We start from the raw sequence: 60,948 nt of genomic DNA, 5'->3' as shown, positions 1-60,948 counted from the left end.
GCACAGGCCTTGGGTACTGAAGAGAGCCAGGACCTTGGGCAGTGATGGGTGTCACTGTAGGTGAGAGGTAAGTGCCCAAAAAACTAGCGCCCACGTGACGCCAGCTGGTGGGGGGGGGGAGAACCAGGGTTTGTGTCGTGCTCTGCTTACACCCTGGCCTTGGGCCTTCGGCGCTGCAAGGCCCCCTGCCTCCCGGCCAGCGCTCAGGCGGGGCTGGAGGAGGGCGGACAGCCCCCGCGCAGCCTCACCTGTCCTGCCACCCAGGGGGGCTCCTGTCCCAGGCTCTGCCTCTTTCACTGTCCTGCACCTTCTAAACTCCCTCGCTGGCGCTGTGGGGACCACCGCCCTGGCCCTGGCTGCTTCCCCACTAGAGTTTCTGTTCTCCCTACAAACGCCTGGATCCCAAGGGAGGCTGGCGCCTCTTCTCGCTCCCTGCTATTTCCTGCCGGCGGGGCCGTTCCGAGAAGTCGCCGCCGCAGCCCCGGCTCAGCCGCCCCGAGCTCCCCGCCCGGCCGCGGGCCCCGCGCGCCCCGGGGGCGTCCGCTCGCTCGGGAGGAGCAGCCCCGGAGACGCGCCCGGGGGCTCCCCGCGGCCGCCCGGCCCCGCCCCGCCCCGCCCGGGGCGGACACCGGCGCAGAAGCTGAGCCCGCCCGACTCCGAAGCGGCGCGCCCCGCCGGCCACACCCCCGGGGCGGGCGCGCTGCGGGGCCGCCGGGGAGGCCGCGGCGCTTCCGGCGGAAGTGCCCCCCCCGGCCCGGCACTTCCGCCAGCTGGGCCGGCCGGGCGCCCGCGCGGAGGTGAGTGGGCGCGCGGGGGGGGGGTCCGGCCTGGGGGCCCCGCCTGGGGGTCGCCCCGCGCGCTCTCCTGGCGGGCGCCCCGCGCGGCGCGGCCCGGAGCGAGCCGGGCGACGTCAGGGGTGGGAGGGGCCGGAGGATGAGGGGGCCGGGAGGATGGGGGGCCCGGAGGATGGTGGGGCCGGGAGGATGGGGGGCCCGGAGGATGGGGGGCCCGGAGGATGCGGGGCCCGGAGGATGCGGGGGCGGGGCCGGGGCGCGGGGACGTGGCGGCGGCCGCGGCTCGCCGGGTTTGGCGCGCAGCCGGGGCCGGCGTGGCGGGGCCGGGCCCCAGATGGCGCGAGGCTTCCCGGGGGGCCTGCCGGGGAGGGGCTCAGCCCGGGCCGGCCGGGCAGCTTTCTGGGGTTGCGCTCTCCCAGCTGCTTCGGGGACCCCAGGCGGCAGGGGAGAAGAGGAAGCAAGGATCCAGGCAGGAGGCTGTGGCCGTCCGCAGCGGGGGGTGCACGCGGGTGGGGTGCGCGCAGAGCGGTGGGGAGTGTCCAGTGGGCCTGACAGGCGGGCGGGGAGGCGTGGCGACTTCCTCACTGATTTGGGGGTTCAAGCTTATTTTTGCTGGTGCTTTCTAGCAAGGGACTTGGGGCTTGATTGGGGGCATGATTCAGGAATCCTGCGCGGGCACCCTCGGTTTTACTTCTCTGGAGTTGAGCTACCAAATAGGCAGGCAGGTGGCGAGTCTGGCGCTGGAGTAACAGGGTAGGGCTAATGGAAGAACTGAGGAGGCCTGGATGGGATGAGTTGTTACTCAAGGTGAGGGTTAAGATCGAGAGGCCAAGCTCCAACCCTGGGGGCCTGGGGGCTGGGTTAATAAGGAGGAGCCAACAAAAGACCAAAAAGGAATCCAGAAAGACCAGAAGAAAACCCAGCAGAGTGATGTGGCCTGGTCTGGTCAGCTGTCCCAGCTGCAGGGACGTGGAGCAAGTCTCAGTTACGTGGCCTGCCTCTTCCTAGGCCCCGGGTGTTTCTCAAGGTCCCTTGAAGAGAACATAGCCCTCGGGTGATTGACCTTTGGGCAAGGTTTGTGCCAGCTCCCAGTTTGTCTTGGGGGTTGGACAAATCCAACCCAGTTCCAGAGTACACAACGGAATGTTATCACTCCCTTCAGGAAGGCTGTCTGCTCAGAGGGATCCAGGAAGGCTTCCAGAAGAGGGAGGGGCATTTCGGCAGGGTGTGAAGTCCCCAGGGGTGGGGACACATATACACACACACACACACACACACACACAGAGAATGGCAGCTGGGTGAGAAGGGGTCAGTCTACTCCCCTGGCTCCCCACTCTTCGGGCTAAGCTGGGTTGATAAGGAGGCAGGGAGTGGTTTTGTCTGGCAAGACCCTGAGGCTGGCACTGCCTATGGAGGAGCAGCAGTGAGAGGTAAGGCAGGCATTGATTTCCTGGCCTGTTTTTAATGCCTTAATTAGCTCCCCAAAGTCACTCCCCACACTGCTGCCTGACATTGAGTCTTTAGACCACGTGGAGAACTGCATTGTGCCCGGTGGGCAGCTACCGTGGCCATGGGGGAGCTCACCACCGCACCCGGGAACCACCCGCCACCCACATCATCACACCCTGCACACGTGCAGTGAAGGGGAAGTAGGAGAGCCTGTATCCCAGGGTGTCCATCAAGGGATTTGGGCTGTAGGATCAACTGAGAGAGGAATGGAGGTGGGCAAGCCTTTGGCTCCTATAGGCCCCAGGACAGAGCCTGGTGTCTCTCTGTATGGGGTGGGGCGGTTCTGAAGGGTGGGACTGGAACTCAGAGACCCCAGAGCGGAGGCAGGAGAGACCCGGGGCCCTGATCAGGCCTTGTTGGCTACAGGAAGGGTTCCATGGGCATCAGCACTGTGGAAGCCCCTCAAGTGCTTTAAGCAGTGGCCTGGTGGGATCCACTTTTAAACGGTCACTTGGCAATCCTTGGAGAAAAGCTTGAGGCAAGGATGTGGGCCTCCTCCTGTTGTGGCATCTGCTCTGATGCATCCTCGGGGTGGGCCTGGGGTGGGTGGGGGCTACCTCTCTTCTGCTGAGCCACCCCAACTGCCTTTCCCACCTTCCAGGTTAGACCTGGGGACCTGTGTGGCCTGCAGCCAGTTGACCATGGGAGGCGTGAGCTCGGGCCACCAGCCCCTTGGGTGAGGACTCCGCAGGCTCCCACAACTGGTCCATCATGGAAGCGAAGAGAACTCCTCTAGCCAGGAGACGTACTTGCTGAAGGCCGCGGGCTGTCTTCAGGAGGAGTGCCTGGCCTGACTGACCAGAGCAGGTGCTGCAGCAGCTCCACGGATGGGGAGGTGGGCCTTCGACGTGGCCTTCGTGTGGAAGGCGGTGCTCACTCTGGGGCTGGTCCTGCTCTACTACTGCTTCTCCATCGGCATCACCTTCTACAACAAATGGCTGACGAAGGTAACTTGGAGACCCGGCGGCCAGGGAGGTGGCTGAAGCCATGGCGGTCACGCCCCCTAACAGCACAGCGAAGGCACAGGCTGCAGCCGCTCGCACGGGCCCCTGGTCACGCTGGCGGTGGAGCGGACCCTGGCAGCCCCACCAGGGGTCCCCCTGCATGTTTGGGTGAGAGGGAGGCATGGAGGGTGAGGGGAAACCTGGGCAGGTAGAGAAATATTTCCACAGTTTAATGGTTGGCCCAGCGCGTGGCCCTCGCTGCTAGCTCCTGGGTGTAGGGCGGGGCAGGGCGGAGCAGGCAGCTCCAGGCCTGCGGGATGCTCTGGGGTGACATCCCCCATCGGGACGAATAGCCTGTCCTCTCAGGAGGTTGTTATGTGAGCCTGTGTCACATGAGCCGAGGCGGGGAGGGGGAGCCAGGGCTGTGGGCGCGGGGGGCCGGCTGCCATGGGCTCCCTCTGTGCAGAGCTTCCACTTCCCCCTGTTCATGACGATGCTGCACCTGGCCGTGATCTTCCTGTTCTCCGCCCTGTCCCGGGCGCTCGTGCAGTGCTCCAGCCACAGGGCCCGCGTGGTGCTCAGCTGGACCGACTACCTCAGAAAAGTCGCCCCGACAGGTGTGTGTTGGGGGCGGCCCCAGGGAACATCAGGCCTCGTCGGAAGGTCGAGCCAGGAGTGTAAGAAGCCTTGGTGGCTCGGGGCTTAGCCCTGGCCCCGTCCTCTCCGCCGGCCTCTCCCCGCCGCCGCCTGTGCCGCTTATGTGCTCTCCTCTGCCCACTTCCTCCACCCCCGCGCACGCCCAGAAAAAACCCTGGGCGCAGCCCTGGCCTCAGTAGTGCCCTTGGCCGTGATCAGGCCTCGAACATCTAGGCTGGGCCACGTCTCAGGCCTGGAGGCAGCGGTGAGCAGAGCAGCCCTTGTGCTCACGAGCTGCGGTGGGCGCCCGTGGAGAGGGGGAGCCCCCGATGGCCCGGGCGAGGGGCGCCCCGGAGGGTGAGGGTCTGGCCGTCCTAGGAGACACTGAGTGTATGTGGAGGCCTGAAAGGGAGCTGAAAGGGTCTCAGCATGTGGAAGACTGGGCATTGGTGAGAGCCAGTGGGAGAAATGAGAGACTGGCAGGGGTCAGTGGTGGAGGCCGCGTGAGTTTATCCCGAGGAGCTGGGAGTTTCCCCGGGGGGTTGGCAGGACCAGACACAGCCCTCACGGTGGGTGGGGGGTGCGCATTCAAAATATTTAACGCAGGCCCCAGTCAGTCTTGATGGACTGGGCGCTGCTGCTGGAGACAACACTGCCCTTTGCTGGCCAGGGATGACCCTTCAGTTGCTGGGTAGAAAGGAAGGCCCGGGGAAGGAGCAGGCCTGCAGGCACCCTGGGTGCGTCGGGGACTGTCTCGGCAGGCGCACCTATACTGCCCTTGTGTCCACAGCGCTGGCAACAGCACTTGACGTGGGCTTGTCCAACTGGAGCTTCCTCTACATCACCGTCTCACTGTGAGTACCGGCCACACACCACCCCCTTCAGGCCCAGGCGCGCTGGCCAGCCCACAGCGGCCAGCGCCTGCTGGGACCAGCCCTTGCTCTCAGCTCCTCCTGGCGCCCAGCAGCAATCTGGAAGTCCCGCCTCTTCTGTAAGCTGGGCAGGGGCGTGCCCACCTGCCAACGCCCGGGCTCCCTCAACCTGGCAGATGAAGAGGGGGCACCGCGCTGGGGCAAGCAGGATCTCGTCCTTAGCTGATTTTGTGCTTCGGAGAGCACAATCCTGGCCTCCTTTTCCCTCATCCTGCCATCTTTATCCTGCTCTCCATCCTTATTCTACCCCGAGGGGTAGATAAATAATAGGACTCTGTGAGCTCAGTGTCAGGCCCGAGTCTTTCCCCCTGGTGCTCATCGGAGGCCTCTTAGTCAGAGATGCCTTCCACTAAAGGTCACGTGTCAGCAACTCAGCACGCCCTCTCTGATCTTTGTACCAGAAGCCTCTGCTGCCCCGAGGTGTCCTCGGGCTCCCCGCTTCTCCAGCTCGCTGATGGTGCCAAGGGCGCCTTTCTTGATTTGGGGTCTGGGCGGCGGCAGTGCATTGTGGTTAGTAATCTTTGCTTCCAGGTACACAATGACCAAATCCTCAGCCGTGCTTTTCATCCTGATCTTCTCTCTGATCTTCAAACTGGAAGAGCTGGTGAGGCCCCTCCACGTGCTTTTCCCTTTCGTCCCTCCTGCTCCCACAGATGCTAATAATAAAAAGGGGAATCCGAGCAGTGGCTTACGTCTGAGTATGACAGAGCAGACAAGCCCAGCCTGGTGCAGTGACCCCCATGTCTGAGGCAGGACCCAGACTCAGGGCACTGGGGGGCGGGGTAAAGACCCAAGGGGGAGGGAACCGAGGATGAGGGGGCCAGGTCCAGCTGGACCTGGAGGCTCCTCCGAGCATGAGACACTAGCCCTTTGTTTGCTGGGGGAGTGGGTGTGGGCACTTGGGGACTTTGGAAGGCCTAGGAAAGCACGTGGGTCCTACATAGGTGGGGGGTGGAGCCAGCCAGGCTCACCCCTTGGGGTGGTGAGGGAGGGGAAGGGGACTTGGTGTAGGGGCAGCCAAGATAGTTGTTGATCCCCAGACTCCAGGTATGATGAACTCAACCCCCCAAACCCCCACCTCCTGTGTAACTGCTCCCCATCCCAATAGCGTGCGGCGCTTGTGCTGGTGGTGCTGCTCATCGCGGGGGGCCTCTTCATGTTCACCTATAAGTCCACGCAGTTCAACATCGAGGGCTTCGCCTTGGTGCTGGGGGCCTCGTTCATCGGCGGCATTCGCTGGACCCTCACCCAGATGCTCCTGCAGAAGCCTGAACTCGGTGAGAGAGGGTCTGGCTGCCGGGCTGGGTGGGGGTGGCCAGGCCAGTCCTGACGTCCTGCGTCCCCACCTGCAGGGCTCCATAACCCCATCGACACCATGTTCCACCTGCAGCCACTCATGTTCCTGGGACTCTTCCCTCTCTTTGCCATATTTGAAGGTACGTCGGGTTGTGTACCTGGGGGCATGTAGCTGTACCAGCTCCCCGGTCCCTGCTCTGAGCCAGCGCCATGGTAGCCGTGGAGGTTGCAGAGATAAAAGGTGCAGTCCCTCCCCAGCCTGCTTTGGGCGCTGGACACTCAAAATAAACTCTAGAGCCCAGCATGATAAGTGCTACCTGGAAGGGGGAGTGAACACCCTGGGCCCTGATGACAGCTCGACCGGTGCGCGGGGCTGTCCTCAGCCTTTAAAGCAACTGTCTCATTTTCATCCTCCCCACACCGCGCCCTGCTTTGCGGGTGAAGAAGCAGGATACAGGGGCCAGGCTGGGGTGCACGTCTGGGCGGCGTGGGGTGCACAGGGTCTGGGCAGGTGAGCGGGTCCCCTCCGCTGTCATCTCCCAGGGAAGAGGGAGGGAGGGAGCTGGAGGAGCAGCGCCACCTCCCCCCCCATCTGCTTATCCTTCCTCCAGAGTCCCTTCTGGCCTCCGGGTCATTACAGAGGCTTCTGTCCCACATCCATTTAAGTTTCAAGCAGTGAAGCGTCTCGAACCTTTCTGAGAAAATCATTCTGCAGCTCCGTTGTCCAGGAAACTTCTGTTCCTCAGCCTCATTTTTTTTCCTTTTTACAAATCTCTCCCCATTCCTTCATTATGCCCCCTGTACCAAACGCCACACTCCCTTCCTGGGTGTTTACACCATTTCCCAGCTCTGCAAAGCCTCATCCGAAAGCCCCTGGTAGCCGTCACTTAGCAAAGCTGCATGGATTTAGCTCCTTTAATCTTTTCTGGTAAATTAATCCCCCAAGCGCCTCCATTACTTACGTTGCTCTTCCCCGAATTCCCTTCAATTTGCCGATGCCTTTGCAGCACTGCTGAGCCTGGCACCAGACAAGATGCCCCACATCGGGAGGCGCTTTGCCGGGGTGGGGGTGGGGGTGGGGGGCTGTCACTCTGCATTTCTTTGGTGCTTCCCTCCAAAAAATCTCAAAGACTCGGCCAGCCTCAGCGTGCTTAGTTTGGGGCTCACCTTGACACCCTGCTAATATACCCAGGGCCTTCCCTGCAGGGAGGGCTGCTCCCCGGGGGGGGGGGGGGCAGCGTGGGAGGGCCGAGAATGCTCTGAAAATCTCAGCAGAATTTGGTGCGTGGATGCCTGTGTGGGTGTCTCTGGGACGGGGACCACGGTTTCTGCTGTGTGTCTGCGGATGTGTGCTGCATCGTGAGAACTGCTTGTCAAAGCAGACTGTTTGAGAAACACTGGTCTAGTCCCAGCACTGTTATTTGGTCAGTGGGGGACACTGTGTTCCAGTGAGGGGACACACCTTGGCCAAGTCCCAGAGCTGTGGAATGGCAAGACCTGGATTAAAATGGGGGTTTGCAAGGATGGCGTGGCCCACCTGACATTTAGAACAGGCACCTTTCCCAGGGGGCCAGGGTGTTGACAGTCCTCACAGGCGGGCTGCCCCCTCTCCTTGGCCCACTAGTTATATACTGCAAAGGCCACTGGATTCGGGGGTGGCAGTGGGGGTAAAGACTGCCTGAAGGGGGCAGCTGCCCTTGTAGTTCTCCGAAGTCTCCTCCCCTCGGCTTTGGCCTAGAGGCTCAGCGACCCCCACTTCCGGTCAGGCTCTCCGGCCACCGCTCTCCCCTCTCCCCACATGCTAGGCCAGCTGTGTGGGGTTCCCTTCGACCTCAGGCCTCTTTCTGGGCCTCAGTCAGCAGGTGCTCAGGAAGCAGCAGCACGGCTGGCAGACCCCACTGGCTGAGGGCTGGGTGAGGCTGCCTGGCTGGCCCCCTGGACGTGGCCTCCCGCTTCCCCCCTGCTTGCTTTCAGGTCTCCATTTATCCACCTCTGAGAAAATCTTCCGTTCCCAGGACCCGGGGCTGCTCCTGCGAGTGCTCGGCAGCCTCTTCCTTGGTGGGATTCTCGCCTTTGGTCTGGGCTTCTCAGAGTTCCTCCTGGTCTCCAGGACCTCCAGCCTCACTCTCTCCATTGCCGGCATTTTTAAGGTACAGGCTCAGCGGTCACCCAGGACCTATATTGGCGGGGAGCCCCCAAAGGCTCTTTTCAACAGCAACTCCCACCCAACTCCTGTACCCTAGGGCCCTGCAGAGAAGGAGGGGAGGGGGTGCCGGATGTCCCTCTGTGCTTCTTCCCATCATCACTGCAGCCCTGTGAGGTGGGGACAGTCGTCCCCGTTTCACAGCAGGGGAAACACATGAAGCTAGGAGCTGCCGAGTAGGGATGCACAGCCAAACTTGACTCCAGTAGGCTTGGGATGCATTTACATTTTTATTCAAATTCCTACTCTGGTCATTTGGCAATGACCTGGCACTAGGGGTTGAGAAGCTGCCATCCAAACTTCTCAGTAAAGAGTTCAGGGATTGGGGCCTCCCTGGTGGTGCAGCGGTTGAGCGCTGGGCTGCGAAGCTGCCTGCAGCCTCTGCAGTGCTGGTTCAATCCCTGACCACCGGCAGGGGTCCCACATGGTGCGACAGACCTCTCCTGCCTTGCCCGCTGCTCCCCTCAGCAGTGTATTTCGTCAGTCTGCCTGTTCTGTTCCCTGCTCTGGCTCTGGCGGATTTTCTCACCCTCCCGCGCTTCTGACTGTACCCAGTGCTTGTATAAAAATAAGTAAATCTTTAAAAAAAAAAAATTGTTCAGGGATTGATTGGCAATGTCTGCCAACAACACAGCAAGGGTTAGTTGTTCACGAGTGCTGACTTTGCCTTTCTTGCTGCCCAGTGACCCAGCTCCCCTTCCCTCCCCTGGCAGCTCTCACTCCTGAGCAGGGGCTCAGGGCCATGGAGGGAGTTTTTCCCTTGATCAGGCAGACACCAATACTCAGCAGTGACTACACCAGAGATACGGGTCTCCCCGTGGGGAGACCAGCTGCCATCCACGTGGTGAGGCTAAGCTGAACTCCCTGGTCTCATTTGAGCAGTGTATTCTGCCAAGCCCTGTGTGACACTGCATTCTCCCATGCAGCTATGGGCTCTATCTGTAGGTGTCTTCTGGAAGGGCAGCCATGGGCATGGCAGTGGACTGGACACCCATGTCCTCTGCCCTATCTCTGACAGACTTCTGCAGATGTTGCAGGCAGACCTGGTCCTCCAAGCTCATGGCAACCTTCCTCTGCTCTGTAGGCCAGCCTGCCCTGCCCTGCCCTGGTTCCGCGAGTTTTGGGGATCTGACTATCCCGTGGGAGTGCCTGCTTCCCCTGCCCTCCACACCCCTGGCCAAGGACCCAGCTCCTACTGACCACTTCTCCTTCCTGCCTCTGCCTGCAGGAAGTTTGCACTCTGCTGCTGGCAGCTCATCTTCTGGGAGATCAGATCAGCCTCGTGAACTGGCTGGGCTTCGCTCTCTGCCTCTCAGGCATCTCCCTGCATGTGGCCCTCAAAGCCCTGCACTCCAGAGGTAACCCCAGCCCTTTCCAGAAGCCTGATTTCTGATGAATTCTCCCCGGGACCCTTCGGCCCTCTCATTGCCCCTCAGCTTAGCCCTGCCAGGAAGAGGCAGGTGGCTCCTGACTTCCCCAAAGCAGACCCAGCCTGGTGGCTGTCTGCATTGCTCGCCGCCTCCGCGCTGGGTGTTCCTCTAATTCGGGAAATAAATAAGCTTCGTGGTTGTGCCCCTGCCTCTTCCGAGAAGCCGTGGGGTCGTCTCTGGGGAGTGGGTGGTGGGTCCTGCGTTAGTCAGTGCAGACTCAGGGCAGGGTGCACGGCAGGTCTGTGACTGATCTCTCTGTCCCCAGGTGATGGAGGCCCTAAACCCTTGAAGGGGCTGGGCTCCAACCCCGACCTGGAGCTGCTGCTCCGGGGCAGCCAGCAGGAGGAGGAGGACAATGAGGAGGAGGAGGAGTACTTCACAGCGCAGGGGCCGCAGTGACTGGCCGGGGACCCGTCGGGCCGCAGGCGCTTCTGGCCCTCACACTGGACGGCGGCTCGTGGGCCCAGGAGACTCCTCAGAGCAGCTGGGCAGCCGAGGCCAGGAGGCACGCGGGCTGGACCTCTGACGACACGCCGCCTCGCTCGTCAGGGCTGGGTCAGAAGCTCGTCAAGCGGAGCACCTGGCCAGCCTCGGACCTGACCGGAGCTGGCCTGCGTCCCAGTGGGAGGAGGGGGCTGTTTTCAACTGCTGGTCAGATCCCGAAGCTTGTGACTGTGATTTTATAAAGGGCTTCGGAGGGCGGGGCTTGGAACTGCAGAGCAGTCGGAACGGTTGCTGGAGAGGCTGGGGCCTCGTCACCTGGAGAGCGGCTTTCTGGGAGAACAGATCTATTTATAGTTTGGAAATAAAGAGTTTCCAGTCTGCTGGTCACCTGCTGTTGCCTGGAGGTGTGGGGGCAGCGAGGCCGTATGGGCCTGGCCTCTCCCCGTTTTTCCCTGCATGGGGCCGCCTGCCAATGGCTGGGCCGCCCCAGGGCTCCCCAGTCTCAGGTGTTCCTGCTTGAGTCCCCGTGACCCCTCTTGGCCCCGCCACACCTGCAGCAGGAAAGGAATTCATACCGAGTACCTGTCCTGGGGACCGCGGTGCTTTCACAGCCCGTGTTCGAATCCTTCACCCGCTGAGTGACCTCAAGCAAATCATCCTCCTACCCGTTTTCACGTCACGTCAAGATCATTGAGATCTGTCCTGAAGAGTGAGGTAGTGTCGGTAGCGGCTTGAACGCTAGGTGTTCTGGAAATGCTTCCAACAACCACGGAAGCAGGACTGCTGAACGAGCTAGGTGTCAAGGCCAGGGGTGTGGCGCAGAGGCGGCCGCGTGGATGGCCTCTGGGACCTGAGCCTCCCGCCCCGGTACCTTGGCTTGGTCCCGCGGCGCCCCTAGACCGCATTCATCAGCCTCTGACGCGCCGGGTTCCCAGGTGGGCCTGGCGGGGGAGCTGCTGGCCGGGCGGGCCGGGCCCTCCCAGCAGGAGTGTTTCCAGGCCTTCACAGCAGGTGGCGCCATCGCACCGCCCTGCAGCCCGCCCGCCCGGCTCCGGCAGTCCTGGCTGGGGGCCCTGGAAGCCCCCGTGGTGCCTGTGGGCCAGGCCGGGCTGGGGCTCCCGGTGACTCCCGGCCAGCCTGGCGCCACGACAGCTCCGTTCCGCCTGGGAGAATGTTAATACTTTAGAAAAGGGGCAGCAAACTTTCTGAGACGGGCCAGAGAGTAAATGTTTTCAGTTTGGGGGCCCCTGCAGTTTTCCCGTCACGGCCGTGCAGGGCACTGCCACAGCGCGCCGGTGGGGACACGAGGGCCTGCTGCCTCCCAGGGAAAGCTTTGGTACAAGAACAGGATTCACCTGGTAGTCAGCCAGGGCCACGGTGAAGGCTGCCTGCAAATGTTGGACTCCAACTTCCAGCCGTACAGCAAGGGAAACTGAGGCCCAGGAGGGGGCCTGGCTAGCCTCAGCCCCCAGGCTCAGGAGGACCAGAACCTAGGTGTCCTGCCTCCGGTGCAGCTTCACCACACGCAGACTCCACACGGAGGGGTGATGCCAAAGGCGCCCCTGAGTTGCTGCCTGATCGGGCTCCTGCACCTCTGCCATTCACCCCGGCACCCTCCACCTTGGATTCTGTGAGCCTCGAGGCCAGGATCAAAGGGAGCTGAAGCTCCACACTAGATGACAAGGGGGGCTTGTGAAAGGGGGGGGGCCTGCCTCTGCCAGAGAGGCTGCTTGGGATGCAGGATGCTGGGTCGGCAGCAGGAGAGCCTGCCAGGGCCCCGCTGGCTCAGGTGGATGAGAGCTTCCTGTCTGCTCCCCCAGCGCCCCCCTCTCCCGCGCAGGGAGCCAGTGCCTCTGGTGCAGTAATTACAGGGTGCAGAGAGGGGCCCTCGTGGCCCGCATGTTGGGTTCAATGACAGCCCCTCACTTAGTGGCAATTACCAGCTGAGCCTAGAGGAGGGCTCCCTCTCCTGCTCCCCCACCCGGCCCTCCCAGTCGCCTGGCCTCACAGGCCAGACAGCGTCCACCCCTCGGTTTGGAGCCCTAGACGCGCCCATGCCGTCTGCAGCCATTGCATCTCAGGGTTGCAGTGTCGCCATGGCAACTCGGCGCTCGCACAGGTTGAGCGAAGCCGAGGATGTGACTTGTCTCTCCAAGGCTGTGGTGTCTGTCCCCAAAAGCCTCCAGCCCAGGGCCTTCTGCAGAGGGAGGAGGCAGCAGGGGCTGACCTGTAGGTTCCAATTTTAAGTGCTTACATGCCCACTGCCTCTCCCAGGGGCCCACAGAGAAGGAAGGTGAATGCCCCCAATATAGAGGATGTCTGCAGTTGGGGTCGTGGTAGGGATGAGAATGAGCTGGACTCTGCCCATGGGAGAGACGTCAGCAGGCCTTGGAATACCTTCATCTTCATTCTGGTACCTTCTCGGCCCCGAGGGCTCAGGGGATTACCTCCATCTGTTCTCTCCATTCTGCTGAGCAAAACTTGAACCCCTGTGGCTTGCGAATAGGGTTACATGGCGCCAGAAGATTCTCTTGGTGGGACTTGCTACGGCTTTCTGCGTCGGAACTAACGATGGACAGAGCTGGGTCCCCGGCTTGCAGTCCAGAGAAGTGAGGGTAGGACTCCCAGGCCGTCGTTGGGGGCAGCAGCCTTCAGGGCGTGCTGACTGCATGCCATGCTCTGCGCTGGACTCGGGGAGCCACGCTGGGCCTTGGAGGGCTGGCATGCGTTCCTCCCTCCTCCCAGCCCAGGAAGTCGTGGATGAGGGTAACGGGAGAACACCATGGCCTTCTGCTGGGCCCCCTCTTGGCCTCCTGGCACAGCCTGTTGAATCCCTAACAACCCAGCACGGTCGCGTGTGCCCACCTATTCCATGGCCGTAACCCGAAGCCCCCGGAGTGTGATCTCGGCAGAGGACACAGCCCTGGGACCCCTCCCGACCCCGGGCCACACCCCTCTGCCCTGTGATGGGCTGGGTGGGCTTGAGCAAGCTGCTGGTCCCCCTCTGCCTCTGTCTTCTTATCTGCGAAGAAATTGTATCCTTCTCCTCATGAAGCTGTCGTGATGATGGAAAAACCACCTCACCGTGCCAGGCACATCGCGATCAGCACCCAGCAGCCTCAGCCAGGAGGGTGGAGCTTACCTCGGGCAGGTGGCAAAGCCAGAGGGGAGGGGTGGGCAGGAGCCCTGGCCTTCGAGGCCTCCATTGTAGAGGAGGCCTCCCTCTACATTGCCTGACGTAATTTGTTCTGTGAAGCAATTTCCAATAGTGGAAACCGAAGTGGGGATTGTGCAGATTCTGGGAACCAGTCTAACTTTGAAATGACTTGCCCTGTAAGGGAGGCTGTTCCCCGCTCCCAACACCACACCCCCAGGCCAGCCTCCCTGCTGGCCTCCCATCCTCTGAGCCGTCACCCTCACCGCACAGGCCTGACATCAGCCAGGCTCCTTTGCCCCCACTTTGTAGTAACCAATTAGCCGGATTTCTGTTCCCATGGTTATTCAGAGTTTTGGTGCAGTTCGTACATTTCCCAGATACTGGCCCCCAGCCCTGGTCCTGCTGACAGCTGCTGGTGGGTCTGTCCCTTCTCCTCCGCATCTGATGAGAGCTCACCTGCTGGGTCAGCAGAGGACAGAGCCGAGAACAGCATCCAGTAAGTGTCTCTGCAGCACCTACGCCATGTCCAATTTCACTTGGGGCAGTGAGAGCTGCTGGAGACAAAGGGGCCCCCAAGAGGCCTTCGCTGTCCTCCAGGAACGTGGGCCTGGCTTCTCATCCCGGGAAGAAAGCTCGGAGATGGAGATCAGGTTTCGGCAGGGGATGCGAGCTGTCTCCACGGAGGCCTTGGTCAACCCCACAGGGAAATCTGGAGCTGGCTGACCTTCAGAGTTGTCCCGAGTTGGGGCAAGAGGCTCAGGCCTTTGCCGTTGGAAGTGGGCCTCTCCCTGGAAGGAGGCGTGACTTTCGATGAGGTGGTTTCTTCCAAAGGAGACGTGTCCGGAGAGGGCTGACAGCTGGGGGCTGCCTCCTTGACCCCCCAAAAAGATGAAGAGTTACTGCTTTAAAGAAAAACACATTTATCCAAAACTACAAAACAATATGATTAGATGCACACTAGAGGTGCCCCATAAATGTGAATGGAAGGGTGGGTGGGCAGATGGGCAGGTGAATAGATAGATGCTCTAATAGAAATATGTACGAGAGGCAAGAAAATGGAGCAGCCAATTTCACTTGGGGCAGAAAGAGAGCAAAGATTCCCAGGAGGAGCTGATGCCTTGAACGGAGTCCTGAAGGCTGAGCGGGAGCTGCCAAGCAGACAAAAGGAGACAAGCCTACCAGGCAGGGAAGAGCAGGTGCAAAGGCACAGAGGTGTGAGTGAGCAGAAGACGGGGGTCTGAGCCCTAGACATCGGTTCCCCTCAGCTGCGCGGAGAGCACATGGGTAAGATGCGGGGCCCTCAGACCTCCGGCACGTGTCCTGACCACAGCTCTTCCACCAGGTTGCTCTAGAACAAGCAGGGCCTCCCTTCCCCCCACCGATAGCCAACAAAGATCTGGGCCTCTGGGTGGGGGAGGGGCCCTAAAGATAATTCCATACAGGGGAAGACCACATCCTCCCTCATCCCTGACGTCCTTTTCCTCTGGAAGGTCAGGGTTGTCAGGCGCCCTACTCTGCAGGCAAGAAACAGGCTGGAGCTGTGTGACTGGCCCAGGTCACTCACCTCTGCTCCAGGCTGGAGCGCGGAGCCTCCCAAGCCAGGGTGGTCGCACACCTCCCAAGCCTGGGCCCTCCTCACTTCCTCTCTGCAGCCTCCGGTTCGGATGCCAGGCCTTCTCGCTCCCCTCCTGAGATCAGGCCCCTCTGCTTAGGGGCGGAAGAACCTTCCCCGCAGGGCCCCGAGGGTCTGGCCGGGGGCAGCCTCCCCGCTGGCAACATTTTGCTCCAGGAGGAATCTCCCACTGAGCCAAAGCCTCCCCGTCCTGTTCCAGGGCTGCCCCATGAATTAAACATGCCCCCGTGGTTAACTCAGTAATGCTTTTATTAATAGTTAATTACTCAACGCGCACTGGGGAAATGAGACTCACTCAGGCCTCGTAAATTAAGGCAGTGATCTCGCGGAGGAAGCCAAGGGGAGTTCATTACCCGGCCCCTCCCGCCCCGCACCTCTGGGCTGGCCATTTAGCCGTGCTAAATGAGACGTGGGGGGACGCCGCACGCCAGGGGATGGGGTCCTTCTGGGGAGGAGGCGGAAAGCGGAGAATGAACATCCACGTTTCCCCAGGGAGACAGGACCCCAGGGAGGAGGGGAGGGGGAGACGCGGGGAGCATCCGCTGGGAAATGTTAATCCTGCCCCGCAGCCTGGCGGGGCTTGTCTCTGGCCTGCGCTGGCTCTGGCACTGCGGGACGCAGCCAGCCACCCCCGGGACCCCCGCCCGCAGGCCAGGCCACCTGTGTCTTTCTGGAGCCGATGGAGAGGCACAGATCTCAGGGGCCCCCTCCCTGCCCCCACAAGGCGGTTCCCGTTGCACAAGTGCCCAGGCTTCCCCTCGAGGCTTTGATGCGGCTGAAGCCAATTTCCGGCCCGGGTTGTGTGGCTGAGCTGGGGAAGGGCCTGTGCGCACCTGGTGGGGTGCTTCGGAATGTAACCTTCTGCCTTCTTTTGTTTCCTGAGAGCTGGAAGCCCCCCTATTTCTCTTGTGGGAGACGTGAGCCCACATCCACTTGCACCCTCTGTGTCTGATGCTTGGTCAATGACTCATTTTGGGGGGTGACTTGGGGCCGGTGGCTCCGCTCCCCTGGGCTCCCCCGGGGCACGTGAAGATGGAGAGAAGCTCTGCGTCGGGAGTTAGGGTGAGGGTGGAAGGAAGCGTCGAGTCCTTCCAACGCGGCGGGCCCGCGGACGTCCTCCATGGCCGTGATGGAGACCGTCTTCCCGTCCGGCTGCCATTTCCCGGGGAAGCAAAGTGAGGTTTTTCATCCTTCTGCGGCTCGCCGGAGGACACGGCCGGAACGCCACCCTGCCAAGGCTCCTCGCTTTCCCTCCCTGGAAGCAAAGCAGGGAGTCCTGCCTCCCCCCACCCCCAAGCACCCCGGCGGTGCCCAGCACCTTCCTGTCCTTGGTCACAGAGCCTCCCCGGGGCCATCATGCCCAGCACAGGCCCTGCGCCGGGTGGTGAGGGGCCGAATCCTGCCATACCCACCAGGGTCCTGGGGGCCCCTCGGCCTCAGTTTCCACTTCTAGCAAAATGGGCTCATGGGAACACTGAGTCCTGAGAGCAGAAGGATTTCCACCTGAGCGTGCCTGGCGTTGCTCCTCTTCCTGCAGAACTTTGCTCCTGGGCTTCTTTCCAGGTAACCCGGGGATAGTAGCAGCCTCCCTCCTGGGAAGGCCGGAGGCCCCGCAGAGATAACAGGCACCAATCAGCCTGGCGAGCGGGAGCTTGTAAAACAGGTGAGTGCCTGGTTCTTCACGCCCCTCAGAGGCGGGGATGTTAGGGGAGCCTCAGGGTAAGAGCTACCCTGGGGTGGGGGGGGATCAAGGTGGCCTGATGAGGGCTCCCCTGAGGGCCTGGTCCTGCAGAGGGCAGGGGACAGGCACGTCCACACCCCAACAGCCACCAGCAGCTTTGCAGGCAGAGGTCAGGATCTCAGCTCCGACCCCCCAGACTGCCAGAAGCACACACACAGGCGTGGATCTGGAGCGGGAGACAGAACCCCCCCCCGTCGAGGGGCACGCATTGCCGAGGAGCGCGGCTGGCGGTTCATATATAATATGTAGCGTCAGATTTAAATGTCAGTGCTGCAGGCGCTGACCCGGGCTCCCGCACAATGGGCCGCAAGGGGCGCCCACGCGGCCTCTTCATCTTCCTGGCGGTAGCTGACCAAAGGGAGGGAGATTTGGTTTCTTAAAAAACTAAACAGTTGTTGAGCACTCTGGCGTTGCCTGGGCAACAGCCGAGGGGGAGAGAGAAGCATCTTATTGTTTAAAGTTATTCTTGCTCCATTTCAAAGGGCCGCTCTGAAATGACCGCATTCTCCAGGCAGAGCTGGGCTCTCTCCTGGGCCCCCTGCCATCCCAGCTCCTGCCCGTCTGCAGCCCGAGGCTGTGGGCACAGGACACGGGGGCGCCGGAGACAACTTCCATCCTGTACCCTGTGCATTCACCCCCAGGCCTAGCGGGGCTGGGGGACGGAGGACCCTGCTCCCCCCACCCCACCCCATGGATTGCTCTCCCAGACATCCCTGGTCTAGGCTTACGGACACAAGGGTGGCTCAGTGACTGAGCTGCAGCTCACCGAAGTGCCTGAACGTGGGGAGGGGGCTTCTTGGCCATTAAGTTCCAGAGACGGGCATCTCCATTATCCAGTGGAGCCGGGGCAAGATGAAGGTGGTCATCTGGCTGAGTGCAGCGGCAGACTCACCCGGGACCGCACCAAGTGCGTCTGTGGCCTCTGCCCCCCACCCGTGACACTGTGTTGGAGTTGTTTACTCGGCATGACACTGTCAGCTCCCTGACAGCAGGGCTGCAGTTATTCCTCTCTGTGTTGTCTTGTAAGCTGCCTCAAATCTTCTCAGGAGCAAGCCAAATTCTGAAAATCCAGATGAGATGTACATATATTTTCAATTAAAAAATGTTTAGTGAACACATGATACATGATGCAACATTCAAAGTGTTCGAAAGAAATGCAAAACCCTATCTCCCGGTGCCCAGTCTCCCTCTGTGGGGACAGCGGTGGTTTCTAACTTCTGGAATGCTCTCACAGAAATATTCCATCATATAGAAGCAAATGAACATCAAATACAAAATATTTTTCACATCTCTAACTCCTACGTCTAGTAGCAGTCCAGTACATAGTAAATGTCCAATAGAAGTTTGGTGAATAGATAGACAGACAGACAGACAAATGGATGGATGGATAGATGTGTGGATAGATAGATGATGGGTGGGTGGATGGATGGATGGGTAGATGATGGGTGGACAGATGGGTGTGTTGATGGGTGCTGGATGGATGGATGGGTGAACTGGGTGGGTGGATGTGTCAATGGATGGGTCTAGTTCTTGCACTGTTCGTTTCTTCCAGATGTTTGGGTTCCCTAACAAGAAGTTCCTTGAGAGAAAGATGGCAGACTCAGCGTTAGATATGTTGAGTCTGAGGGGCCTGTGTTATTCAGAGACCTCTAATAAATAGTTGGATTGTGGTTGTATCAGGTAGGAATTTTTTTCTACTGCCAATAACTATAAAGGCTGAATCCATTGTTTTTTTTATGATGAGAAGTTCTGATCCCAGTTCATCCCTCAAAGACATCAGGAATGACGTCTCTGACCCTTGACCTTTTCCTCATAGTGTCAAGGCTGCTGGAGGAATGGTCTTCATTTATTAGTGTCCGTCTTCCAGGAAGAAGGGGGAGGAAGAAGAGGGGCAAAAGGGGGCCCACCTCCTATAAAAAGCTTGTTCCTGGAGGCCCCACCAATGACTTCTAATCATATATTCAGCTGCAAAAGAGGGAGGGAGGGAGGGGATCTGATGCAGCAGGGGATCTGATGTCCCAGTGGTGGCCTGAGGTGAGTAGTGGAAGCTGCTGGTGGTAGCCTCCAGGTGTCTCCACCATGCAACCACTCCCACCCTGGTCCAAGTCACCAGCATCACCTTGCACCTGAACTCACTGCTCCCTCCTCACTCCTCAGTGCTCCATCCTCTGCTCAGCTTCAAAATGACCTGCCATTGATGGTCAGCTGTCAGAATACAGGGCGCCCTGCACTAGCCCAGTCCTTACCCAGGCCTTCTGGCCTTGCCTGATGGCTCCTGCCCCACCCCGCGCCCACGGGTCACATTGCTCCTTCCACACTGGCTTCCTGGCTCCTTCCGTAGCCTTGCTGTCCTCTTGGCCCAGAATGAATTTTACTCAGAAGCTCTGCCTTCTCCAGGTGGCTGCTCAAATATCACATCCCCAGGGTGGCTGCTGACCGTGGGTTCTGAACCTCGCCCCCCTCCGTCAGTCTCTGCACCAGGACTTAACCCATTTAGGGCCACAGACCCCTTGGCATCTGAAGATGCCTACAAACCCTGCTCAGAACAGTGTTTTGAAATGTGTAGAAGACAAGGCAGAGAATTTCAAAGGAAGCCAATTATATTGAAATACAGTTTTCAAAATATTTACAAAACAAATGTGTGATTTAGTACTATAGGCACTTCTGTATTAAGGCATTAAATAACCAGATCTAGCTGCAGCTCTATTAACTTCCACAATTTTGAAGCTGCGTGAGTGTCAATGATATTTTGAAATGTCTGTAACAACTGTAATGTGATAGGAAATATCTGATTTCTGCTGGTGACAAAGTCACAAGCATTGCTAATATGACCACAGTGTGTTGCCAACATTTATAATTGAAGAGAAATGCTATGTTCAGTTAGAACTTAGCGAAATGAAAACATAATTTTTCACCCTCTAACTTCACTGACCCCCTGAATTCTGTCTATAGAATCTTTGGGGGAGTCTGGGTTGGTTTACTTTTGACTTTAGACCCTTTCTCTGCCTGTCATTACGTGTTTGGTGTTTTGCTTACTGTCAGTGCCTTCCAGGAGGGCAGATTTTATCTATTCTGTTCCCGCCATGTCTTCAGCGCCTAGGACAGTGCCAGGCACATAGGCAGCACCTACGACACTGCCAAGCACGTATGCAATCAAAACAGATTTTAAATAAATGAACAAGCAGGGATGAGGCGGGTCCGGATGTGAGTGGGAGCCTTGAATGCCACGCTTGGATACATGGCTGTGCCTGCAGGCTGTGGGCTCCCTCTGGAGGGAGGTAGGCCTGGCAGAGGCCACTGTCCTGTCCCCATGTGCGGGGCTGAGGCCAGGAGGCCTGGGCAGGGGAGCATGCTGCCTAAGCCTGCCTTCCCAGGTGGCTTTCTGAGGGTGACTTGGGCATAAACAACTTGCTCATCCATCCTGAATGTCAGCAGCCACTTCACTCCCTGCTCTCCGATCCCCTCCTTCCAGCCTCCCTGGATGTTAAGCAGGGACCTTGGAGGAGCTGGACTCGAAGTGCTGTCATCATTCTTCAGTGTTTTCCAGGCAATAATGGTGCACTAGGCAACGAGGACAGCCCCTGGGGCTGAGGAGGCAGGTGTGAGAAGGGGGAGGGAGGACCAGAGGCTGAGACCTCACCTTGGGGATGTCTCCACAGCAGCTCCTGCAGGGGGACTTGGCCAGTCGGACCTTGGAGTCAGGAGGAGATGGGTCACCCCTCCCAGGCTGGGGATGCTGTTCAGGGCCACAGACTTTGCAGTGGCCCGCAAATCTGAGGAAATAGCAAACTTCTGGAAGCAGACCAACACGGGTGGAATTCCAGCTCGGCCATATTTCCGAAGTGCCAACGCTCCACCGCTCAGGCGCCACATCTCCAACATGAAGCGGGTGAGGAGTCAGCGGGGAAATAACGGATCTCAGCAGCCAGCTGAATGCCAGCTGCATGGTACACACTTGAGAAAAGGGTGCCCTTGTCACTGTGAGCACGTAGCCAAGGGCTGGCTGCTAGCACTTTAATAATCTGCCTTTTCACACTGCACAAGAAGGGAAGGGGTGGAGTTGGGGCCCGAGGAGCCACTAAGGTGGGAGTGGAGAGAAAAGAACAAGTTCTGGAGTCAGACAGGTGTGGGTTCAAATCTCAGCTTGACCATTTACAGCTGTGTGACCCTGGGCAGTAGGCATTGCCTCTCTGAACCTCAGCTTTTTGTCCATAAAACAAGGGGGTTACCTTCTCAGGATTACTGGACAAGAATGACGTGTGAAAGGTACCAGGGACAGAGCCTGACCAGAGGGAAGCCCTCAATCAACAGTGAACGCGTTATCACAGCCGCAGCCCCGCAGGAGCGGAAGATACACACGGTAGTAATAACCTCTCACTTTTGTCAAGCAGTTCACACTTCGGAAAGCACTCTTTCACATCCATCATTACATTTGAGCCTCACTTCAGCACTTCAGGATAAACAGGACTGAGAGTTTGATCCACATCTGACACATAGGGACACAAGAGCCCAGATGCAGTGAACACAGCAACGCCAAATGCCCCAAGGTCCCACAGAGGTATGATTTAGGGTGGGGTGGGAAGCCAGGCAGCTCAGCGCCACTGTTTTTCAAATCAGCCACTTAGGTATTCATTCATTCAGCAGATCTCCACTGAGCTAAGCCCCAGGGATTGGGCAGTAAATGGGCAGACGAACTTCTGCCCTCAGGAACTTAAAGACTCGAGTAGGTAGAACACAGAGACCTCGGTCCGTGTTGGCTGGAGGGTTGGAAGGAAGACGGGCCTGGGTTCATGGATGCCAGGTCAGGCAGTGCCCCATGTCCAGCGTCTGGTTCCGTGTGCCCACCTCCAGCAGTAAGCAGGAATAGAAATGTTCTCTGCCCTTGGGGATACAACCCACTTGATAATAAACCCAGGGTCCCAGCACGAAGAATGGGTCTAAAATAAAGGAATTTGTGGCCAGATGTGTTCAGGAAGAGCCGCACCACCCGCCCTCTGAGTCAGGCTGCTTTGGAACACAGGTGTCAGGGTGAGTCCTCTGGAAAGCCCTGCAGGAAACAAATCAATTTAACCCAAGCTTCCCAAACGTGCTTGCTTGGGGGGACCTTATTTGGGCTAGCTTTGGACTATGTTAGAGCAATGCAAAGAACACAGCACCCAGAGGCAGTGACCTGGGCTCGAGGCCCAGCCGTAGACGTGATTGGTGTGTGATAAACATATCACGATCCGGAAAAGGGAAGTGACTGGTCCAAGATCACACAGCCTCTGCCCTCAAGCCCAGGTCTTCACATTATTGATAGTAGCATAGTCTGGGCTGCTTGGCTCTCTCTCCAGCAGGGCAGAGAGAAAACTGACAAGCTGCTGGGTGGCTCCAAGGGGGAATTACAGACTACTATTAAATCCGGAAGGCGTCTTTGTGCAGCTGACAAAGCAGGGCCCCTCCCACAGGGCAACAAATTGTGCACTATAAAGCGTTGCTTGGGCTGGATTTCAGTTCCCTCTTGTCCCCTTGGTCACGTGCCCTTGTGCAGGATACAACCCATGCAACTGTACACGGCCACCGTTTCTGAGCCCCTTCTCACACCATCCGCCCTCATCCCCTTCATATGAGCGTTTCCTGTTTCCCCCATTAGGGAGCAGGTTGAGGCTGGCCTGGGAACAGCCCGGGCCTTGGGCTGTGCTCCCCAAGCCCCAAAGCACAGCGTCCAAAGGTGCTGACTCAGCAAACTTTAATTTATCTCACAGGCCAGGGGTGCGAGTGAAGCAATTAGTGAAATAATGGTTATGTCGCACTAAAAATTATTTATAGAGTCACCATGCACACAGCTGTGATTAAATTAGACAACCAGGGGGACTTTAACTGCCAACCGAGCCAGCATCTGAGGCCTAGGCTCCTGCCGGCTGGGATTGGGGTGGGGTCACTCCTGTCCACTTACCCACAGCCTGGCGGGTAAGTCAGCTCGGACTCAGGTGGGTGCGAGGAGGGTCTGTGTGGGTGCGGGTGTGGTGAGGGATCCCTGTCCCAGATGGGCTGAGCTGCCAGGACCCTTGAACATAAGTCAGGGGCTTTGTGTGAGGCTTAGCAGTCACTGAGATGCTTGCAAAGGAGTCTTGAAGAGTGAGTAAAAGGAAGGCAAATCAGAAAAGATGGTCCTGGAGCCCATGGACTTGGCCTTGACCCCAGCTGTGGCCCCTGAGAGCCCAGAGACCAGCTGGAAACCTGACTCGGTCCTGCCTCTCCTGTGGCAAAGCAGCGCCAGAGAGCACCTGTCCTGTTGCCCTGGCGAATAGCAGGACGCCTTTGCTCCTGCCTGGGTCCTGGGCGGGCCCTCGACCCCAACCTGGACCCCAGATATCCCCTGAGAGTCTGTGGGATGGGTGGCTACTCCAGCAGGCAGCGGACATCAATTGAGCACCTACTGCATACGAAATATTGTCGAGATATATTGTCTTATTCATGTTTATGTTTGTGTTCTCATTTAGCTTCTCACAACTTTCCCGGAAGGTGTTGTCATTCCTTCTTTATAGATGGAGAATCTAAGTTTCGGAAATGTAATGACATTTACCCGCAGCCATATCGCAAGTGAGGGCAGAGTTCCAAGAACGAAACTTTGTGGTGCTTTGAACATTTTGGGGTACCAAGGACTCTGCTGGGTGTGATGCTGAAAAAATGATCACAGGGATCCCTTGACCTAGAACACTGGGCCGGACACTGGGCATGCACCCTCTCAGGTCAGCAGCAGCCCTAGGGGCACATGGGGAAACTGAGTCACAGAGCGCTCAATGAGTGGTCACCAAATCCCCAGCCTATGAGTGTTAAAGGTGCTTGCCAACAGTCCCGACATCTCTCCCCACGTGGGAGGCACAGATGTTTGTCCGCAGGCCAGAGCTCTCTCAGTGATTCCAGAGCTGCCCTGGGAGCTGAGCGTGCTGGCAGCCTGTGGGGTGGGGACCGACAGGAGTCTCAGTCAGGAGGCCCTTCAGCGGCTCCCAGCCTGGCGCCAGCACAGGCCCCGCATCTCTGGCCTTTCCACCTCCCTCGTCCCAGCTCCAGCTGCTTTCAGACCATTTCACAAGCCTGCTAACCTGGATCGCTCCTAGCTCGACAGAGCATTTTCCTGACCTCGCTGGGCCTCCCTCCAAACAGGCCCCTGCAGACTCAGTGGGGAGCTTGAGGAAGCCCCACAGAGTTGGGGACTCAAAACCCCCACTCTCCCTTCTTCTCTCTTCCAGCACTTTCTGTCTGCCTCTCCTACAGCTGCTTCTCTCCCTGGTGCCGGTGCCCGTGGCCAGCCTTGTTTGCCGTTGCAATTCCACCAGCAAACAGCTCGCTCCCCAGCTGTCTCCTGCCCAGTGGCATACACTTAAATCTCCATGAACCCCACTCTCAGACCCCAAAGCAGGAGGGCCAGATGGGGAGAGGACGGAGAATTGAAAGAGGAACTGGATGACCCGGGCATCCCCATTTATCAGAAGGTACCCCAGGAAGGGAGTGAGCTGTGACCCCACAGGATGCTGCCCCCTTGCCGCCCCCTGCCACGGCCCAACATAGCTGCTCATCCAAGTCAGGGTGGCCCCCCTGGTTCTCCTGGGTGCACATGGTTCCAGCCCCCACCCCCGCCAGGCCCGTCCTGAGTCCTGCTGCTGCCTCCGGCCACTTAGCATGCAGCCCTGGTTGCTGGGGCTGCAGCAACCAAATGAGATTAGCTTGCTCGCTACAGCAAGTCCCCACTCGCCACCACCCACGGCCTGCACAGCCGCCAGCTGTTTCAGTGAGCCTCCCACAGCTGGGTGGACCCAGCCCCCCCCCCCCCCCCAGCCATCTTCAGCACCTCAAACTCGAGGCCAGTTCCAGGTAAGAGGAAAGAGGATGCAGGAGCCTCCCCAACTTTCTAGCCCTGCCTCCTCTCCCCTAGCAGACCTGGCAGACACAAGAGGGGAGAGGGAGTCTAGGAGACAAACAGGATTAAGGATCTCTCCTTGCTTTGTATCCCTCACGATTCTCCTCCATCAGACCTCCTGGGGGCAGCAAACAGGAGCTATTCCCTGCCACTTCTGTTAAATCCCCAGGGAGCGAGCCAGGGAAAGGGTCCGGCTCAGCTCTGCTCCTTCCACCTCTGCTCCACTCCCAATGCCACTGGGAATCAAGCAAGAAGGTCCACCCAGTCCTGGTCTCCCTGCTTCTCTCCTGACCTGGAAGGCGGCGGAAGGTAGGGCCATACTCATCTCTGAATGCCCAGTGCAGCCTGAGTCCCTGCCCTCTGGCCTCCTGGAAGCTTCTAGAAGCTAGAAGGGAGTCTGGTTTCTTAATCAGATCCAGAGAATGAGATGCCTTTGAGGTCAGGAAGTGGGTGGGGGGGTCTTATAAAAGAGAGGGCTGTGGAGAGGACCCTGCCTGGGTTCCTGCAGCTGCACCTGCCCTTGACCACAGCCCAGGTCCAGGCCCACAGCTCAGGTAGTCATCTCATGCCCCGCACTCATGAACCCACTCTCGCACTGATCCGCAGGCTCGCTGTGCAATCTTAAGCAAACCACAAACCTCGCTGAGCCTCATTTTCCCCATCTGCAAAATGGGATGGTCCTTAGCGCAAAGGTCACTGCGGCTGACATGGAGCCCCTCCGCGCATGCCCGTGGGAATTAGAGAGCAAACAAGGGATCTTTCTCCATGGGAGAGAGAATCTCCGTTCCTCCTGGGTCCGCTGGCCCTGGGCCCACAAAAACTCCACAGGTCTTGGCCCCGCTGTGCAGACACTCCTTGGCACGGGTCACAGGGATGGGGCACAGGGCCCTTCCTGAGCCGAGCGAGGAGGAAGCCTCAGGCGGTGAAGGCAGGAGGGCGTGGATTAGAAGCCCCTCACGGAAATGGCTTTCTTATCGCCACACCACCTGGATTGCCAGGCCTGACCCTGGAAATTGAATTGCCCCCCTTCTCCTGCCCCCCGCCGCCCCCTCCCATCGCTCCTAGTTCCCTCCCCAGCCTCAGCCCCCATCACTGAAAGCCTAGTTGGGAGACACGGCGAGACAGATGGAGGGGAACAGGGTCAAGGGAAAACCGGGCAGACAGAGAGCCCGCTGCTGGGGGGCCAGGAGGCAGTAACAAGGCAGGGATGGGGCCCCCGGGGGCTTCAGCCGCGGGGAGGATGCCCCCACCGTCTGCTCATCCCCCACCTGTCCCTGTTCCCAGCTGGCCAGGTTGGTGCCTTCTCCTGCCCCTGGCCCCACTCCGACCCCCACCTTGGCGCCTGTGCAGGTCCAGGGGCAGGGCCCTGATGGCCGGGGCAGAACCTGGGCAGGAGCCCACGGGAACTTGGAAGCCGCCCCAGTGAGTTCCTGGCAGAGCCCGGCTGCAGGTGGCGGGGAATGGGCCGCGGGGGGGCCGGGGACAGCCAGCTGTGCAATCAGGCGGCTCTCCCAGTCCGGGCCTGGGGTGGAGGGGAGCAGCGGGAGGCCCTGCCACACCTGTCTGCAGCCCCCAGGTAGGCTTTGCTGGAGTGTCCGGTGGGCGCAGCATCTGGGAAACTTGGGGGACGGCGGGGGGCTGCAAGGGTCTCCCATGTGTAACACTCTAGAGCCCTTTTCCTGCTGGCAGTCCCGATGGACAGTCAGAGCTAAGGGCTGCTGCCTCCCCGCCTGAGTGGTCCGCAGGGCCCCCGCTCATCCCTCTCCCTCCGAGCCCACCCCCCACCACTGGTCCTGCGTAGACCCTGCGGTGAGCAGTCACAGGCCGGGGAGCCAGCAGGGAAGACTGGGCCAAGGATCCTGGGGGCCCAGACCTTTTCCCACTTGGCTGCCTTCACCCCCCACCCCCCAAATACACACCCTTTCTCTCGGATCATTCAGCCTGGGTGGTTGAATCTCAAGTTCATATACTATCGGCTCCAGAGACCTCCTCATCTAACCCCCATTTTACAGGTGGGGACACCAAGGCCTAGAGAGGGAATGACTTGTCCAAAGTCACACAACCGGGCAATCTCGCTGAGCCCCAACCAGCCCGTCCCCCAGTGACAGGAGACTCTGTTCTCCTGACCTCCCGGCTCGCCTGGGTCTCCCAGGTTGGGCCAATCCCAGGGCCCCAAAGTTAATAAATCAAGGTGACTTTGGGGACAAGAATCGGCCTCTTTCTCCCTTGTCCCTCCCATTTGCATAATCCTGGCTGGCAATATGATAATGATGTTTGTTAAAGACAGAGCACAATAAATTAATACCGTTAAGTTGTTGCTGCAAAATGCAAAGCAGGTAATTTACTGCCAGCGAGGAACGGAGCCTTTAAACTGTAATGGATTAACTTTCCCAGCAGCAAATGTGTCCCCCGAGGGAGGGAGTGGGGGACAGAGGGGCGGGGCTGCCTTGATGCTGGGGGGCTGCTTGCTTCCCAGGGCCTGGACTTTGGGTATCCAAGCTCCCACTGCAGGTCTCCACTGGACGTCAACCCCTTCCCCGCTGGACAGAAGGGGAAACAGGCCTCAGTGGGGCAGCAAGCTGTGGAAGCCACAGCAGACAGCAGTGGTGACCTGGGGCTCCCTGGGACAGCCCACACCCTTCTTGAGGAGGGGGCATTGATGCCCCATGTTGCATATACTCTGGGACCTCTCGGGGGAGCCTGGTGCAGACCCTTCTTCTTGAGAGTGACTAGGGAGACCCCTCCAGGCCTAGAGAGGGGCTCAGCCCCAGGGTCAGTCCTAGCACCAGCTCTTCTGGGGGTGCCTGCCATGGCCAGGAGGAACAGGTCCTGGATTTGGTTAGGGCTGAGAGAGGAAGGGCGAGGGGCAGGAGAAGGGGTGCACCAGGAACTGAGGGTCAGACCCTAGCAGGATGCCTGCCCCAGCTCCCTCAAATGCCCCCCAGCACATTCTGGGAGGGGGAGTCATGATTTCATTCTGTCTGGAGGGACAGGGAGGGAGTAGGCTGCACGGTGAGGAAGGGGAGCAGTGGGTGGGCAGGAGGCGGAAGGGGTCTGGACGAGGGCCCTGCCATGCGTTGCCTCACAGGGGTGGCCTCCCCATTAGGGCTCAATAGCTCCCCTGGTCCCAAAGAGAATTGCAGCAGCTCCAGCTCAGGGCGGACCTGCGGGCGGGTCCCCAGGACCCCAGCAGAATTCTAATTTCCCATTTATCTCTGCAGCTTCTCCAGCTATATTAAAGGGGCGAAGCTCTGCAGTCAGCTCCCAGGCTAATTGGATTTGGGTCTCCTCTTACTCCTGGGCAAGGGAGCCGCTGGGGATGGGGGCTGGGGAAACCCTGACTAGGAGAGGGGGTGCGGGGGACCTGGGGCAGGGCTCAGTGGGGGAGACTGTGGTCCCAGAATCTCGACACCCCACCCTGGCTACAGTCCTGCCTGCATGTGGCCTTGAACAAGCCTCTGCCCCAGCCCCCTGCCCCGGGTGAAAGATGATAACAATGACACCGTCACGCACAGAATTGCCTCGGCTCCCGGCCCTGTTCAAGCACCACAGTCGATGGCATCCCTGACTCTCTGGAACAGCCCCGCAGTAAGTACGCTTATGCCCCACTGTGCAGAAGAATAAACTGAGGCACAGGGTCCAGACTGTATCCACAGCTTGAAAAGCCCAGTTACATCCAAGCACACCCTGGCGGGGGTGGAGCTCCCTGGGCCCGTTTCACAGATGGGGAAAGCCAGGCCTGGTCCACAGCTGCCTTTAGCTTTAGGACTGTTACTCCCACAAAGGCTCCCTCCTGCTCCAGGGGGCGGGACAGCAGGCTGGGTTTTCAGGATGTGTAATTGGTGTGGGTGTCCAGTGTCCGAGGTCGGGTATCTGCCTCGACTTCATCCTTCTCTGGTTGCCTGACCGGACCTCAATCCTAGAATCCTCTAGGCCTGCTTGTCCCGCACATGCCGAGCTGGAGGAAGGTCTCACCTCCTGAGCATACGTTCATACCCAGAGAAACCCCAGATGCAAATCACGCCTGTGCAGAGTGGGGGGATGAGAGGGGCGAGGGGAGGGGCTGAGCTCCAGCACAGCCTGCTCCCTAGGGACCCCCGAGCCAGGGCCTTCACACGTGCGAGCCCATGCCATCTCGACAGCCCTCCAGCTGGTGCAGCTGGGATGCCCGTTTTATAGACTTAGAAATCGAAGTTCTCTCAGTAAGGACCTGGAGGAAGTGGGGTTCGAACCCAGGTTTTTCTGAATCCAGAACCCAAGCTTTTAACAGCAAACCATCCTCTGCAAGGGCGAAGCTGGGACTAGCTGGGCCAGCGAGGGAAGTCCTGGCCTGGATGGAGCCCTGGGCTGGGAGCCAGGAGGCCTGGGTTTCTGTCTCTACTCAGCCCCCCGGGCCACTGTGTACCCCAGTGCACCTCTGGGATCCTGCAGCTTGGGTTCCAGGCCACTGCAGTAAAGCTAATGTCACAATAAAGCAGGCCACATGACTATTTTGGTTTCCCAGTGCCTCTGAAAGTTATGCTTACACTAGACTGTAGTCTATTAAGTGTGCGATAGCTTTATGTCTAAAAAACAATGTACATACCTTAATTAAAAAATACTTTATTGCTAAAAAGTGCTAACCATCATCTGAGCCTTCAGTGGGTTGTAATCTTCTCGCTGGTGGCGGGGCTGGTGAACACGCAGTGTCTGCGCGCGCAATAAAGCAAAGCACAAGGAAACAAGGCCCGCCCGTGCGCCTCTGCCCAGTGTGGCAAAGCGCAGCGAGGAATAGCGCCCAGCTCGTGGCCGATTTCACGAATCAGAGGGATTATAAATAAAGCGCTTGTCACCGCGCCCGGCATGTGAGGTGCGGAGTTAAGACCAGATGGGGGAACTGGGGCGCACAAGAGCCCACTGTGGCCAGCGAGCGGGCCAGAACGCAGCCTCCAGTTTCCGGCCAGTCCTCCCGGCTCCGGCAGGTGATGCTTCTCCTTCCTGTCTCCTTTTGCCCTGTGTGTCCGCTTCTGTCTGTCCTGGTGTCCCCCCCCTAGGAGGCCAGCTGGAAGGTTGACCCTGGCAGCCCTTTCTCCCTTTTTAGTCCAGCTGCTGGCAGGAACCGGCCTGAATGCATGCAAAGAGACCCCCTCTGGAGGCTGCTCTTGCCACGTCCCCTGTCCAAATGTTAATTTTGCCAGGGCCTTGATAAATCTTCCTGTCGCCTCCATCCGTCTGAGACATAGATTTCATCTTATTGAGAGGTGACACGCCTGCCCTTTGGTACCAGCTATCAATTTCAGGTGGCGGCCAGAGTGGAGCGCAAGGGAGAACCGGGCCCTGTTCACTCCCCTTGTGCCCCCCAAGTCCTCCCTTAAGCCCCCACCCCCTGCCCCCGGGCCCACCCCACTCGAAACATCATCACCTGTCCTTCCAGAAGAGGTGGCCGGAGCGCGCGGCCTCCCCGGGCTCTGGGCTGCTCAGTGCCCACCTGCACGTCTTTACCTGAGACGGCTCAGGCCTCTAGAGTCACTTTGTGTTCACCTGGCGGAGGAGTCATGGAGCAACGAGCAGGGGGCAGCTTCTAACAACTGACTCTTTAGAGCTAGAGCAGAAACACCCCTGCTGCCTCACCTTTCGGGGGACAGATACTCAGAGGTGTGAGTCCCCAGGTCTCCCGGGTGGAGTTTGCTCCAAATGCACACAGTGCTGGACCAGATACCCCTTCTCTTTCCTCTCTCACTTCCCCGCCCCCCTGCAGGTGCTTTCTGGGGGCACCTCCCAAATAAACCACCTTTTCTTTGGGTTTCCTTCCATGGAAACCAACCTAAGACGTTCACCAAGTATTTTAGCAGCTCGAGACAGAACGCTCTCCAGTCAACAGGAGCCGCGCTGCAGAAGCTGACATTTACGGAACGTTTCTCTGTGGCCGGGACTGTGTGTTTCTTGTTCCTGGATCAATTTTTCATTCGAGCCGCAAGCCGCCTTGGAGAGGTCTTGTCCCAATTTTACAGATGAGGAGACAGATGCCCAGAGAGGTGAAGTGACTTGCGCAAGGTCACACAGCCGCAATACCCAGGCTCAGCAGCACGTTGGCTTATTCACTCCATCTGCCTCTCCCCTGCCGAGGCATGAAAGGGAGCCAGGTGTTGCCTCCAGCAGTGATCAATAGCTCAGTTGAGAGAACTTCTCCTAAAGGCTTACCATGGGGCAGGCTTCTGCAAGGTGCTGAGGATACCACAATAAAAAGATGGACTTCCTGCTCTCAGAGGAGCAGATTTGGTGGGGAAGACAGATGCGTGAAAGGCAGTCTGATGGGGCTCCCCCGAAAATGCACCGCTGTGTCTTCCCTACCAGCTCCCCATAAGCAATTCTTGAAACTCAGAAGCCACAAAATCTAACAAACTAACAAACAAAAGAAGGTTTTATTACATAAAACATTTTAAATTTCTGGGCAACCTAAGGGAAAAAAATTAATGTGTAGACTTGGAACATATTTGCCTATAGTAGGTAAAGGGTTAATGGCTTTAATATACAAAGAGCTTTTACCAATCAATAAGAGAAAGACAAAGAACCTAGAGAACAAAATGAACAAGATACGAGCAGGGGATGCAATCTAAGAAACTGACACCAGAGCCTTGGACTTCAGAGGATCCTGGGGGCGGTAAAACTGTTATTACTTGTTAAATAAATGCTTATTCATTATTAAAAGATCCATTTGTAGTGTGGGTCACACATTACTGCTCGTTGAACCCGTTAAAGTGCTGGGAGTCCTCCCGGATGCCTTATTTACAGTTACAGTCGCAGAAGAAGATGGCCAAGTGCCAGCGCCCTGGCCCCGCTGGGGAACCCACACTTGCCCCTCTCCCAGCTCGGGGCCTGTGGGCCCTCGGCCCCACGCAAAGTGGCCTGATGGCCCCGCAGCCGGATGGGGCAGACCAGGAGGAGCAGGGCTGGGGTTCAGGACGCCTCCACTCGGATCCTGGCCCAGGCCCTGCCCCTGCCTGTCTGTGTGAGCTCCAGCCCCATTTCTGGACTGCAGGTTCCCTGTCTGTAAAACGGGCAGGTCCACACATGGTACCAGAGGTCACTCAACTCTGGCGAGCTAACAAGGGGGCGCTGGGTGGCAGGGGCAGACTCAGCACCCACCACCTCCCCTGTGCAGAAAAGCGACCTAAGGAACTAGAACCTGACCAAGGAGCCTGGGCAAAGGCCCCACTTGGCAGATGGGAAGCCAGAGGCCCGAGAGGAGCAGGACTCAGGTGGTCACCCAGCGCAGTCAGGGCCAGAGCCAGGACCCTCCTCCTTCCTCCTCTGTCCCCCTGAAAGCAGAGAGGCCGTGTTCTGTGCTTGCTGGGAATTCTCCCCCTCCATTCCGGGGCCTTCAGCACTTGCAGCAGGAGAGTCTGCTCAGCCCCCCAGATCCCCTGCGGCCAGACCCTTGGCCCCTCATGCTTGCTCTGGAGACAAGCCCCAGTCCTGAAGGTGTGACTTGCCCTGCACCGCCTGTGGGCATCAGCCACCCGGTCCTCGGGCCAGCTTCGCCCACCTCGAGAAGCTCCCGGACGGGCACTGGGTCCTGCCGAACACCTGCTCCAGTTCACCGTGTGCTCCCCAGGCTTCCTGCCCAGCTCCCACCCCAGTCTGCATGCGCGAGGGCTGCCAGTGAGATCAGAGTCTGGGGCGCCTCTGCCGCTTCCTGTGTGACTCCAGGGCAGCCATGGAGCCTCTCGGCGCTTCTCAGCAGCCGGGGCTGGAGTGAGGAAGCAACCTGCGAGCAGAGGAGAGGTGCCCTCACACTACCTGGCGCGCAGGAGCAGGGGAGGAGCACTGCTTGTGCTATCTGAAAAATGGGATTAATACTCTCTACCCGAGGGTTCTGGGGGTTGGTAATGACGCAATGCATCTAGCGCATGTGGGAAAAGAGCGGGAGCTCCTTTGGGGCCGTCCTGGGAGGGGACCAAAAGCAGCAGCGGTGACGCAGACAGGGGCCGTCGCTCCTTCGCGGACCAGGGGCGGTGCGGGACCTCCCCGGCCCACCAGTCCCTGTCTGGGCTGCCCCTGGGCCCACGCCGGCCTGGAGGTCTGGCCGAAGCTGGGGCCGAGGCGTCAGGGTGGGTGGGAGCCTGAGGCCGGGGACGACGCCCATGATCGATACTAAGCCAGTCTCTGACAAGATCCCCGGCCTCCGCCATCCGGTCATAAAGACAATCACTCAGCACGCTGGGGAGATGTGAAAAATGCCGTGGATTACGCTTTGGGATGTTCCGAGTGAGAGTAAGTGAGTCCGGGATTGTTTCCTGCAGTAAATAATTCATCCACTTTAAATTTCGTTTTTTCTTGCCAGCGCCGCCCTCCCTCCGCCTTGCTGCCTCTCCCGCCAGCTCCCTCTCAAGCCGCCTCTCCCCAGGGCTCCCACCCCCACCTCTGTCCAGGGCTCCCGCAGCCAGCGAGGAGCTCATCATCTCAATGTTTGGAGTCTGTTAATGACACTAATCGTCTTTCGCAGCTAATTAGTAACGCTGCCAAGAGAAACTTCTTTGTTACTGAGGCCAAAGACCACCCAGGCAGGAAAGCCCAGTTGGGGCAGCCCCAGAAAAAGCTGGGGAGCTGAGTGGGAGTTGGTATGGGGGGCAACGCCAGGAAGGGCTAGCCTGCTGGACAGAGGGCAGCCTGGCCAGGGACAGCTCCGACTGCCGAGGACCTGTCCACTGCCCCGTCTGTTCCTGCTCAGAGATGATGGCCTGACAGGGAGAGGCGCCGCCTGGTGTGATCCCTTCAGCTGCGGGCACTTCCGGGCCCCAGGTGCAAAGCGCGGGCCATCTCGAATCTAATGGTCGGTGGGTTCTGAGCCCCCGGGCTCAGCAGGAGCTGATGTGGAATCTCACCAGCAGCCCAGTGGCCACTCAACAAGCAGACCCTGGGGAGATGCTGGAAACCCAGAGACAGCCCAGCTTCTGCCCTGATCTCCAGGAACACATGGCTTGATGGGGCAGGAGGAATAAACAGCCCACATTGTTGGAGCATTTTCCAGGGGCGAGGCACTGTGCTAAGGACTTTTGCAGTTCATCGACTGCCCCCAACCCACGGCCCCAGGAGGTAGGTGCTTTTTTGGTTTGGAGTTTGTTTTTTTGTTATTTGATAGCTACTCTTTTCATTCCCATTTTACAGATGGGAAATCCAAGACACAGAAAGATCAAGTGATTTGTCCACGGTCATGACAAGGCAGCGCCAGGTTATGCGGGCTGGGAGCTGTTCTAACCACAAAACCTCCAGATGCTTGCATTGCAGATGAGCCATGCTACAATGGGGTAGGACTGGGGGCTGCAGGAGCACAGAAGAAGCGCGTCAAGTGGTGCTGGGTGTTCAGCGAAGGCTTCCAGGAGGAGGTGGGGTCTGAGAACTCTGTGATGGGCGCATAGGAGTTAGCTAGGGGAAGTAGAAGGTGGAAAGGAATTCCAAAAAAAAAAGGTACCATGAGCAAAGCACAGAGATTAAAAAAAGGTCAGAATTCAAGTGGTCTGGTGTTTGGGGGTCAGCAGTGAGGTGGGAATGGTAAGAGACAAGCTGGGGAGACCAGGGGAGCTGGATGTTATGCCTGGGGCCCTTGGGTGCCATGCAAGAGCGGCAGGAGGAACTGACATTAGGCAGCTCCCTCTGGCTGCAGGATGAAGGGGGACAGAGGAGAGTTGATGTGCTGCTGGGGATGCAAAGGAGGAAGAAATTCCCTAGGTGGCTTGGAGGTAAAAGTGGGCAAAACCGGTGATGGGTTTGTTGTAGAAATAAATTCTGGCCTTTTCCCCAGGCAGAGGAAGAACAAGCGGTACTTCAGGAATGGCGAGGCCAGGAGAAGCTTTATTACTCATGCATGAGGTCCCAGACCTGGGTAGCCCCGGAAGGTCTGAGCACCGGTTTAAAGACCAAGGGCTCCTTTTACACACAACTGTGTCCATATCTGTTATGTTGATAACATCGTTTTCAGCAGGCACAAACATCTGCGGCAAAGTCCCCAGAAAAGGGGGCAAGACAAGGGGGCCAAGATGCAGGCATTCGGGGATGGCCTTGGAGAGGCAGACCAGCTGGTTGGCTGCCCCACCTTGTAGATAAGAGCGCCGAGGCCCTGGCCATGACTCTTGAAAGGGAAGGAGCTGCAAGGAAGCAAACTTGTTGATGTTGCCTGCATTGGAATGTTCATTGCACCTGGGCTGGAAGTTCTGCTGGAATCTTCATTCTATTCATTTGCTCAATAATGTAGTTTCGCTTCAGGTCGAAAGTAGAGATAGAAAAAAAGGAGAGGGGAGAGTCAGAAGGTGGGACCCAGCTTGCTCTAGACAGACAGGTGAAGGGCCACCTTCTTCGGGGTACAGGGGAGCCAGGCCAGGCCTCTCAGGGTGGGGGCACTGCCTGCCACCAATCCCTACTTGGGCTGTCGGGGGCTCAGCCACCAGGAATTGACAAGGCAAAAAGTCTGAAAGGCTCACGGCCAACTATGTCTCTACCTTTGGCTCCTCACATCCCCCATCCCAGCTTCACCCCCGCGGGGAAGTCACTGCCGGTTCTCTTGGGGAGATGGCATTATGCCTTGAACTCCTCTTACAGAAAGTTGAAGACTCAATCGTGTTTTTTCAGGGTCAGATTTGTGGGGTTCCCCACAGTTCCATAAATTGTTCCTTCCTCTGTGGTCCCAGACTTCCTCCTATGTCTACACAGACCTAATGAGTGAGGTTCATTTAGTCTGTCCCCTGCTTTTTAAAGACAGCCTCCCAGATGATGAGCCTCTGAAGGTGGTCTTGTCTTATTTTATTTATAGAGTAACATTGACTTTTCTTTTTTTGGGTGCAGCTCTATAAATTTCAATGCAGAAATAGATTCCTACAACCAACTGTCTAAAGGGGTGTTGACGCCCCTCTGCTCTGGTGGGTATGTAGTTGCTTCCTTGTCTGGCGTGTTCAGTCCACCTCCATCATCTCCAGCTTCTCTAAGAACCCCTCTTTCTCCCCAAGATCCAGCAAGTATTGGGTTTCCTCTGACCCAGTCAGAGCCTCCAGGGCCTTGCTCTAGTTCCCACGGTCCATCCCCAGCTGTTACCTGCATGGACTCGCATCCCTACCCATCACCTTTTGTGGGAAAATAGATAAAGGCCCAGTGGTTGAAGTTCAAGTCCTCCCCAGACAGGCTCTGGCAAGGCCCTTCCCTACTGGAGTCCTACAAGAAGAGACAAGCACTTTAGGGCTCACCATGCCACGCTTACACAGTCCGCATAGCCACCCTGACAGGGAGGGGTCAAGAAACTGAGGCTCAAAGAGATTCAGTGACTTGCTATCCCTAGACAGGGGTGGAACCTGAGCCCACTGCAGGGCCCCCAGCTCTCCTGTCCCAGTGCAGGGGACTTACATTCTGGTTGTTTTCTCTTCCCTAGAAAGGCCTTGACCTAGTCCTCCCTGCTGCAGGTTCCAGCACGAAGGCCGTGGCCCAGGTGGAAGGGAAGGGTTAATTGGGCCACTGCCCAGGACAGGCAGCACACTCTCAGGCTCCCAGGCCTGGCAGCCGCTGGCACCTGCTCAAGACTTTCATCTCCCTGGGCTCCAGGTAAAGGCACTGGAGCCTGGCCCGCAGGCCCTCCAGGGACACAGCCCTGTGCTTCCCTTTGATCCCTGTTGAGGCAGCCTACTCTGAGCCCAGAATCAAAAGCCAGCAGCAGAAGCCAGTGCCCCAGGGCCCCCAGGAGGGCAGCTTCCGCCTGCCCCTTCCACCTGCCTGGACTGGGCCTCTGCCAGGGCTCCCCCCACTGCCAGATTCTCTGGATCTGACAGAGCAGGAAGGAGCTGGGGAGGCCCTGGGCCACAGGAGAGCAGCAAGGGCACCAGGAGCTCAGGCCATCAGGTGGGGGGAAAGGAGGACAGGGAAGGGCTACAGGGGGTTGGGGGAAGGGGCAGCGCTGAGCCCTGGCATGAGAAAGTGAGCTCCTTAGTGGCCCAGAGCTTGAACATGGACTTTCCCTGAGGCAGTTGCAACCTCATGGGATTCAGGTCTCAAGGTGAGAGCTGCAGGGGGCCAGTGAGAAAAAGCAACGAATTTAAAAGGAATTAGTCAGGAGGAGGTGACAGGCCCATTCTGAAGCAAGATGAATGGGTTTCAGTTGGCGAAAATGATTCTAATTTATAATCTGCTTCTTGCTGCCGCTCGCCAATTAATTCTCTATAGATACATAAATAGGCCGCGTGTTTGCTTTGCTTCAAACGTAATAAACATTACACTCTGTCCTCTTCTTTTGTGCTGGTTCCTGTCACGGCTTTAGTCCCCACAGCTAATTCCTCACACCTGTCTCTGCCACTCAGGGGAGCGGGCTGAGTGGGGAGGAAGTGCCCAGCTCCAGGAAACGCGCAGCACCGGGAGATAAATGACCGGTCAGAGGCTGCCAGCACACCACACGCAGGGAGGCTGGGCTCCCACTTGCTCTGGAGAAGTCCAGGCAGCAGGGAGATGGCAAGGAAGAGGAGCAGGGGATCGGCCCACCCAGCTGGGCAGTGCCCAGCCTCCTCTTGAGGCCCCCAGGTCACCAATTTTGGGCCCTCTTCCCAGCCTGGAAAGCAGGGCAGCCTTCAGCACCCTCGACTCATCCACCATCCACAGGGCTAGAGACACGCGGCCTCCGGGCTTCTCCTGCTCCTGGGCTTTGCACTTACTATGCCGTGTGCCTGGAAAGCTCTCTCCCTAAGGAGCCACCTCCTTTGGGTCTTTCCTCATACAGCTCCCTTCTAAAATGGAGCCCCCCTGCCTGCTTGGTGAGCCTCTTTCCTGCTTTAAATCTCTCCAGGCACTACCCATCGGTGTACTAATTATTTTACTATTTGTAGGAATAGTACAAATGTATTTGCTCACTGTCTTCCCCAGTGGAAGTCCATGGAAGTCCACGAGGGTGTCTCTGTGTTTCCTGCTGAATCCTCAGTGCCTGGCACATAGTAGATGCTCAATAAGTATGTGTGGACTAAAAAGGTGAGTGAATGAATGACTGAGGTGGGACGGAACAAGAGGTAGCAGAACATAGGGCTCAAGGATTGAAGAGAGCTCTCACTTTAGCTCATCATTGCAGCTGACCCTGAGTAGCAGGCAAAGCTGAGGTGGAGGGGGGCGATCACCTAAGGTGACCCAGTGGGTCAGTGGCAAAGCTGGGACTTGGACCCCTGTCCTGGGTTCTTCTCTAAGCAGCTCGGGCCAGGAATAGAGACCTCACAGATCTTGCAGGTGGGCTGTAGAGGAGGGAACATGACTTGCTGGGGTCATATAATCACATTCAATAAAATGATTGAATACTATATGCACAGTTCTAGGAGATGAGGATATAGCAGTGACTAAGACAGGTAAGATCCCCGCCCTCATGGAACTTACAATCTATGGGGGATAAATAGTATTGGGCAAGTGAACAAGAAAATGTAAATGCCAGGAAGTGGTAAATAAATCCAGATGAAAGATGGAGAGAGATGACCAGATTGGGCCAGAGTGGGGTACCTTTCTACTTGACAGGTCAGGGGAGTCCTCTACCAGGAGCAACCTGAGAAGAAAACCCATCGTTAAGAAGAACACCTTTCAGGGCCTCCCTGGTGGCGCAGCGGTTGAGCGCTGAGCTGCAAAGCTGCCCGCAGCCTCTGCAGCACTGGCTCATCCCCAGCCACCGGCAAGGGTCCCCCACAGCGAACAGACCTCTCCTGCCGCGCCCGCTGCTCCCTTCAGCAGTGTACTTTGTCAGTCTGCCTGTTCTGTTGCCTGCTCTGGCTCTGGTGAATTCTCTCACCCTCTCACACTTCTGACTGTACCCAGTGCTTGTATAAATAAACCTTAAAAAAAAAAAAAAAGAAGAAGAAGACCATCTTTCAGACACATATCAGAACCAGGATCTCCATTGACCTGCTCTGTTCCAAAGAGTATGTTCTTCCCCAATCGACCTGTGTTGCTACTAAAAATGAGCATTCAGTGCGGTGACAGTGAGGAGACTATAAATCGAAGCAAGGAGTGACATGTGAGGTGGGCTGAAACCTTGGTGGGCGGTAACAGATGGCAAGAGATGGGGCCCGGGCCTCTCAAATAGGGGTGTCATGGGCTCAAAAAGTCAGAGGTGGGACCGCAGCGTGCAGGCAGAGGGAAGGTGGGCAGAAGCTCTAATTTGTACTGTTTGCCAATTTTCATGCTGTAAATATTCTCAACATGGCCAATTTCAAGGGCTTGCAAAACTGGCTTGCAAATTTCCTGGAAAATCCAGGATTGGCTTTGATGAGCGGGTATCAGCCAGCTCCAGCACACCACTGCTTCAGGTGTCAATAGGAGGCTGGCCAGACAGCATCCAAATAGAGGGAGAGCAAGAAATGGTTGGAAAAGTAAGTATAGAGCAGAGAATCCTGTGCTATAATTACTGGAGGGGCCCTTGGTCATGATGATATTTCCCCTCCACTCCTCTTTTATGTTACAGAAAGAAAACCAAAGCCAAGAGAGAGCCAGGGATAGCCCCAAACACACAGGGAGTTGGGGGCAGAGCCAGGACCCTGAGATCTCAGGCTTTTTGGGGTGACTAGCTTCCTTTCTACTGTTTTTTTTTTTTAAGATTTATTCATGCATACAAGAGCTGGGGTACAGGCCAGAGATGCGGGGGTGAGAGGATTCACCAGAGAAAGAAGGGGGAACAGAACAGGCAGACTAACCAAAATACACTGCTGAGGGGAGCAGCGGGCGAGACAGGAGAGGTCTGCTGGGCCATGTGGGTTTCTCTCTGGCCAGCCAGGGATGGAACTCAGTGCTGCAGAGGCTGCTGATTGTTTCACAGTGTGGTGCTTAACCCCTTGTGCCACCAGGGAGTCCCTCCACTGTTTCTTAAGGGGGCATGATCTGTGATGGCCCTATCAGACCTGACAGTCAAGGTCTGTGTGGGGTGGGAAGAGGGGAGCAACAGACTTTGTTCCAGGTCCAGAGGTGGGGGGGGATACCTAATGCCATCTGGTAGGCTGATACTTTAGCTGGGTTTTGAGGGATATATAGGAGTTTTTAGCAAGACAAAGAGATATTCAAGTGTCAGGAAAGGCTTTATGAAAGCTCAGAGTATGGCAGGAGGACTAAAAGTGTTTGGTGACGCCAGGATGTAAGGTAAGAAGGAAACAGCAAGTGATAAATCTGAGAGCAAAGGGAGCTAGCTACGCCTGCTTCTCATGTGGAAGCAATAATGGTGGGCTTTCAGGCAACTGCAGAGCAGCTATTTTTAGATGAGTCCTCCTGTCTTACCAGAACCAGGTGAGTGAGGTGTTACGTACGGTCAAGTTCACTTCCTCATGGATGAGGGCCTGCAGGTGAGGGAAGGCTCAGGTTCTCTGACATCATGACCCTTCCCCACTGGCACTGGGCAAGTGGCTCACCCCATGATGGGTCGCCCCCCCCCACCCCCTGCTCCAGCCCCCTGCTGGTCCCCCTTCCCTCCTACTGACTGCTTTTCTCCAGGCCAGGAATAGAACCTCACATCTGACAATCCTCAGCGGTGTTTAAATTTAATGGGCCCTCCTGCTTTTTTCCTCCTCAGCACCTGGGCTGGGCGCTCTGCAGCAGCCCTGGGGAGAGGCAGGTGAATAATTCAGGGAGAGTCAAGTGTTTGAAGTGTTGGGAGGGGGGAGGGTTTTATGTGGCAGGGCTGTCTCCCCTTCCCCCCCACCAAGGGGTTCGGGAGGGAGGGTCCAGGTGCTCAGTCCTATTCTCCCCTGTGACTGTAGGGCCTCTCAGGAAAGCTCTGGGGAGACTTGTTCCTATCTCCATGCAGCCACCTGCAGTGGGAGGCCTCGGGCAGCAGAGGCTGTCCAGGACTAACGGGAAGGGAGAGGAAGAAGGGAGGACACTGCCTTCCCAAAACCTGCCCTGGCTCTGGAGCTGGGTGGAGAAAGAGGACTGTGTGTGTGTGTGTGTGTGTGTGTGTCCCGGCTCCAGCTGCGGTTCCAGTGGTGGAGTCAGAGAGTTTGGATAGAAGGCAAGATGGACAGCTGGACCTGTCTGGGCAGCTGGATAGCTCCTGATGGCAAGCTGGGTCCCTGGCCTGGGCCCGTGTCACTGTCCACGGTGCTGTTGCAGCTTAGGTCCTGCATGGCAGGCCTGGACCCAACAAGCTCTCCCAGCCTGGACTCACCGCCCGCCGGGGCCCTGGGACTGGCTCCTCCTTCACCTCAACCCACCCCACCTCTGCCAACGAAATAGCTTTTCAACTTTGAGACTTGGCACCTGTCTAGTCCTTTTCATTCATTCACTAATTCATCCAACAAACGTGTATTGAGCATCTACTATGTGCTGCATCCACAACAGTGAGCAAAATAGACTCTGTCCGTTACTCCAAGAACTTGTGCTCCTTCCTGTGCCCAGTCCCTTGAAGGCAGAGGGGAAGGAGAGGAGAGCCGAGCTGGACTATAACCCCTGCGGTGCCTCTGACCTGCTGAGTTCTCTTGTCCCCCACCCCCACTTTTATTTCCCTATCTGGAGCATGGACTGAAAATGTTGAGTTTTTATTTATTTATTTATTACAACAAACATGTATTCTACGTGTGTCAAATGGATTCCCTCCTGCGTCTTGACCCAGCCCTTTGGAAAGGCACCGCTGTCATCAGCCCGGTTACCTGTGAGGAAACACGAGGAGAGGTGAGGTCACCCGGCCCTGACGCAGCAGACAGGGGCTGCGGGAGGATTCGAACCCACGCAGTCCGGTGTTTACGCGCACAGGGCTCCCCGCGACTCACTGCTCAGCGCCCTTTCCCCAGGGGGCCCCCTGCTCCCCCCGCTGGCCTCGCCTCCCCGGGCTGCCTCTCCTGCCTCGGGGGCGCCTTCCCCTCCCCCAGGGACCCGGGAGTCCGCGCCTCCGCCCGCCCCGCCCCTGCGCTCCCAGCGGCCCGGGGAGGAAGCCGGGGTCCGCAGAGACCGGGGCGCGGGGAGCCCCCGGGGGAGGCGCCCCCCCCCCCCCCCGCCCGCCGCGACTCCTCCTCGGGAGGGGCTGGGGGGAGCCCCGGCTGCTCCCCCCGCCCCCCGGCGGCTGGCGGCCCGGTCCCCGCGCTGACATTTCTTTGGTTGTTCATGTCACGGCCCTTCAGTCTGCGCAGTTTTACAAATGCGCCGGGAGATGAAAGGCGCCGGCTGCAGCGGCTGGAGAGCAAGTTCGGAAAAGCTTTTAACTTCCAGCTCCAGAGACGGCGCGGGAGGCGGCGGAGGGGGTGGGGTGGGGGGTGGGGGGGAGCAGGGGACACAGAGGAAGGGGCAGGGCGGGGGAGAGAGCGTGGGGAGCAGAAGTCAAAAGGGGGAGCAGCAGGAGGGGAGGGGCAGGGGTGGGGGACAAACACGCAGAGAGGGCGGCAGAAGGAGTGGGGGCCGGTGGACAGAGGAGATGAAAGTGGGTGCAGACAGACAGACAGACACAGGGAGGCGGAGGGAGAAGGAAGACGACCAGAGGGAAGAGCAGGGGAGCATCTAAGAGCCTGGGCCCAGAAGCCTGTGGCAATGAGGGAGACTGAAGTGGGGGGAGCTGGAAAGGGGCAGGGGAGAGGCTGCACCGCAGCAGGGAGAGCAGGAAGAAGCTCCCTCTCGCCAAGGGGTGAGCAGGTGTGGGAAGGAGAGGGGAGCAGCCCCTTCCAGGCCATTCAGCAGCACCTGTTCAGATGCTCAGGGTGCTGGGGTGCACCCTGCTGCGAAGGTGCTCAGGCTCCATTGACGGTTCTCAGCTCCTTTCACATTGTCTGGACACATTTTTGGTTGTCAAAATAAGGGGGGGCCTCCCTGGTGGCACAAGGGGTTAAGCGCCGCACTATGAAGCAATTGCAGCCTCTGCAGCACGAGTTTGATCCCCCGCAGTCAGGGAGCAACCCACATGGCGCGCAGACCTCTCCTGTCTCCCCGCGGCTCCCCTCAGCAGTGCACTTCGGTCAATCTACCTGTTCTGCTGCCCACTCTGTCTTTGGTGAATCCTCTCACCCACCCACCCCCGCATCTCTGGCCTGTACCCCAGCTCTTGTATGCATAAATAAATAAATCTTTTAAGAAAATAAGGGGAGGCAGTGAGGTTTGTGGCTGGCATCTAGTTGGTAGAGACCAGGGATGCTGCTAAACACCCTGCAGTGCAGCCCCACTACAGAGAATATCTAGCCCAAAGTGTCATTAGTGCCAAGGTGGCAAACCCTGGGCTAGAGGGAGGGAAGTGCCAGCACAGAGGACTGCCTAAAGAAAGAACAGGCTGGGCCTCCCCGGTGGCGCAGCGGTTGAGCGCTGGGTTGCGAAGCTGCCCGCAGCCTCTGCAGCGCCGGTTCGATCCCTGGCTGCTCCGCAGCGCCGGTTCGATCCCTGGCTGCTCCCCGGCCACCGGAGGAGGGTCCCGCATGGCGCACAGACCTCTCCTGCCGCCCGCTGCTCCCCTCAGCAGTGTACTTCGGTCCTTCTGCCTGTTCTGCTCCCCGCTCTGACTCTGGTGAATTCTCTCACCCTCCCGCGCTTCTGACTGTACCCAGTGCTTGTATAAATAAATAAACAAACAAACAAACAAATAAATAAATAAATAAATAAATAAATAAAATCAATCTTAAAAAAAAAAAAAAAAGAACAGGCAGACGCTCTTCTGATGGAGGTGAGGACTCTCCCAGGCCCACCCTCTGGAACCAGTCCCCATGGTGCTCCCCCCCACCCCAACTTTGCTCATCCCATCCCTACCCAGCAGGGTCGCTCTCCCTGGTTAGTACAAACACTGCGCCTTCATCTGATCCCGCAAGTTTCAACCCATTAACTGAGCACCTACTATGCACAGCATAGTCCTCCAGCGCAGCATGCAGGCTCTGGTCTCAGCCTGCCTCACTTTGAATCTCAGCTCTGCCACAACCCGCTTGCATGACCTGGGCAACTGTTATCATTTCTCCGTGCCTTGGTGTCCCCTCTACATGTATAAGTTGGTTGCTATGAGAATCAAATGAAATAACCCACATTAAACTTTCAGCACAGGACCTGACATGTGGACCGTGTTTGCCGCGTGCTACTATGATCATCTCGCTCTGCCTGCACACGAGTGCTGAGGGAGCCGCTTGCCCAGTGGCGCCCGGCCCACGGGGCACAGAGCCGCTCATAGTCCAGTTCTGTCCAGTGCTTGTTCCACCCCCACTTCAGTCCCCTGCTGTGGAAGTCCCGGCTGACCTTCTCCCAGACCCCAGTGCAGGGTCAGGCCTGAGTGCCAGGCCCCAACCTGACCTCGCCAGTCGCCAGCTCTGCCATCTTGACATTTTGACACTCTGTGCCCCAATTTCCTCATTTGTAAAATGGGGCCACTAGTAACTGATTGTCATGAAGACTTCAAAGCAAGTCACCACGCACAGCAAGCGTTGAATAATCGCTGGTGGTGACCCGACTGGGTGCCCAAAGCCTGGCGCAGTGCGTGGCACAAATGGGAGGCAGAGAAGGAGCATTGAATGAAGGGCGAATGAGAGAGCATGGCAGAGTGAGCCTGAGAAGGGAGAGGGGAGGTGGGGATCTCATAAAGCACCGCGGGGAGAGGAAAGATCTAGAGAGAGCTGTGGGAGCGGCTCATCCAACTAACATTTATTGAGCACCTACTGTATCTATGCAGCTGTGAGAACCACCTGCGGAAGAAAATGAAGTGGGTCTGACATCCGAGAGGAACCAACCGGAGGGACCAGAAGGGAGAGGCCGCTGGAGCAATTGGCAAAAGTGAGCTTGAGGGGAGAGAGAGAACAGAAGTGAGCTGCATCTGGAAGGGCGGCCTCTGGTCTCTGAAAGCATGAAAGAGGGGAGGCTAAGAATAGAGAGGCGAGGGCTGGAGAGACGAGAGGAGGGTGATACAGAGGCAGGGCTGGGAGAGATCAATGAAGGGGAATAAACCAGGGGAAGGACTTAGCGGAGGGAGCAGGCTGGTGGATGGAGGATAAATCCCAAAATAAATAAAACAGCGATGGAGTTTAGTAGGAGGGGCCGGAGGGGCGGCCACCGAGAGGCGATTGTAATCACTGCAGAGTGAGAGAAGGAACAGGGTGTGGGGGTGCAGCTGGGAATTAGAAGAGGCAAAGTGGGGGGGCGGTAGACCCTGGGTCCTGAAGGCCCTGCTCCCCCTTGGGATACATCATTACGTGTCTGGCCTCTGGCAGCAGGAAAGGGCAGAGGAGGGAGCAGCCCTGTCTCCTGTTGTCCCTCACCCACTTATCCGACAGCCCTTTGGGAGGCCCTCGGGAGAGCCCCATCTCAGGACAAGGGGAGAGAAAGAGCTAGAGAGAAAACCAGGGGAACAGGTAGGAAGCACGGACAACTTCATAGTGAGAACTTGAGAACTCAGAGGTCAGAGGTCTCCTCAATCAGGCACACCCCAGAGAGAGCTGGGGGAGCAGCCTTGCAGCCTGGCAGGAGAAAGAAACTGGGCCAGGCAGAAAGGACCTCAGGCCGCTGACTAGCTGTATTTTAAAGAGAATCGAAAATCCAGTTGGGGCAACGAGGGTGTGCATGTGGGGGGCTTCCCGGGGCAGCGGGGGGCCAAGCTGGCACTCTCTTTAGGATGGGGCGGCCTTTCTTGCTGACTCTCCTGGTTGCAGCAAGCCCAGCGCGCGCCCCTCCCCCGCCAAAAGGACCAGCCCAGGTGCTTCTCTTTCTGGGACACCTGGCTTGGCCCTTCCAGCGGCAGGCCCAGGCCTCCGTCCACCTCCAGGCACTGCCTCAGCTTCCGAAACCCGGCGGTCTGTGCAGAAGCCTCTCTGGGCAGCCAGCCAGGGGCGGCCCCTGGAGACACCTGCCTTCACCCTGGCCTGCACCCCCTCTCTGAAACCGGGACCCCACGGCACTGCGTGTGCGGAGGGGAGGGCTGGAGCACCTAGACGCAGCAGAGTCAGGTGATGGAGAAGAGTCGGGTCTCCAACTGGGGCCTCCGGGGGAGCCGCCAGGCGCGAGGGAGACGGTCCCCCTCCGGGGGGCGCTCCCTTCGCGCGGATCTGGGGTTGGAGGGAGGAGGGGAGCCGTGCCCCCCCCCCGGGGTTTCCTGGGCCTGGACCGCCCCGGGATGGGGAGGCCGGCCACTCCCCGCGCGGGAGGGGTGCGGTCTGGGGGCGGGCGCCCGGGCTCCCCGCCTGCAGGGTCCGGGCCCGGCGGCCGCCTGCGGCTCGGCTCGGCGCGGCGCTCCTGCCCGGCGGGCGCTGCATTCTCGGAGTCTCCACCAGAGGCTGCGGGAGGAAGGAAGGGATCCGTCCCTTGCACACTTCCCCCCTAGTCAGACACGCACACTCCCTCGCTCCCGCCCGCTCACCCCCTCGCTCCCCGCGCCCCGCGCACACACGCGCGCACGCGGCGCCGCGGCTCCCCTCTCGCGCCCGCTCTCCCCGGCTCCTCGGCGGCCCCGGGCTCCGGACTCGCCCGCGCGCCCGCCCGCGCCGGGGCTCCCGCCCCACGCAGCGTCCCGAGGCGGCAGGACTGGGGGAGCCCCGGGCCGCTCCCCGAGGTAAGAGCGCGGGGGACCGCGGGGGGCGGCGGGGCGCGGCGCGGGGAGGCGGCCCGGCGGAGGGGGAGCCCCCGGCCGGCGGGAGCGGCCCGGCGGGCGGCGCCGGCGCCGGGGTGGGGGGACGCGTCTCCCGCCGCAGGGGGAGCCCGGGCGCCCGCGCGGGGCCCCTGTGCACCCCTCCTCTCGGCGGGGCGGGCGGGGAGGGAGTTTCCCACGTCCAAACTTTCCCCGGCGCGGAGCCTCTCCGCCCGCGGCCCCCGCCCGCCCCCCACCCCCGCCGCGCGCCGGGGCGCCTCGGGGACCCCGCGGGCGAGGGGCGGCCGCGCCGGGAGCCGAGTCCGCGCGCCGGCGGCCGCTGGGGAGGGGGCGCCGGGTCTGGGCGCGGGGCCGGGACCCCGGCGTTCGCGGGCACCCCGGCCCCGGGCGCCCCGGGCTCGGCGCCCCCGCCCCTCCCAGGGGCGCGTCCGGGCCGGGGTCCCGCGCGGCGCGGGCGGGGGCGCGGGGGCGCGTGGCGAGGTCGTGCCGCGGCCGGGGGCGCCCGGAGCCGGACTCACGCCGCGGCGACACGCGCGGCTGCGGCCACCTCGGGCGGGGGGAGGGGAGCGGCCCGCAGGGACCCGGCCGCCCCCACCGCGCGACCCCCGCTCCCGGCCGTCGGACCGGCCGACCCACAGGCGGCGAGCGAGCAGCTGCGCGCCCTCTCCCCAGACCCGGCGCCAGCACCCCGTCCCCTCCGAGAGGAAGGACGGGGCGCGACGCCCCGCGTCCAGAGGACGGACCCTCGGGGCCGGCGGCTGGAGAGCGAGGCCGGCCGGGCTGCGGGGCGCGCTGGGCGCGGGGCCGTCCGCGGTGGGCGCCGGGCACACCCGCCTTCCCCTGCCCGGGCCTTGACCTCCTCTCTCCCGCTCCTCTGGGCGGGCAGCTCCCTGCCCAGCTGGGACTCGCCGGGAGACCACCAGGCGGGGCTGCAGCTGGAGAGCAAACCCCCGGTCCCCCGAGGTCTCCCCAAGCTGAGAGGGGCACCCCCTGGTGGCGGGCTCCTGGCGACGGCCGAAGTCTACCGCGCGGCGGGGAACCCGCTCCCACGCCTTGAACCTGTCCAAGGGCTGCAACTGCCAACTCCGTTTTCGGTGTGCCTGATGCCAGCGCTCTAGGGGTCCCTAGGGCTGCCCAAGGTGCCCCAGCACAGGCAGCGGCTCATTGAAGGGCTTTGGCAGCTGCCAGCCCTCCATGGGGGTTCTGGATCCTCTCCTCCCCACCCACACCAGCATCGCCCTGCAGAGGCCTCTCCCTGTCTCCCTCTGTCCCTCATTAGTGCCCCCACCCCTGTCCCTCGCGGTCCACTCTGTCCCGGGTACCCCCCCACTCCACAGCCCCCTTGGTCACTGAGTCTACATCCATGACGTCCTTTGGTCTTTGCCTAACTCTGCCCATTTCCTCCTCCACCCCCTTCCTTCCTGCGTGCCTCAGTTTCCCCGCAGCAGTCACCTCTTCCCCACGCCCTCCCTGCCTCAGTGACTTCTCTCCACCCCTGCTCCCCTCTCTTTCCCAGTGGCTGGGGTGTGCCCCTTCCTTCCTACTGGCAGAGAAGGCCATTGTCCGCATTTAAACACAGTTTGGGGGGGTGGTGGTTGTGTCCCCCTCCGGGACCACCCTTGCTACTAGGCCCTGGCTTCCAGGAACCTTACAAAGTCAGCCAGGTCTCAGCTGGGACAGGGGCAGGGGGTGCAGCTGCCCCTCCTGAGTGGCCTCAGCTTCCTCCTGGAGATGGCAGAGCCTCCCCTCACTTCCTGACCACACATTGAGACCACCTGGACACCCTTTCTTCTTTCCAATGCGCTGAAGTGTGGCAAAGAGAGGCCAGGGTCCCATGCAAACTCCATCCTGAGCCACAGTGGGAACCCAGGTACCCTGAAGTCCGAGCCTCCCAACTCCCCTTACACGCCAGGCGGGTCTGGGGCAAACAGAGCAGTTTCCTGTCCTCACACGGACGTGAACAAGAACACGCCTGCTTAAACCCAGCAAGAGGTGTTTAGGTTAGACCCTTCCGCACCCCCCCCACCCCCGGGCTCCCAGGCCAGGGTCGGGGGATACTGTTGAGATGCCTTTGGCAGCACGGCCCCTGAATGTGTGGTGAGTCCCGGATAGGCCCCAGCCTTCTGTCCAAAGCGAGTGTGTGTGGAGGGGACTGTGGTCTCAGGGCATTTCTGGTGGTCTGGAATCTTTGCGCCTGCAGGCGGGATTTCCAGGCCCCCTGCCTGAGCTTTCCTAGGCCTCAGCGGAGCACTGTGCGCCAACACCCTTTGAGGGGGGCTTGGGCAGGGACCCCAGGAGGACCTGTGTCTTCTGTCTTAGCAAAGTTTGGAGCAGACAGTTTATTTACCACATGGGCGATAGGAGTCAGCCAATTAAATTTCCTCTCCTCTCGCTCTATTCTCTCTCTCTCTTTTTCCCTTTTTCTTCCATCAAGAAGCTGCATTCGGAAATGCAGCCTCAGGTATTCCGAGAGAGAAATGATTCCTGTTTATATAACTCGGGTAGCAGCCGGTGCAGCCCAGGCTGGGAGGGATGGTAGCTGGGGATGGAGTCAGGTGGTTCCCTCAGGACGTGGCTTGGGCTTGGGCTGGGGGCGCCCTGGTCCTGCTCTGGAGCTGATACAAGGAGAATGCTAGGGGTCGGAAACAAGATGCAGAGTCCGCTCGTGTGTCTGACTGAGAGGAGAGCCAGGCCTCAGACCAGCCTCTTACACCCAGCAAAGGTGGGCCTAGCCACCACCCCCCTGGACTCCCCAGAGTGCCCTTCAGATGGGCTCTTGACTAGAGGCCCCTGCTTCCTGGAACCATGTGTTTTGATACAGGTCTCTCTAGAGAAAGCCTGGCTCCTCCCACCCCCTTCCCACCCACCCCTGCTATCAGCACAGTGTCTGACCTCAACTTTTGCATTAGGACAGTAGGCCACAGCAGCGGCCAGCACTAGCAACAAAAAAGCTTAGCTCTGGAATGGTCTGAGGCCCATGGATTTGCCAGATGGAATGTTTTTTCTTAGGGACCATGATGGAGAGTGATTGCTGGGAAACAGGGGTGCACAACAGGGGGACTGGAGGCGTGGCTGTCCTGTACAGTTGGGCAGGTTGTTGACTGTCCAAAGGTACTCAATGCAGAATAGGGGTAGAAATCCTTCTTAAGTTCTAGTCAACAAATCAGGTGCCCTCAAGGCAGACGCTGTCTTCTTGAAGGAAGAAGCACCTCTAATTAGCAAAAAAAGCTTCATATCCTCACCAGCCGTGCCTGCAGGCTACATGCCCTCAGAGGAAGATGCTGTCTTAATTTCTCACAAAGGTGGTCCACCTGAGAACTAAGGATAGACACCCCACCCTGCCCCTGCTTATTAGCCCAGTCCTTTTATGGGGGGACACACCTTTCTGAACACGTGAGTCTGGATCTGAACACATGGGGTGCAGGCGTCTGGAGGAACTCCCCCTGCCATTGCCTTCCGCACCTTATCAGCAGGCCTCTTCCTGCTGTCACTTTGGGATGAGGCAGGGAATTTCTTGCTTTCTCATCCGACCATCCACTTGCTTACCAGTTCCCTCTTTGAGTCAGAGAAATAGCTGATTAAGAGCATGGGCCCTGGAGTCAGGCCAGCCTGGATTTGTGACCTGGTTGTGTGACTTTGGGAAGGTTACTTTGCCTCTCTGAGCTTCAGCCAGTGAAATGGAAGGAGCAAGTGCTAACTTCACCACCTGGGGCTGTTGCGAAGGTGAAGTGTGTGGGAGCAGGCCTGACGCTCTGCATGGGGCCCAGCCCACAACAGGGGTGCTGTGTGGGGGATGCAGCTGCTACGGCTGCCAGTATCCCTCTGTGTGTGTGTGTGTGTGTGTGTGTGTCCCTTGCTTCCCATGGGGCCAAAGGCGGTTGTTTTTTTACGAGACTGTGGCTGCAGGAGCGTAAAGTTGAGTCAGGACCACCAGGGTGTGCCTCAGACCTCAGGACCCTTTGTGGGACTGCCCAGTTCCTGCCCGTGGCCGGGGGCAGAGGGACATGTTCTAGACGCCCACAGATTCATTTCACCGTAGCCTCCCCTCCCCAATGTCCCTCGATCCCTGCTCTGGCCCGGACCTCACCAGCTTTGCCTAAACTGCTGTGGCAGCCTCTTCCGGCCTCCCAGGCTCCCCTCCCCACCGCTGCAGCCAGAGTGATCTTTCTCTAACGCAGGTGGGATCATGTCACTTGCTTGATTAAAACCTTTCCATGGCTCCCCATCGCCTACTGAATTAAGTCCAGACTCCGCACCGTGACATTCAAGGTCCTTGTAATCCGTCTGCATCCTCCTTTATCTCCCACTGTGCCTCCACTCCTGACACTCCCGCATCCAGCCACACCTGCCCTTCTACCTGCACACCCTTCCCCTCTCGGCCCCGCAAAGCATCCGAGGCCCAAAGAGTCCCTATTCCTGGCATCCGCCTATCCGTTTGTCTGTCTAACCATCCATCCTTTTGTTATCAGGTTTAAAATGTATATTTACAGTTTAAAATATGTATTAGATATTTACTATGTGCTCAGCATTGTACTAACTCTGGAGATGCCTCAGTGAACAAACAGTGCCCTGTAGACTGGAGTCTGCTGGTCCCAGGAAGGAGCCAGACGTTAAACAATTCTCATAAGCCATCAGAGCCAGTGGGGAGGCAGCGGAGGCTTCCAGGAGGAAGTGATGTTTCCACTGAGACCTGCATTTTGAGTAGCTGCTGTCTAGAGGAGGCAGGGGGGAGAGGGTGGGAGCAGGGAGAGCAGGCACCGGGCTGGAGGTGAGGGAGAATACTGCAGCAACCGCAAGTTCAGTTGGCTGAAGTGGAACCCATAGAATTTGGGGTGTGGTGTGGGAGTTACAGGAAACAAGGCCAGAGAGGGGAGCAGAAGCCAGGCCTGTGGGCTCTTGAAAGCCACAGAGGGGCTTGGGCTTGTGAGTAGAGGACCCAGCTGCTGGAGAGGTTGCAGCAGGGTGGTGGCGTGGCGGGATACGAAGCCTCACCCTGCAACTGGTGGCGAACAGCCTGGTGGGGAAGATGGGCCCAGTGTTGTTGGTGGCTGGGACTGAGGTGCAGAGGAGGAGTAGAGGGCTTGTAAGAGTAGAATGGGCAGGGCTGGGAGACTCTGTGGATGTAGGGGGCAGGGGTGGGTTCCCAGTTTCTGACTTGAGGCCGTGTGGGTCAGGGGAGGAGCAGATCTGTCAGGGAAGGGGGCGATCAGCAGGACAAGTGCCAGTGTTCAGGTGGAGATTCGCGGGACAGTGAGACTTCTAGGCCGGAAAGAGGGCTTTGAAGCCACAAGGACGGGTGAGCAAACCCAGGATAAGTCAGTAGAATGAGAAGAACCTTGAGGGACCCTTGAATTTCAAGGACAGATGCATCCCAGAGAGCCTGCTGGCACCTTCCAAGCACATGCGTCCTCCATCTATACAGAACCCGAGCAATTAATTTCTATTTTTTTCCCTTTTCTTTTTCTTTTATTCCGCCTGCCTTGTACCATCCATTAGATCCATGGTTCTCAAACAGGGGTGATGTTGCCCCCTAGGGTACATTTGGCAATGACTAGAGATCTTTCTGCTGGGTAGGAGGTTGCTACTGGCATCTAGTGGGTAGAGGCCAGGGAAGCTGCTGAGCTTCCCCATGTGCAGGAAAGCTCCCAACACACCAAACAACAACAAAGAATGTTGCAGTCCCAAATGTGAGTGTGGAGGCTGAGAAACCCAGCCCGGATGAGCAGATCCTGAAGGCCCGCACTGGGTTTCTGCCTGTGGGTCTCCCCAGTATCCAGCATGGCATATGGCTCAAGGCAAGCTCATCCCCTCACTGAGTTCAGTTCGGGCTTGAGGAGGGGTGCTCAGCAGCAAAGCCTGTGATATTTAAAGGCCGGAGCCTTGCCAGCCCCTCCCAAGCAGGCTTCACTATACAAGCCCTCGGTGGGGAGGGAAGGGCGGGCTGGTGCAGAAGACCTACCCAGAAGCCATCAAAGGCCCCAAGATCAAGGCCAGGTGCTGTGGGTAGTTCACCCACCTCCCTGTTCCTCTCTTGTTAAATCCTGCCATTGCTTTATCCCCCAAGTTAATACATGTTATTTTTTTAAAAATAGGCAAGTTATGGGTAAACAAAGGAGAAAGATGACAACCTGCTGATGAGCATGGGCTTTGCAGGCAGAGATAGGCAGGTTTAAACCTGGTTCTGCCACTCACTAGCTGCATATACCTCTGTCTGCTCATCTATAAAATGGTCTTCGTGGCCATGCGTGGTGGCCATGCAGGGCCGAGTGATGCGGTGTAGACAGAGGCTCAGCCCAGCCTGGGCTCGTGGCAAGTGTTCGTAAGAGCGATTGCAAACCCGCGCCTGTGTGTTACATTCATATGTATGTGTGTCTATATATGTGTGTGTCTGCGTGTCTTTTTATATAGGAAAGTATTTTTAATGAGCCATAATCCCACCACCACTTGGCTACCATTTCGGTGCATCTCCTTCTTGACATATATAGATTTTTAAAAAATAAAAATGGCATCTTGCTTTCTACATATGCCTTTGTAACCCGCTTTTTTCACTCTATAATATATTGTGAATGTCTTGCTATTTCGATAAATATACATCTACATCATCATTTTTTAAGAGCTGCGTGGCTCTCCATTGTGTGGCTGGACCATAATTCATTTAACCAGCCCCCACTGTCGGACATTTGGGTAGTTTCCAATCCTTCGTGATTACAAACAATTCTGCGACGAGCATCCGTGTACACACATCTTCACGCTCTTGTCCGGTGATTTCCTCGGGGACCACTTGAACATTTTTGGCAGGAGGCACGTGGCCCTGACAAGATTCCTCAAGTAGAAACCCTTGGGTGCAGCCACGCAGAGGGGGCTGGGGGGGCGAGGGGTCTCTGGGGAAGGGAGAGGACACTGGATGGCAGTGGAGACCTGTAAGCAGGTTCTGATGCTAACACTGGACTTCTCTGCGAGTGATAAAGAAGGCCCCACCCTAGCTCTGTGTTGTGTGCAGAACAGGGGCCTGCAGGGGGTGGGGGCGGAGGGGGGAGGGGGACTGTGTGTGTGTGTGTGTGTGTGTGTGTATGAGAGAGAGAGAGACAGGCAGAGTGACAGACACCAGGCAGGCGGGGCTGCGAGGTGGCCGGGCCCAGGCAGGCTGATGGACGGGTAGCTGAGGCAGATGATCCAGGTCACTGGGCAGACAAGATGATGGGCAGTGACAAGATGGACGGATTCAGGTGACCAGAGAAGGATTGTGGCCTCACAGGGGGGCCCACAGGAACCAGAGGCTGAAATCGTGTATTCCAGAACAACAGGGTGACCCGGGAGATGCAGCCAGACCCCGAGACCAAGAGGCTCGCACGACTTATATCTTCTGTCACCCAAGCAGCCGTGTCTGAGATTATACAGATGAGCCAGGCCCCGGGGAGAGAAGGGACCTGCCCAGGCACTGCGGTCTCGGAGACAGAGCCCCCTGCTCCTCCTCCAGTCGCTGCTCGTTTCCATTTTCTCAAAGGCGCCTCGGCTTGAAGGGGAGTGGGTTGGCAGAGGGGGAGACCCCAGCAAGTGGGAGGGAGGCCAGAGCCTTGTCATGAATTTCTCTGTCTATTCCCCTCCCACTATTCTCTTTACGCCACCCTGCCCTGTCCTGGAGCCCAGACAGGGCCAGTCCTGCCGGGCTTCCCGCCTCGGCCCGCCGCCTACTGGTTCTGCCACTGGCTCTGCCACTTCAGGTCTTAGATAAAATGCCTAACCCCGTGCCTCAGTTTCATTATCTGCACCTACCACGTAGCTTTATTAAGAGGATTAAATGAGTTAACAGAATAAAGCACTTAGAGCAGCATCTGGCCCATAGCAAGTGTTCTAGAAGCATTAGCCATGGACATAATACTGTTTTGCTGTATTTTTCCCTTTGAATTCTGCCTGTGTGTGTGTGCACATGTGTGCTCACATGGGCCACACCGCTGTCCCCTCGAAGGCAATGGTTGTGTCTTTCTCATCTCGTGGGCCTCCCTCTCTCACCATCAGAGTCAGCTAGCCAGTTGGGTACATAGTAGGTGCTCAAAAAAAGTGTCTTAGTGAAGTGGCTCATGGGATCATGTCAGGGGGAAGGGCCAGGGACGCTGGGCATGGAGGCAGCCTTTGAGCTGTGTGTCGAGACCGAGGGTGGCGTTGCTGCAGGGGGACCTTTCAAGTGGTGGAGACAGCAAAGGGTGGGCGGCTTGCTGGGCATCTGAGTGCCAGCTAGCTGCCTGGTGTGGTCGGAGCTCACAAAGGAAAGGAGTGAGAAAGAGGCCCAGAAGGGCAGGTTCAACTGAACTCAGAAGCGCGGGGCTCCAGCTTGGGCCTACAGGCAAGAGCACGCGACTGGAGGTTTCTGACTAGAGAGCGCCAGGGCGATGGTGCTGCTGGCGTTGTTTTGGGATCAACTTGAAGGAAAGAGAAAGGAAACAGGGGTGGGGGGACCTGAAATACTCCAGGTGACTGTGTTTGGGGGAGGGGGAATTGAGGGAAGTCATGGGGAGCAGGCGCCAGGCCAATAGGACCAGCAGGACTTGGGGCTGCTTGGTTGTGGGAGACGAGGGAGAAGAACAGGACGAGTCTCATGTGTGGGGATGTTAGAAAACTGAGGTGCCATTAACCAAGGTAGAGGGGCCTATAATTGGGGGATACGAGGGGAAAGTTGAGATGCCACCTGAGATGATTTATCTACCCAGCAACCCATTCGAGCCTCCCTCCCTCCTCCTGCCCACCCACCTCCATTCCAACACCCTCTCTCCCCTCCCTCTGCCCTTCCCTCCCCCGCGCAGCTCCACCCCTCCACACGCCACCACCAACCTGCCTTTCTCTCCTCCTCCCGACCCCCCTCATTCATCCACGCACCCACCAACTCACGCACCCATCCACGACACACGTCTCGGGAGCCTCCACTGCGCCAGCTCTGGCCAGAGCTTGCCACGCACGAGCCTTGGAATCTTTGAAAATAAATCCACGAGCCTTGAAATAAAGTGACCAGAAAGGCCAGTGGGAGGGGCGGGAATGGTTTTACTTAGAAGAGAGATATCTGAGAGGACGCTAAGCTGGAAGGCTGTCCCGACAGAAGGCGCCTGCAGAGCCGTCGCAGTCTCTTCCCAGGACTGAACAGAGGAAGTTGGCAGCATGTGCAGCTGGAGGGAGTGAGGTTGGCTCGGAGGCAGAACCGCCTGACAGTCATGGCCGGTGTCTCAAGTCCCCCCCGACCATGTGTTTGGACTGCAGAGGGCTACAAAGTCGGCAGACGCCAGATGAGGCATTTACAGAATAGTAGTGGAGAAGGGACCAGGGCTTGGCCTTGAAGAAGAGTGTGTGTGGTGGGGAGGGGGGCGTGTTAAGAGCATCAGGGGAGGGGATTTCAGGGGAAGGAGTCTGTGGGCCCTGGACACAACCCCGTGACTGGGGTGAGCCAGGCCCCACAGGGTACCTATGTGACAGGGAGGAAAGAAATAGCTGCATCTAATTCTCAAACTGCCCTGAGAAGGAGACCCCTCTGTTCCCACTAGGGCCCACCCCTTCATAAGCCAGCATCGCTCTGCAGGCCCTGACGCCCTCCCCGAGCCTCTGTCCCCCTTGATTTCACACATGGTCCCCTCACTGAGCCCCAGTTCTCTCTTCTGAGCCTTGTTTCCTCAAGACCCCCACACTCTTCACAAATTCCAGCTCCCGACTAAGCCCCTGGGCAGAATCCCCCTCACAGAGCCCCATGTCCTCCCCTGTGGAGGCCCCCCCTCTCGTGAAGACAGCCTCCGTTCCCCAGAGTGCCCAACAGAGGGCTTGCTCCCATTGACAAGAGCCCTAGTCTCCTGGAGACCCCCCGGATAACCCCTGACACCCCCATCCTCTCACCAAACACCATCCCCTCCTGGAGGCCCAGGCCCCTCACTTCACTTAGGCCCCGGTCACCTCCTGCATGCACCTCCCATGCAGAGCCCCTGTTCTCTCTCTCCGAGCCTGCCTTTCCCTCCAAGTCCTTGTTCCTAGCAGAAGCCTCATCCCCACCCCGGGGAGCCCTCGAGCCTCCCCCAGCCTGGCCCTGGGGCTGTGGCTCCTCGGTCAGCAGGTGGTGGCTCCAGTTCGGAACCAGCCCCGTGTCTCTGTGCCAGCTGCCAGTCCTCCAGACCCTCCCTGCAGCCTGCCCGGGCCCAGGGTGGTGGGGACAGAGGGACCCACAGGTTCCCAAGCAGGCCTCACTGGGGGCGGGGACCAGCAGTGTTGGCAGCTCCGCTCGGCTCGTGGGCTGGGAGAAGCTGGAGACTCGCTGCTTCTGGGTTAGGAAAACAATCACAAATTAGAGAAAATGCTTTGGGAAATTGCTCCACTGCGAGAGAAGGAGGCTGCCTCGGGAGGGAGGGAAAGAGGCGCCTAAGTCAGCCATGGCTCCCCGTGGCTTCCCCCAGCTGGTCCAAACCATCTGCTTGGCTTTCAAGGCCCCATCGCATCATCCGACACGGTCACCTGTCGAGCACTGACATACCTGTGTCAGCGAAGCCGCTGCTCCCACGTCTAGTCCCGCCTGCAAATCTTTGTCCAGGCTCCCTCCCATCCCTTCTGCCTGAGCACCCCTTTCAGCTCTGCATGAGTCCCCGCTTCCTTGTCTTATCGCTGACGGTCCCTCGAGGACAGGGCAGCACCTTGCGCTCGCAGCAGGTGGATCTGGCCACAGGCCTCGTCGATATACAGCGGCCTTGGGCGAGTCTCTGCCTTTTTGAGTCTGTTTCTTCTTCTGTAAAATGGGGACGGCAAGAGCCCCTCCCCCATGCTGGGTTGTGATGGGGATGGATGAGGTAAGGAGCCCTCATTGCCCTGCGCACAGTAGGTACAGAATCAATAAGGCGCCCCTCCCTGCCTTACGCCATGTCGGAAGCAGCTTATAACTAGGAATCTCCACTTACAGCAACATCCCAGCCCCAGCTCCGTCCTCGCCTGTCCGCCACACCCCAGCTGAGAAGATACGGAAGAGGGCAATGAGGGGGGGCCTTGGGAGGTTCCTGACATAAAAGATGAAGCAATAAAAGTTGAATTTTATAAGCCCGTGGCCATCAGGCAAGACGCATACGTAACCCAGAGCTCGGGTTCTGGAGCCAGACTGCTCGAACCCCTGGGTGGCCTGAACTTGCACAAGCCACTTAGCCGCCTCCGTTTCCCCATCTGGAAAACGGGGTGACAACCCCAGTAGCTGCTTCACAGGGCTGTGCTGAGGGCTGAGTGGGCTAATGTGCGTGAAGTGCATAGAATGGGGCCGGGCACCGAGGCAGCCCCATGGAAGGGTTTGTTGAATGAAATTGATGAGGGATTCAGGGACACAGGAGTGGACAGCAGGGGGCCTCAAGCAAGTAGGAAATGGGCTTTCAGAATCGGGTTTTGCAAGGCGAATGTCCGGCGGCTCCCCGTCAATTTGGCTTCCTTCCGAATAAGGAGGACACTAGATGTTTTCCAAGTAAAAAGGCTTTTTCTGGAGACCACTGGGGTGCCACTGGAGGTTGGGCCTCTGGACATTGTGCGCGAGGCAGCCTCTGCAGAGAGCAGCAGAGAAAGGGACTGAGTCCTCGGTGCCTGTCCCTCTCTGGCCGGGCTTCTCGCTGGGCAGCTTAGCTGTCTTCCTGTCAGTGAGAGGCGAGGCCGTGTGGGCACCCTTCATGGAGGGGGTCCAGACAGTTTGTGATGGGGGTTTAGAGAAACCCCTTCCCCAGTCCGACTGAGCCGGGGTGCCCTGGAACCCTCCTCAGCCACTGCGGCAGCAGGAATGACCCTTGCTGAGTCTGCTCTGTCACAGGCCTGTGCTGGGGCTGGGAGGGTACCTGAGCCAGACCAGGTCCTTGGTCTTGTGGAATTGGGGGGAAAAGAGTCCATTCTAGGGATCTCTCTTCTCTTGTCCTCTTCCTTCTTACAAAGCGATCCTTACACCTGCCCCTCTCTTTCCACCCACCTCCCAAGACCCCTCCCCAGACAGAGGAGGGAAGGGGCCAGTTGTACTGGGTGGAGGGGGGACAGTTTGCACAAACCGGGGGCAGGGTTGGAACTTCTGATTGGCTGGTCAGGGCCATTCTTTTCCTCAGTTGCCATAGCAGCCATTTCCCGGGGTTGTCAGTGATGAAACTCATAACATTGTTTTCAAATAATCCGTGTAATTGAAATAACAATTGAGCTGTTAACTCGTCTCTCACACCCAGGCTAGGACAGATCCTCCTCTTTGTGTACCCTCCTATCCACCCAGAAAGCTCTGGTCCCTCCCCATCTCCTCTCGGAGGCTCCGGCCCCTTCCTTAGGGAACGCCAGAAACTCAGGCCCCTGGAGCTGAATCAGAATGGAGGAGTCAAAACTCCCTTCGTTTTGCAACCAGAGATCCAACCAGGGTAATACAGGAAAAGCAGCTGAATGGGGACGTGCAGGTCTGTTTTTCAGTGGAAACTGGAGTTGACGTGTTGCATGGAAAAGCTGCCCCTTCTAGAGACTTGATCTTTTATGAACCTTTCCTACCCCTGTCTCCATTTTATGGCTGAAAAAACTGAGGCTCCTAAAAGTTTAGTTTAATATAAGTGCCTTCATAAATTCTCATAAAATACCTGTTGAAAGGATGGATTTCAAAGAGCACAGACTGCTCCCCCTCTTCATGCCTGCCCCCCCCCAAGGACTGAGACCTAGTTTCCTCCATCAGAGGGCTTTCTAGAAGGGAGAGTTGAGGGCAATTTGGAACATGTGGTTTAGAGTTAGAGAAGTAGGGATTCCTGGAGGAGATGAGGGAGGGAGGGGGGTTTGCAGAGTACTGAGCCCCCAACCGCATCCACCCCTAGCTTGGGTCAGAGGCTGTATGTGCAGATGCAGAAATGTGAACAACGCTGGTTCCGACTCAGCCCTCAGCCTGGGATAAATTGAAAAATGGGAGAAGCAAGGCCTCTTCTACCTGTCTCCGTGCACATGTGGGAATGCAAGCGTGCACAGACAGCTCCCTATAGTGGCAGCTTCACAGAGGAGAAAAGCTTTTTTAAAAAAGTGTCTGGTCGCTGTCCAAGGTACTTGCTGGGTCTGCAGCCTGTGTGGGTGGCTGGGGCGGCAGGCATTTGCTGGGATTGGGGGTGGGGGCAGTTCTCTGGATAGGAGACTGGCTGACAGCAAGAGGTTGGCTTCCTTCCCTGGTTTCTAGACTGTTGGAACTGCTCAGGGTCTTGGCAACCACCTACTCCCATCATTCATTCATTGTTATTTATTCAACATTTATTGAGCACCTACACTGTGCCAGACACTGTATAGCCCGTGAGAATATGGGGATTAGGGAGACCCAGTCTCTATCATCAAGAACTCTTTCAGTCTAGTGAGGAAGACAGACAGACAGACACACACATACACACACAAACCTGATAGCAACCAGTGGTCTCCTAGTGTGTTGGGGGGTGGAAGGGGCTAAGGGAACAGGGAGGAGGGAATGAATAACAGACTGAAGAAATAAGAAGGACCTCCTGGAACAGATAACATGGCTCACTTCTTACAGGATGAATAGGAGTTCTTTTGGTGGGTGATGGGGAGAATTTCAGAAGGGACAGTATAAACAAAGGCAGGAAGTATTCACTGCTTAGAGAACAGCAAGTCCTTTGTGGTTCAAGTATTGACTGCCTTTGAGGAAACTGGGCTCTGAGGGGGCAGGAGGAGCTGTGACTCCAAAGACTCTGAAGAGGACCCCAAGTACCATTGAGTTGTGACACAGAACACAAGATTCCTTGCTTTGTCAGAGAAGCAGAACATCAAAGCTAGCCAGGTCTCTGAAAGAATCTAGTCCAAAGTATCCATTTTTGAGATGGTTAAATAGGTCCAAGATGTTCTGGGCTGTGCCTGGAGTTCTTCAGTGAAGATGTAGCAGGGCTTGGACTTGAAATCTGGCTTGCTGTCAAAGCCTTAACTATGTTCATGGCAGCAAAGCTGGTAGCAGGGTGAGTGCCGCCGCAGCTCAGCAGGGGAGCAGAGGACTTAATCAAGAACTGCCTTAGTGGGGCCTGTGCACGTGGTAGATGGTCACTCCAGCCCGCTCCTTGGCATTGCTGGCGCTCAACACTTGCATAGCTCCAACAGGAGAGTTCAACATCAAGACCATCCTCTTGGCTGAGTGGACCTGGGTCCAGGCCCGTTCCTGATTCTCTGCATGAGCTGGGGGAGACAATACTCCCTCCAAGCCTTAGTTTCTAAGAACCTCTATATCATAGGAGGATCCTCATTGTCTACTCTCTGGGGCTGTTGTTTTTGATGGGGGAGGGTGATTTTTGGACACCAGGGGACATTTGGCCATGTCTGAACACTGGGTTGTCACCACTTGGGGATGGGATGCGACTAGCCTGTAGTGGGCAGAGCCCAGGGGAGCTGCTGAACACCCTGCAGTGCACAGGGCAGCCCTCTCCACGGAGGACTGTCCAGTCCAAACGTCAACAGTGCCGAGGCAGAACAGCCTTGCAATCTGAGCCTTGTTTTGAAGATCAAATGAGGCCGCGAGGATGGACACTGAGGGCTGCGCAGAGGTGTGCCCTTGGCTGCAGGTGGAGAAGCAGAAGTGGCCTTGATGTCAGGTAGACCTGGCTGTGTCGAGAGGTACTTAACCTCTCTGAGCCTTGGTTGTCCCATCAGTGAAGCAGGGCAGTAATAATAGCACCTAGCTCAGGAGATCCTTGAGAGGGTGAGATGAGGTTATGTATGCAGATGGCAGCGGAAGTCAGGGGACCTTTGCCCTGAGCCCCTCAACTGCAAATGCAAGTCCTGAGCCTTTATGCTCAAACTCTGGAGCCAGTTTTGCCACTCAAAGCTATGAGATCTTAGACATCTCACTTAACCTCAC

At 58.1% G+C, this 60,948-nt stretch overlaps 1 protein-coding gene across 1 annotated transcript; it reads left to right on the top strand.

Annotated features, from left to right (window-relative positions):
- The first annotated feature begins 761 nt into the window (after positions 1-761).
- SLC35C2 (solute carrier family 35 member C2) lies at positions 762-10,591 on the top strand. Its single transcript, XM_037499761.1, has 10 exons — positions 762-797; positions 2,905-3,250; positions 3,714-3,864; positions 4,674-4,737; positions 5,347-5,419; positions 5,924-6,092; positions 6,168-6,251; positions 8,086-8,261; positions 9,543-9,672; positions 10,010-10,591. Exons 2-10 carry the CDS (start codon positions 3,131-3,133, stop codon positions 10,141-10,143), a joined length of 1,101 nt encoding a protein of 366 aa, XP_037355658.1. The 5' UTR covers positions 762-797; positions 2,905-3,130; the 3' UTR covers positions 10,144-10,591.
- Positions 10,592-60,948: the final 50,357 nt, after the last annotated feature.

This window comes from Talpa occidentalis, unplaced genomic scaffold (assembly GCF_014898055.3).
Source record: "Talpa occidentalis isolate TD23 unplaced genomic scaffold, MPIMG_talOcc4v2.1 talOcc4.10, whole genome shotgun sequence".
Taxonomy (NCBI): Eukaryota; Metazoa; Chordata; class Mammalia; order Eulipotyphla; family Talpidae; genus Talpa; species Talpa occidentalis.
This window is presented reverse-complemented; position numbering and strand designations above follow the sequence as displayed.

Coding starts and splice junctions, on each gene's coding strand:
- SLC35C2 (XM_037499761.1), top strand. CDS start 3,131: ATGGGGAGGTGGGCCTTCGACGTGGCCTTCGTGTGGAAGGCGGTGCTC. Junction 4,738..5,346: donor CTCTACATCACCGTCTCACT/GTGAGTACCGGC, acceptor CTTTGCTTCCAG/GTACACAATGACCAAATCCT. Junction 9,673..10,009: donor CAAAGCCCTGCACTCCAGAG/GTAACCCCAGCC, acceptor CTCTGTCCCCAG/GTGATGGAGGCCCTAAACCC.